General features: G+C 39.7%; 1 protein-coding gene across 2 annotated transcripts; it reads right to left on the bottom strand.

Moving 5' to 3' along the window:
* Positions 1-1,114: 1,114 nt before the first annotated feature.
* XKRX (XK related X-linked) lies at positions 1,115-13,885 on the bottom strand. 2 transcript variants are annotated; one of them, XM_036016532.1, is made up of 4 exons: positions 13,547-13,885; positions 12,414-12,479; positions 8,086-8,354; positions 1,115-1,987 (listed from the first exon to the last, which is right to left on the bottom strand). In XM_036016532.1, exons 2-4 carry the CDS (start codon positions 12,443-12,445, stop codon positions 1,242-1,244), a joined length of 1,047 nt encoding a protein of 348 aa, XP_035872425.1. In that variant the 5' UTR covers positions 12,446-12,479; positions 13,547-13,885; the 3' UTR covers positions 1,115-1,241. The 2 variants fall into 2 exon arrangements, with proteins under 2 accessions (XP_035872425.1, XP_028378586.1); XM_028522785.2 differs by lacking the exon at positions 13,547-13,885 and having other exon boundaries at positions 12,414-13,467.
* Between the last annotated feature and the right edge of the window lie 47,063 nt (positions 13,886-60,948).

The raw sequence follows: 60,948 nt of genomic DNA, 5'->3' as shown, positions 1-60,948 counted from the left end.
TGGTTATAGTAACCTCAATTCTTTTGTTAACTTAGAGGCATCCAAGTGACATCCCCATCAAAAGACCCAAATGATTTGAAGTGTAAACATTGAGATACATGAGAAAAGGAGACCTGCATTCATCCACTGGGGATATGAGAATGATAAACATATGCACTTAATTAGAAAATAAGATCCTGTGTCAGATGATTTACTGTGATCTGGTTTCCCTCCTCTGCCTCTACTCTACCTTGGAGTGTCAGCCTCCATCCCAACCCCAAACAACATGAAGGTGATATCCAGCTATTATTACCTTCTCTCTCCCTTAAAAAAAAAAAGCAGCAAAATACTCGACAGTAGAAGACATAATAAAATCTTTATTTCTCCACACATTAGAAGCATTTTAATTACAATTCAGCTTTCCTAAGGTTCCTATCAAGTAGTAAAATGCCAAAAGCACAGAAAAGCAGGGTTGGAGAGAATCCCTTGTAATGAGGCACAAAATGAGAGGTTTTACTCAATTACCCCACTGTACAAGCTGTAGGCCCATGCAGGACCCTGAGAAAAACAATCATTCTGGTATATGCACTGAAGGAATCCTACTCTGCACTGCCTCCTCAGAATATGCCTACAATGGGCCACTGAAAGGAGTGGTCCTTGATAAATGGTCATTAGTAAAATCCTAATGAAGAGCTAACTTGTTTGGGGAGAAGCTCTTTTAACAGTTGGGGTTTTCTTTTTAACCAGAGATTCCCATTGGAATTAAAGACCCCAGCTACACTTACAGTTGCAGGCCCCACATTGGTTAGATTGTTTCCTGAGGGGTATCCATAAGTGGTAAGTGGTTACATCCTCTGATCAGTCAGGATATATTCTGGTTGGATTCTGGGCCTTCAGCTCAGCTCATGGAAAGCTCGATAATGTACCTTAAGCAAATGAACAGAGCTAGAAGGTCATAGGGAGCCTGAGGGGCATGGAGGTAAGGTATTCTGTAGGGAGGCGAGAGAGCTGACCTATGTGGGAAGTGTAAATTGCATCTCTGACCCTCCTGGATATGTGGTAGCTACCCTTGTGCTCAAACATAGTAGTCAATCTTAAAGAAGTAAACCCTATTTGGGGGCTGCTCTTCCTTCTGAAAGGTTTACCAGAAAACTCAAGAAAATGTCCTGGTGAGTAGTCACCTCTGAGCCTCATTCTCTCCTTCAATTTCACAGTTGCTCTTGGCCACATTAAACCCATTTCCAAATACCCAGAAGATAGAATCAGACAATGCTTTGCCTTTCTTCAGGATCAAAGGATGGCTCCAAGTTCTCAACCCTGCCCCGAGAGTGCTGGTGGCAGCAGACACAGTGGAGGTAGTCCATTATGTTGTGGGTGAAGAGTGAGCGCAGTGGATGCAAGTATTGGAAGAAAAGGAGCATGAAGCCAATGGAAATCAGGTAAGCAATAATAAGCTGCAAGGCAATCAAGGAATGACAGTAATTCAGTAATACTTTCACTCCAAAGAACTTAAAAACCAGGACCATGATCACATTCTCCACCAATCTCACACTATAGTGCAGGCCCATATGTCCCCAGTTCTGACCTTTTTCAACAAGGTCCCTGTCTGCCAACTTCAACTGCAAAGCTGACCAGCAAGAGAAGTTGATGCCAGCGTAGAGAACAGTAATGGAAATCAGCACTGTCAGGGTGCCAACCTGGCTGAAATTTTTTTCAATGTTATTAGGCATCTGGGCACCACTCCTCCAAAATTTAACCCAAGGCTCAAAGAGGATAATCAGGAAGTTGAGCAATAAGAAGGGCACAGCCTTCAATTTCAAAGTGGCTGAGAAGAGCACCAGAATCAGCAGACGGGAAGTGATCTCCAATGTCCTCCAGATGGTGATACAGAGGACTTCTAGCAGCCCAAGGCGAATCTTGTATTCATCGTACTTGATCTGGATAGCCAACATATTGCAGAGAGTAGCCCCATAGGTGACAGATATCAGGGAAAAGACCATTAGCACAGCTATAAGAAGGAAAAAAAGAAACAAAAAATAACATTCAGTCAATGTTGGTGAAGCTTATATTCTGACCTAGAGATCCAGAGAGATGATAGGTAAGACTTGAGGGCCCCAGTTAAGAGTAAACTCATGTATCAACACAGCTATGTAAATAATAGCATGCACAGAAAGAAAATGGAAAGAAATATACTAAAATATATATTTTCATAATACGGATTATATCAATTTTTTAAATAATTTTTCTGTTTCTGTTTTCTAAATTTCCCATGATGAACATATACTGTAACATTTTAATAATCATATAAATGTACACAATGAACTTTAAAAAAGAGTGGGTCTGAAAGCTAGCATTGAGACTCTACTAACACTAGCAGAGCACATATAGAGAGATAGGACAGCATCTATCTGTTGAAACAGGATTCTGACCAAACAATGGAGAAAGCAGAAAAAATGTTATCTGAAAAAATCCAGTCTTAGGAGATTCACAAAGAATTCCTTTGTTTATAGAAGTTTTTTCCTTGATATGTATCTTCTTCAACAAACTAATATTGTTTGTGGGCACTTCTAGAATTTATCAAAATGTATACTGGAAATTCCATGAGGGCAGAAGGGACCAAGTCTGTTTTCTTTACTGCTGCATCCATAGAGCCTAACATAATGCCTGGAATATAGTAAGTGTTCAATAAATGTTTGTGGAAATAATGAAGAATTCTGAGTTTAGAGAGGCCTTGGTTCAGCTGTATGGAAGCTTGTGAAAGTCACTTCAGTTCCCCCAATTCATTGAAATACTCTAGAGTTGCTTATATTAATCATCGTCAATGGCAATTTGTCACCCCAATACTTTGTTATACTTTAGGAATTGTCAAACTTCTAGCAGAATGCTTTAAAATATAAAAACTTCATTTCTTTGCCTACAACATCCATACCACTGTATGTTAGAGTAGGGGCCTGAAGGGTTAGAATACTTCCTGACCTGCTATACAAAATCTCAACTATAGATCACACCAATGCCCTTTACATCAAAGGATATTTGTAACTAAGAAAAGTCTAGTACTCTCAAGGAGAATAAGGGGGCCTGAGGGGTACTTGTCCAAAAAAACAAAAGAGCTAGAGTTTTCTGTTTCCATAAAAATACTGCATCCAGGGAACTAGAGCAGTAGAGATACTCTGCAAGAAGTGACAACATCCCCATGGCCCTAAAAGGATGTGCAGCTTTGTTTTCTACATCTTTTTCAACTCTAAGTAGTGTTGGAATCTCATAGACTGCAATGGGAGATTTTCTTAAAATGTCTATTTTGCCCTGACTGGTATAACTCAGTGGATTAAGCATGGGCTATGAACCAAAGGGTCACCAGTTCAATTCCCAGTCAGGGCACATGCCTGGGTTGTGGGCCAGGTCTCCAGTGGAGGCCATGTGAGAGGCAACCACACACTGATGTTTCTCTCCCTCTCTTTCTCCCTTCCTTCCCCTCTCTAAAATTAAATAAAAAATATTTTTAAAAAGTCTATTCTTAGCTTTAGTTTTTATATTTTCCCATTTTTATTGAGATGTAACTAAAAAATAACATTGTATTAGTTTAAGGTGTGCAACATAATTATTTCATATAGTCTTAGCTTTATAAACCACTCTCAGTCCCATGCTCAAGACTGGATGCTCAAGAGTTGGAATGCCAGAGTATATGTACATCTATCCAAGTGTGATAATGCTTTCCCTTAAATTGGAATTCATTTATTGATAGTAGTTGTAATAAAAGAAGGAAAACCTGATGCTTCCAATAAATGTAAAAATACCTTCCATTTGTCTCCCTACATATAGACTCATGGCATGAGAGATCATAATGCTGATAGTAAATTTGGTCATCTATTCTAATCCAGATGGCCTCCAACAGAAAAAGGGATTAGGAGAGGTATAGTAAGGAGAAGATGGGAAGGAAATTAAACCAAGAGGTTTTTTATAAAATCTTAAAAAGAGATGGCATTGTCATAAAGTTTTTTTTTTAATTTTTGGTTTATTATTGGCTACCTTTTTTAAAAAAATATTTTTATTTATTTATTTTTTAGAGAGTGAAGGGAGGGAGAAAGAGAGAGAGAAACACCAATGTGCGGTTGCTGGGGGTCATGGCCTGCAACCCAGGCATGTACGCTGACTCGGAATCGAACCTGAGACACTTTGGTTCACAGCCTGCAATCAGTCCACTGAGCTACGCCAGCCAAGGCTGCATTGTCATAAAGTTTTTAGTAGGAGAAATCACCGAAGAATTGAAAACAAGGCCTTGAAAAAGCTTCCTTTACACCCTTTGAATAGTAGCATAGTTAGAAACACAGGCTCTAAAGGCAGACATCCTGAATTCTAATCCAGTCTTTGCCCCCTATTACTTATGGAACTTTGGGGAATTTGCTTAACTTCTCAGTGCTTCTATTTCCTCATTTGTAAAATGGATATAACAACAATAATTTTCTCAGAAATGTTGTGAAGACCAAATGAAATAATTAAATGTAAATGCCCTAGAGGAATGCCTGGAACATAGTAAATGCTATCTGCTAACTCCTATCATCATCACCATCCCCTGTTTCCAAAAGTGTAGTGGGTGCATTTACTTAGGCACTACCTTGACACTTTGGAAATCAGGTGATTTTAAAACTGATAGAACACCTAGAAGTAAGCCTTACAAAAATGTGCAAGTCCTATAGCAAGAATAGTTATCTTGCCATAGGTCTTTCACACTAATGTCATAGATGGTGATAATGGCATCTCATAGTGGTGAGATTTCATGGAGGTATACTTATCTCCAAACTCATCAAGTTGTATAAATTAAATGGGTAGGGGTTTTTGTTTGTCCATCATATCTCAATATAAGTGATTTAAAAACATTTAATGAAATGAAGAGATATATTATCTTCTAATATGAAATTAATTGATCCTATAAGGATGTAAATGTCCTCCAAAACAGCCTAAATAATTTAATATAATCCAAATCACAGCCTCAATGAAATGTTATTTCATTTGTTGTTATTGTTTGCTTTGTTTTTGTTTTTTGGTGGGGACTCAAAAAACTGATTGTGGAAAATCACCTGTTTGGAAGATCAGGTTAAATTACTCTATCAGCCATGGCTGGTGTGGCTCAGCAGATTGAGCACCGGCCTGCGAACCAAAGAATCACCAGTTTGATTCCCAATCAGCACACATGCCTGGGTTGCAGGCCAGGTCCCCAGTAGGGGGCGTGTAAGAGGCAACCACACATTGATATTTCTCTCCCTCTGTTTCTCCCTCCCTTCCCCTCTGTCTAAAAATAAATAAATAAAATCTATAAATAAATAAATTGCTCTATCACATGTGATTTGTGAGAGGCCTTTATAAAAAAGGCACAAGTTCTAAAAGCAATAATTTAAATACATAAAAACCTAATCCCTCAGAATGCCTGAAGATACAGGTATATTATCTTACACATGCATTTCATGTGCACTGAACACTACATGTACGACATGCACATGCATGTTTAAAATGTGTGTGTACACAAACATGACACAAATGTATACATATATACATACTTGTTGTCCAGAGTAGAGAGAGGATTAATAGGCAGAATAAGTAAATAGCTCCTACAAATAAAAAGATAAAGCCACTAAAAGAGTAAAACATATAAATAAGCAATTTAAAGAACATAATGACCAAACATGAAAAGATGCTCATCTTCATTCATAATAAAGAATGCATTATTTTTTAAATCAGTTATTTTATAATTACACAATTAAATAATATTTAGCTTAAGATATGAAGGAACAGGCACATTCATGTAGTGTTGGTGAGAATATAAATTCATACAACCTTTTGAAGGGAGGGTTACTTGGCAGTACTGATAAAATTCTAAACATGCATATCCTTTTACCCAGCAATTCTACTGCTCAGAATTTATCATACAAAGTCTCATTCCAGTACACAGATGTTCACTGGAGCATAGTTTATAATTAGAAATAATGTTTTGCATGGAAAAATTAGAATTAAACTTTAATCCTACCAATACAAGATTAGGGAATTAAGAAAGAATGGCCCAGTTCATATTGGAGAAATATATATATTATATATTTATCATTATTGTTATTATATATATATATGTATGTATAAATAACTGTTGAAGAAAAACATACTGGCTTACCTCTGAAAAAGACAAGTTGCTGAGTAGAATGTTTAATACAGTATATATGTTGTATGTATGTATACATTTACATAGTAAAATGAAGTCTGGAAGGATATTATTGAATGATTAAAAGACATTACCTTTGGGAAGTGAAACTACATCTCCTCTTTCATATGTATATATATTCTATATGGTTATGAATATTTAGTAAATTTTATAATTGAATAATAAGGATAAAATAACATTAAAATTTAACATTAAAAGGATCAAGAATAATAAAACATGATAATGATAAAAATTCAAACCATATAGAAGGGTATAAAGTACAAAGTAAAAGTTGGCTGACTCATTTCCACTCCCCAGAGGTAAATTGTTTCTTGTATATCTTTCCAGAAATTTTTATGTGCATATACAATTACCTGTAAGTCAATTGGCTTGTGCATGTATTACTTTTTTAATGTATACATATTGTTTTAAATTTATTAGTACATACATCTGCCAGCTATATGAGAGCTTGCCAGGCCAGCATTCACGTCAGACTGACTCTTATCAGTTTTGTTTTTTAAAGATTATTTATTTATTTATTTCCAAAGAGGAAAGGGAGGGAGAAAGAGAGAGAGAGAGAAACATCAATGTGCGGTTGCTGGGGGCCATGTGCCCTGACTGGGAATCGAACCTGCAATGCTTTGGTTCGCAGCCCATGCTCAATCCACTGAACTACGCCAGCCAGGGCTTGTATACATATTTTAATTAGATGATTTGATGACCATCAAAATTCTCAGGAGGAAAAGTATCATCATTTCCAGAGATCTTTCTCCTTTCACTATTGTTCATTCGAGGTGTGTGAAAAGCTTCAAGACTAATAGAACTTCATGAACAATTCTTAGTGGAGAAAAATACAAAAGAGGGGAAAATTTCCTCCTTACATTTGAGACATGGGGCTTTGCCAAGTAAGGTCAGTACCTAATAATAAGGAAATGGTCCAAAGTTGTACCCAGAGCTGTACCAGTTCCAGCCCAAGCAGGCTAATCCTAAACTATTAAAACCCATTAACAGTACTGTATCTTGACTTTGAAAACACTGACTCACATTTCATCTTCTGGTGAAGGTCTTACTCATTTTAGGATCCCTTTTACAAATGGGAAATTAAGACAGAGATGTCTTTGGTAACTTCCTCTGATGATCGCAAAGAAGGTCAGAACTGGGACCAGGCCTGACTCTCATCAGTATTCACTCTATACCCATTTTAGAAATTTTGCCCCACTGGAGTTGGGAAAAGTGATTATATCACTGGCTCCCAAGTGTGGCTGATCAGAATCAACAGAGTACATTAAAAAAATACAGATTCCTACCTTCCCCACATTCAGATTGATTCAGGTCTTAGTAGAAAATGTAATTTTAAAAAGGAGCTTCATGATCAGTAATATTTGGGAACCTCTTATTTAAATATAGTCATCCCTAAACCAACCAACCAACCCAAGCAAACAGACAGCCAGTCAAACAGACAGCCAGTCAAACAATTTTCAGTATAATTTAAACACTCTGGGCTAGTAAAAATGTTCTACTGACTATTGGTATTACTTGCTTCTTCTGAAAGAGTTTATTACTAGCCTAGAGAGAGTTTATGTATGGCATTTTTATTCTAAATAACTTATCCCAGTTAAATAAATCTGGGAGACCTGAGATGTTTGGATCCCCAAGTTCCTTGACTATCTACCTGTGCTGTCCAATAGAATTTTTATAATGATGGAAGTGTTCTGTAATGTGCGTGCTGTCCAATAAGTGACCACTAACCACATGTAGCTATTGAACACTTGAAATACAGCCATTGTGACTGAGAGTGTAAATCTTTAATTTTTCATTTTAATAGCCACAGGAAGCTGTTGGCTACTGTATTGGATAGCTCAGGTCTAGATTTCTAAGATGGTTGATTTAAGTGAGCCCTCCCCCATCTTGACCCCACTCACCTCTACCCAGGGGGACCTCTGCAGAGATCAGAGTCACATAGAGCTGATACGTCAGTTGGGGCACTGAACCCAGGAAAGCTTGGATCTGTGACATACGTTTGTAAGCATTGCGGTGCATAGCCAGAGTCCGGATGGAGTGTCCCACCTCCCATTCTATCATCACCTCCTCGCCATTTATTAGCATCTTCTTTCGGGTGAGGCTGACATAGGGCTCCTCCTGCCCTTCTTTCTTCCACAGTGTGAGGTACTTAATCATGGCCTCCAGACATCTGCAGAAGTAAAGCATCACGGGAACTTAACTAAAGCTATCCTGGGAAGGGAGGTTTTAGTGAGTGGGGGAAAATAACTCAGAGAAGTGTGCCACTTTTTTGCCATTCCTTTTCTCTCATCATACTCATTTCTTGTGAGTCAAAGAGATGGTCATGCCTTCTACAACTTACTTGAGTCTAAATCCATTTTTCTTTTAGTCAATCATCCACTGACCTAAGAACACCATTTCGAAAGCGTTCCTTTAAGAAGTTAAGGAATTGCTTTATCTCCTTAAGAATAAACCTATGATTTTAAAAAAGTGACTTAAACACAAAAATATTAAGTAAACAATGGGTTTTGAGAGAATAATGAAGTTTAAAAAGGCTCTGGTTGTTATAACACCTCAAGTTCCTGAGAAGAAGTGTTCCTTATTCAAAGCATTCAGCTCCATAACTGGGGCTTTTGAGTTCTGCTTTTTTAAGACAAAACCCACAACCAAAGTCATAGTCAGCCAAAAAGTCTTGAAGAGGTTCTGGAAAAAAACCTCTCATATACATGGAAAAGCCATTGAGCAACAAAGGTTCTTGAAATAATTGATAGTTCAAAAAATAAATGTACTATTTACCTAGGGCACCTCAAAAGATCTTTCTGGGCCCTGGCTGACGTAGCTCAGTGGATTGAGCGTGGGCTGCAAACCGAAGTGTCGCAGGTTTGATTCCCAGCCAGGGTACATTCCTGGGTTGCAGGCCATAACCCCCAGCAACCACACATTGATGTCTCTCTCTCCCCCTCTCTCTCTCTCTCTCTATCTCTACCTCTATCTATCTCCCTCCCTTCTCTAAAAATAAATAAATAAAAACTTAAAAAATAGTTTAAAAAATAATGGTTAAAAAAAAAGATCTTTCTACAGGTTACTTTTGGGGCCTCTTGACCTGTTTGGGGACAACAGCTTTTAAACTCCACTATTTCTTTACAAAGAGGAAAACATCTTCATGAGAGTCTATGCACCTAGAATTAGTGATAAGAGCACATTCCCTGCTGTAGCCATCTCATGTCCCCCATATAAATCAGAAGTCATTTGCAGTTCTAGTGTGATGAATATGAGAGAAGCCACTAGAGCATCTTGTTTTGGAACACCTGAATTACCACTTCCTCTATTCACACTGAAATGAGTGGAAATTGTGGACTATTCCTTATGATAAGTAAGAGCAGTTGGGATGAAAATTAAGCCATCTTTCCTGACAGACTGAAAGCATGGAGGGGGATGGATATTCATCTTGCCCAGCACCCTTAATACATAGTGGATATTCGACAAAGCGTTACTTGTTGAGTAAGTGAAAGAGTGAGAAAGAAGAAAAGAATAGAGGATGAGAAATAATAGGAGGAGAGAATAATAACAGTAATGGAATTTAAAAAAAAAATAGGCTACAGACAAGCAGAGATGTATATGCTCTCTAGGTCTTTGGCTCCCAAGAGTAACATATGTTAGCTGCCAGTCTCCATAGGATTCCTTTGAGATTGGTGATCATGTGCCAGTCTGAAGTGTATAGTTTGGCATATCTACTTTCTAGGGACAAACTCTAAAAGGCAGGAGAGGAAAAAATGGAAGGAGAGAACAGACAAGAAAAAAAATAATATTCTCTTCCTATTTAGAGAAAATTTCTAAGTGAATGTCCAACAGAAGATTTTAGATTTTAACCCAAGTCCATCAATGCTATCGCTGAATAAAATATTGAAGGAGGCAGTGGCATAAAGCATTCTGTTAATGCTTCTATTCTTAAGGACATTTACTGGTTTAAGTAATGGTGTTTGCCTTACTTATAAGTGTCAGTAAATTAGAGTACATTTTCATTTCCAGAAGTTAGCTTTGCATTTACATAAGGGAGCTAGGTCCTCCAAACACCTTCATGTATATAATAGCACTAAGCAAGTTTCTACCTACCTAAAAAGTAATTTGCCTTGAAAATAAGATTATCGAGAATAAAATTTATGAGCTTTTCATTATTTCCCCTATTGTAGGGCTAGCTGAGATTATAAATGCTTTCTAATCATTTCTAGTGGAAGCAAAGTGACAAACATAAAATATAGTACTCAATACCCCACATGGAGGGTCCAAATATAACTTGGAAGGCCACAAATGGCTTGGGAGGCCACAAAGCAAACAAGGGAAGTCAAAACTGGGGGCTGGTGTGGAACTTTCTAAAATTAACATCTTGAGAGAGTTTCATCTGTTAGCTCAATATATTGCATTTGAAAAGGGAGAGAAAAATGTTTTGCATGCTCCTCTAGTGACAGCTCTAAATTTCTTGCTTCCAAGTTGAAGATGAGATTTTCCTTTTACAACTTAATGCCAAAGATTTAGAACTGAAAAGGATTTTTGTAGATTACCTAGTCCAAAGGTTGTACATAGGCCAGCTGAATCACGTCTGACCAACAGCTGTAGTTTGTTTTGCCCATACCATGTTTTTATTTAATTAGGTGCAAAAATTTCAAATTATGGAATTTCGTATAAAATCCTATTTTGGGAGTTTCTCCTGAAAAATCGAGAGATCTGGCAATACTGAATCTTAATTCCAACAGGGAAACAATGGGCAGGAGCAATAGAGTAGATGCCTCAAAGGAGGCAGTTGATGTGGACTCCAAATTGCCATAGTCCTTACTACTCCATCATTTAACATTGAGCTTTTATCACACATGAAGCTGCTGTTTTTCTCATACTTGACCCATTTCACCCATTTATGATGTATGCCTGGCCTCTGTAAGTGTTTTAGACCCATGATCTAGCCCAAGGCATCTTCAGAGATTTCACCAAGGCCATGTACACAGTCAGTGACAGAGGGAGGGTTAGATACCAGGTCTCCTGAATTCCAGGTCATTGTTTCTGTTGATATCCCATATTTTCTCTGATGGAACCTAATCAATTGCTCCCTGTTTAAACATATATTGTTTAACATTTTTAAAGGGAGAATTCCATCCTTAATGAGTTTCAGACTGTGCTTATCTCTATATGGATATCTTCCCATTGCAATGACAACATCAGCACTCTGACCCATATTCCTCAGCTGACTGTAGGTTTCTGCCTCTCTTGCAATCAAGACAAACTTGGTCCATTCCTTTCTCCTGACCTCATAAGTTCTGCAATGTCTCCCTATCTGGAAAATCCAATGGTGTCAAGAGGCGACTGCTGACACAGATGCCTGTCTCCCTGGGATATGGCATGTTCTTGTACCTTCAATGCAACCTGAATGGAAGGACTTGATGCTGTTACTTTGTGCTACAGCATCCAGATGGAATATCTTTCTTTGTTCCCTTCTAACCATGTACCTTTACTTCAGAAAGACACAAAGAGATACACAAGACACCAATGAACTGACAGAAAAAAATGAACTACAGTGGGTTGGGGATTACCACAGATGGCTTAAAATATTTTCAAATATCTCTAGGAAATTTTTAAATGCTAGCAGCATAAGCCCAAGCAGTTCAGGGTAAAAAACAAACAAACAAACAAACAAAAAAACCCTGAATGTGAGAAGGCATAGAGTGGGAAAGGAACTTTCTTTCAATTTACAGAGCATCTAAAAGGCAGAGTCAAAATAACACATTCTTAAGCTAAGTATGGCCTGTGTGCAAAAGGTGACCACATCAGTTGGTCCCATACCAATTTTCACAATGCAAATCCAGATAGCAAACATTGTCTAATGAAGTCTTATCAATGGTACCATACACACATTTGGAGCACAGGTACATGGCACATGTTCATCGTGGTGGCATTTAATATTTCAGATAAGAATTTTCAGATGGTAGGCAGGGAAGCCAAGAGTGGGAGGGAATGAGAGAATTATTTAGAGTCACAGTATCAGTCTTGTAAATGTTAGCTTCATCTTTCTCTGCACAAGTGCAGGGGCAGAGTGAAAGGGGGAGAGGAGAGGAGAGGAGAGGAGAGGAGAGGAGAGGAGAGGAGAGGAGAGGAGAGGAGAGGAGAGGAGAGGAGAGGAGAGGACAGGGGAGGGAAGGGGAGGGGAGGGGAGGGGAGGGGAGGGGAGGGGAGGGGAGGAGAGGAGAGATGAAAATTTACTCACCTGATAACAGGTCCCAAGAGGATTAGATGCATGAACAATGATAGAGGCTTGTCTTTGGCCAGGTCTCTGTGGACAAAAATGAGTGTCAACTGGACCATAATGGATGAAAACATAAAGAAGGAAAAGGTGTATGCCATCCAGTAGGTCTCACTATTTTTTCGATAGAATCTAACCATGTACAAGGCAGATGCAGCCTCCCCACAGTACAAAAAGGTGGAGAAAATGATGCCAAATGGAAAGGTAAACCGGGGGTTGCCCCCACGGATAACATCTTCCTCCAGAGATGAAATCGGATCCACACTTGGCTCCTCAGGAATTTCATAAACTCGGTCCATTGTCAAGTTTCTGGCGTTTTGGTCTGGTCTTCAGAGAACCTTCTCCCCACCTCCTAAGAGAAACCTGTAGTCACTGCAGTCCAAGTACTGGTTAGGAAAGCTGTAGAGGCCAATTCCAAACGGAGATCTACTAGTTAGAGCAAGAAAAGCCTCTTTTCTAGTCTCAAATTAGACTTGTTGGAGTCTGGGATGGAGAGCCCGGGAGTACCACTTTGAACTTGATTCTTGATTGGCTCAGAATTCCAATCAATATATGTGCTGTAAAACTTGGACGACGCAAAAGCAAGCAAGCATTTTAGCACCCTGTCCAAAGTCCAATTCCAGGCATTTGAAGGACCATGGAGACCACTGTTTCCGTGGGGACAACTTTCTCAGCCTCCCAGCCGAAAGGATAGCCACTCAGTGGGGCACCAATTCTCAGCACCTCTTCTCCAGAAGTCCTGACCAATGTACCCTTTCAAATTAGCTGAGAACTGAGCATGGGTAGTAAAGGGGGCACAACCTGAGTGGTTCAATATCTAGGTGGCACAGTTATTTCTTGGCTGTGGCCACCAGCTTGAAGTCTGGCCAGGTACTCTCTCAGGACCCACACTCAAAGGAGGGTTCTCAGGAACGCTCCTCCGGTTTCACAAGCTCCACCCCCAAGGAAGCTAGCCGGGAGCAGGAGCAAAGCTACAACACTGTCCCTGAGCGCAGTCTTTGGGGAGAAAAACCAGCGGGCTACAAAGAAAGCTGGAGGGGCTTCTTTCCCATGAAGAAACTTTTGCTTGTGAGAAGCACGATGCGTGGGGTGCCAACCTGATCGGGCAGATGTCGCTGAACTTGAGTGCCGTCTGCTGCCAGAGTCCTAGTTCAGCTGCGAGAGGATGGTGTCTGCAGGAACTGAGGCACTGAAGGGGGGCTGGCGAAATGGGAGGGACAACTGGGGCTCTGCAAAGCCAGCCTGTGAGTTCCAGCGCAGGATGTTGGATGTGGAGAGGCGCGACAAAAAAAGGCTTGGGCCAATCTTCAGAAGCACTTCTCACTGCTACTCCCGGACCCGGACCCGGAGGGAGCCATGGCTATCCTCTTCCCCGAAAACAGCAAACACCCACTTCCACCCCGCCCTCCTGAACTAGCTTGCTCCCATACCCGCTCAACCGCTCAACCCACGCGGTTAGACAGGTATGTCTCCAGGCCTCAGGGTTGAACCTCCCTAGGTCCTATTGCCCTCCAGGTAATACTACAGTGGGGTTGGGGGAAGACGTGGGAGACAATTGGCCCTATGAAGAAGAGGGAAGATAGAAAAAGATGGGGGGTTATCAAGACTCAAGGTTAGCCCACAGACACTGAAAGCTCATATTATATGCCTTGATTTCTCCACTTGCAAAATGAGACCAGGATAGGAACTTTAGAATGAACTTACAGGTCTTTGGCTGGAAGGTTCTGAAGAGGTGCTAAATTCTAAATAAACTAGAAAGGAGCCAAGAGAGCTGTTAATAAAAACTAAGAAGGGTGTCTTAAAGAGTTCTGAACATTGCCTGGATTATTAAGAACAATACTACTCCATCTCACTGAGCTTTTCTTTTCATATGTCTTCATTTGCATAATTCTAAACCCTAGAGAAAAAGAGAAAACATCTGCATCCTGGTAGTAATATAAATGTAGCAGAGTCTGTGCCAATCTTCTTTTGCTGCAGGAAATTAGTAAAAACAATCTATGTGAGGAGTGGCCAAGTAGCAGCCACCAAAATGATGAAAGACTTAGTCTTGTCGTGTTGGTTTTGCTCCTGGGCTGACTCAGAGACTGATCAACTTCTAAAGTTGTTGTCTCTGAAATAGTCGCCCCATCTTGGTCTGCACCTGTGCTACCAGCTGGGTATCAGGCTGATCTTTCCTTTTTTCTGTTTCACAGGCAGTTCAACACAGAACCTCTCACACATGGCATTGATTGGTTGGGACTTTCCAACTAGCATAAGATTCTCCACCAACAGTATATGATGTTGAACCTCTTAGGGGTTTCTTAGGATCCTATTCTCAAGATGGAACCCAGCTAAGGTGACAAACTCATCTTAGTTTGCTGAGATAGGATGAGTTGGTCACCCTAACACTGGAGACTGAAGCTAGGAAAAATGTAAAATCCCAATGTTTAGCCCTGGCTGGCGTAGCTCAGTGGATTGAACACGGGCTGGGAACCAAAGTGTCCCAGGTTCAATTCCCAGCTAGGGTACATTCCTGGGTTGCAGGTCATAACCCCCAGCAACCGCACATTGATGTTTCTCTCTCTCTCTGTCTCTCTCTCTCTCTCTCTCTGTCTCTCCCTCTCTCTCCCCCCTTCCCTCCCTAAAAATAAATGAATAAAATCTTAAAAAAAAAAAAAAGAATCCCAATGTTTTTCCTTTGCCTTTTCTCCTTCCCTGTGCCCTCATCACTCTCCAAATATATAAATCTACAAGGTCTTCTTACTTTGTTCCAAAGCAACTCCTTTTGTCTGCCATTCAAGACTCTATGATTACCACACTAGTACCTCCCTCCCCAACAGTATTGTCCACATTCTCTTTGCTCCAGTCCAGCAGGTTTTCTCACTTAATCATACTTGCCTTGCTCACTCCCATCTCTGTGCCTTGTTGAGGCAATTTATGGCCCCCTTCACTCTTTCTCTGTAGTCCAAACCCTAATATTCCTTTAAGGGTCAGCTCAAGTATAGGTATACCTCATTTTGTTGTCCTTCACTTTATTGTGCTTCACAGATGTTGTTGCATTTTTTTTTTAATAAACTGAAGGAAAGATCCTCCACCAGCAAAAAGATTATGACTCACTATACTGTGTTTGTCTGGAACTGAACCAGCAATAGCTTCAAGGTATCCCTGTATTACCTCCTCAAGGAAGCCTTCTCTCACCTCCCTAACCCTCACTTTTCCCTCTGACTTTGTGCTACTGGTACATGCTCTCTTGTCCTAATCCTTCAACAACTTCTGTGTTTGCCTTGGCTCTCCAACAGAAGTGTAGACTCAGGGAGGAATGCACAATTATTGTTTATTGTAGTTCTTGTTGATAACAATAGTGATTGACAAATGGTAATGATGCTTCCTCCCCAAGCTTCCTCCAGGAAACCATGCAAGACTCAGGCACACTCATCTCTAAAAGCTGTAACCATTGTAATGAGGGTACAAAGTTCCTTGGGACACCCACTGTCTCAGTCATTCATCTCACAGAGGATGCCAGCCCACATGATCTGTGCCTTCTCAAAGTTCCTGCAGTGCATTTTTGTCAATACCACAGTTCAGCACCATATTACCAATTATTTCAAGTGTATCAATTTTCACTCCACAACTAAATTACCATGTGTTCCTTGAAGGCAGAGCTCCTGCTGTTACACTTTTTCAGGATTCCCCCATGGCTGGTATATACCTGTAAATTCCCTGACATCTGATCCCCCACACCCACCACCTTCTCTATTTTCAGCCCCAGGACTCTCTGGCGCTCTAGGTCACTAAATCCTCTGGTCTCTTATTTCCCTGTTCCTTTTGCCCTGCTGGAAGAAACTGAGAATGTTTATTGTAGTTCTTGTTGATAACAATAGTGATTGACAAATGGTAATGATGATGAAGCTTGCCCTGTGCTGTCCAACTCTCTTTCCTCTTTCAGACAATCTCCAGACTTCAATCCTTTACTCTTCTTAGGACTACAGATGGGGGAAATGTTGACAGTCAGGAGACTGCAGAGGCCCTGGGAACTCCTTCCCCATTAAGAGCACTGATCTCCCAAGGATTGGTCAACTGAGGTGATACCCTTAGGCTGCCTGTTCCCTGAATGCTTTGGGGTCAATTTACTCTTCTTCTTGAAGAACCACAGTTCTGCAAGAAAATGTAACCCAAGATTTGACTCCTCACCCACCCCTACCTCTGACTCTTAACTCAGCAGGAACAGAAAATGGGACTAAAAGCTCTCAGTATTTTTATAAGCATTCAGAAACCCTCTGAATAATATAAGACTTGGGGATATGTTTGAGCTTTCAAAGCCACTGCAACCAAAGCTGACTTGTAAGGGGTACCTGGCATTCTTGAGGGGAGAGGAAAGAAAAGAGGAAGATGTTCAACAAGTGGCTGATAGTCCAGTCACAGAACACTAGTTGGTGGAAGGTGATATGCAAGGCCCAGAGAATCAATAGCTAGTATGGAAGAATGGCTTTCTTCTATAGAATGGTCAGTTTGGATCGTTAGAATCCTTAAAAGATACCTGATGCAAAATCATTCACTGTTTCCTCTGGGCCTTTTATTTTCCCTATAAGCTCCCTGAGGACCAAGATTTTTGCTGATTATGTTCTAATCTACTCCCTTGTCAGTATCCTCCATAGGTGGCATTTGGGCTTGGAGTCAAAATGCCAGTAAGTTCCCTGCAGCCCTCACCCCTAGCATTTTAATTTTTTTTTAAATCAGTTAAAATGACTATCTCAGCATTGAAGGGAAAGAAGTAATACCACAAAATGCAGCATGGAATTTGGGGATGAAGGGTTTGCCAGGCACTAGGCAAGCTCTACATACCTTCCCTGGTGGAGGGAAGGGATGGGGGAGAGAGAGTTTGTAATAGATATGATTCATTCTTATATAATGCCTGTATTGAGATAAATTCACATACCATACAAATTACCCATTTAAATTGTACAATTCAGAGATTTAGAGATTTTAGTGCAAAGTCGTGAGCCATTACCATTATCTAGTTTCAGAATATTTTCATCACCCCCAAAATAATCCCAGTATCCATTAAACTCCCCCAATTCTCCCCTCTCCTTAGCCTAGAAAAATCACTAATCTACTTTCTATCTCTGTGGGTTTTTCTACTCTGGACATTTCATATAAATAGAATCATACAATATATGGCCTTTTGTGTTTCTGGTTTCTTTTGCTTGGCATAATGTTGTCAAAGTTCATCCATCTTGTAACATGTACCAGTACTTCATTTCTTTATATGGTGAATTATATTCCATTGTATGGATATAACACATTATGTTTATCCATTAATCTGTTGATGGATATGAGGGTTTGTATTAGACAGGGTTCTTTAGAGAAACAGAATGGGGAGGGGAAGGGAGAGAGATTTTAAGCAGTTGGTTCACACAGTTGATACAGGTAAGTTTGCCAGTGCTGGAAACCTAGCCCCATGCCCAGAGAGCAAGCAAAAGCAGAGAGGAGGGGCCCTTTGGGCAGTGCCAAAGTGGCTGGGTAACCAGGCTAACACAGCATGTGAGGACAGATGCTCTTGCTCTCCCACCTCCCAGGCAAGATGCAGCAGGAGGAAGTCATTGCACTCAGCATGGTCCAGGCTAGTGAGGGTGATTGGCTAAGCCGGGAAAAGCCCTCCTACTCCCTGCTGATCTGATGATGAAGGCCTATCAGTCTAGCCTGAAAAAAGACAGGATGGATTGTGTCGGGGGAGGCGAATTCTCCTGAAGCACAAGAAAGTTTGAGCAGCTGGTATGGCTTATAGGGGTAACATATAAACCAAGGGAAGAAAAAGAGGTGCTCTCTTGGACCCACTGCATGGATGCGCGGGCTGGTGCTTCATGGGACTCTCAGGCCCTGGAAGCCATGTGGCTGGTGGTGGTACTTGCCCCATGCACAGGTCCCCAGAAAGAGCCTAAAACTCGACTTCAACCTGGAACAAGCCACCTGGATGATCACACAGCAGCCACCTGCAGTTCCTGAAGGATAGTATTTTTAAATGGGAGAAGGAACTCTTAAGTGTAGCCTTGGACTGGTCTGGCAGAGGGTTGCTGAGTTTTCCTCTGGGTGTTCTGGAAGGGATGGGCTTTGGGGCAGGAGCCTGCCATCCTTCCAAGTTGTGCAGCTTTTCAATAAAAGACCTCTTTCTTTTTCTAACCAAAAATATGCCTCCAGAATTTGCCTAAGGGTGATGGCAGGCAGACGAACCCCACTTTCGTTTGGTAACATAAATGCCTCCCAATGTGGGGAACTAGCTGTCTGCCAGGCTAACTCCTAGAGTTGGACTGTGGAGATTTCCCAATCTCCAGGAATTCCCTGCACTCACACCCAAGGCACACCTGAAATGCCTGGCTGGTGGAAGGAAACAGGTCTGGGAAGGAGGTAGGCTCTGAGATTGGGTAAGGATCATCTCAGTTTTGGGGAGGGGCACTGTTCAGGAACCATTATTTGCAGTACCAATTGAAAGATGACTTTCTTCTGAGCACTCTTTGGAATAATGGAGTGTGGATTCAAGTTTTGTTTATATGTTCCCAGCTTGCCTGGGGTCCCATCGTGGTTATAGTTATGGGCCTGTGTGTTCTGGCCATCAGGGACTATTCTGTTTCAGCTCCTGGAGGGAGTCCACTGGGCCAAAGTTTAGCAAATTGGTCTGTGTGCAGCCATCATCCAATATCTAAGGAGGATTTTTTTTTTATTGTAACACTGTGTGGCCTATGTCTATTTTAGACTGCAGGGAAAAATGGCCCCTAAATTGTTCCCTAAATTACTATACTGTCATGCAATTGGAATTGTTTTGCTAATGGTTAGGCAAATGGGGTGAAATTTGTTATGTTAAGGTGTTTCTCTCATTGTATAATAAATAAGGTTTCAGCAGGGACAGGGGAAGTGGCCTCAAAACCCTTCCCTGATAGTAGGACAAAGAAAGAAAAGGAAAATGAGGAAATAAATCTCATTAATGTCCTGATCCCAGGAGACATGGATTAGCAAGAGGAAGACCTCCCCCATCACCACTCCCACTGCTAGATTCCCCTGAAATAGGGCCCAGAGAGCCAATGGCCCCACCTATATATGACAAGGGAGAGGTCTTCCCCTCAAAGACCTGTCATGGCACCGGATTTGGCCAGAGAGTGTCCCTGTCCAGAACAAGACAATTCCCTTTGAGGTAATACCCTATAGGTACAGTAAATCAGGAAGGCCAGCCCACTGGCTACTATTGAGCCCATACTCCATTCTCCATCTCAGACTTACTGAACTGTAGGAATTCCAACCCTTCATATAGGGAGGATCCTCAGAAAGTGACAGACATTTTCACATCCATTTTTGCCACTCATCATCCAAATTTAGCAGATATACAGCCTCTCCCTAACATCCTGCTGACGGTGGATGAAAGGTGGCTGGTTATAAATAAGGCTAATGAAGAGGCTCAGTGCTTCCATCAAGAGAATCCCAATGGGACCCCCAACCCAGCTGGGGCAATTACCTTGACAGAGCCCAACTAGAGTGCAAATAGTGAGGCCCTAGCATTCCTAGAATATTATAGAAGGTGTATACTGGAAGGGCTTAAGAAAGGGGTGCATAAGCAAAAGATCCTGAATATAATACTGGCCATTCAACAAAAAACATGTAGATCCTTCTGAATTTTTAGAAAAGATCTATCAGGCCTATTGAAAGCACACTGATGCTAACCCACAGGCATCAGAAAATATGAGGATGGTAAATATGATTTTTATTGGGCAAAGTGTCACGAATATCAGAAGGAAACTCCAACAAATTTAGACAGGGCATTGGGAATGAATCCCTCCCAGTTGATGGACATAGCCTTTAAAGTTTACATAACACCTGGGAAGCTAGGAAGTTGGGACAGGTCATGGTGTTCTTAGAAACAAGGTGGGGGAACCAGAAGGAGAGATGGAACTTGAAAGGAAGAAGGAAAGACTCAGTAGTTGTCAACCAATGTGCCCATTGCAAGGAGGAGAGCTACTGGAGAAGGGAATGCCTAGAAGTCAAAAGGAGAAATAAAGAGGATAAAAACCATGCTGGAAAATGCTAAAAAGAAAAGAGGAGTCTGATGATGAATGAAGAGGCCCACAGGCTCCCTTGGGTATCTCCTGACCTATTACTATTTCCCCACAGGAGCTCTAGGTACAATTGACAGTGGGGAACAAACTATTTGATTTCCTTGTAGATATTCAGTGCTAAATACAAAATTAACCAAGAAAAGTTTGGATGCAGTAATGGTTACTGGAGTGTCCAGACAGTTGAAAAAAACAGGTGTTCCTTCAACCTCTAGAATGGCAGCTTGGGGAATCAAAAGCTTATGCACACTTTTCTCTGTATGCTATATAGTCCCATTCCAATGCTGGCCTGAGATTTACTTTGTAAATTGCTTGCACAAATAACTTCCTGAGAAGCAGCAATTATGCATAGAGGTCCCACTAGAACATGCTCTCCAGCTCCAGGCATTCCTGACCTTTCCAGAAGGTCCTGGAAGTGAACTCTTCCCACCTGAGATCTATGAGAAGGTTAATCAAACTGTTTGGGGCAACAGAACCCCAGGAAATGTGGTTAACATCTAACCCATAAAAAATAACCTAAAAGGGGTGCAGATCCCATGGAAGAAACAGTATTCCCTTAAAAAGGAGGCATTGGAAGGGATTCGGCCAGTATTGCAGAAATTCTTAAAATTGGGACTAATTCAGTTATGCAAGTCTCCCTATAACATTCCCATTTTGCCAGTCAAAAAGCCTCACTCAGATGAGTATTGGTTTTTACAAGATCTTAAAGCTATAAATGACATTGTTCAGGACATTCATCCTATGGTGCCCAATCCCTACATTCTGTTTTCCATGGTGCCTGGAGATAGCGAATGTTTTTCAGTTCCGGACTTGAGGGATACCTTTTTCTACATTCCAATAGATGAACTGGCTCAACTACTGTTCACCTTTGAATGGCAGGACCCAGAAACTAAAGCTATGCTCCAATACTGTTGGATCATGTTGCCACAAAGATTTAAGAACTCCCAACTATATTTGGGGAAGTATTAGCAAAGACTTAAGGGATATTCAATTGAAATCAGGAGTTCTTTTACAATACATAGACGATGTATTGATAGCTAGCAGGAAGACTGTTTGCTCAACACCATCACAGTGCTGAATTATTTAGAAAGAAGAGGATATAGATGATCACCTCACAAAGTCCAGATTTGCAAACAGGAGGTGGCATACCTGGGATTAAGACTGAAACAGGAGAGGGAGGATGGGAGGGCTGGGTGGGTGGGTTGGGATGGGAGTAAAAGATAGAAAATTGTACTGCAACAACAATTAAAATAAGATTTTAAAAAAAGAAACAGAAAAAAAGACACTGAAACAGGGTACTAGGATCTTGATGATGGATAGAAAATAAGCCATTGCTACAATAAAAATCCCAGAGAACTGAAGGCAGCTTCATGGGGATTACAGGGTTCCACCAAATTTGGATTTCAAGCTTTGGACTCATAACAAAACCATGGAAAGGACTAGACTCTGAACCTTCTGGATGGACAAGAGATTGTCAGGTAGCATTTGATACTTTGAAGGAAAAGCCAGTTTCAGCTCTCACCCTATGATTGCCCAATTTACAGGAACCTTTCATATGATACATTCATGGAAGGCAAGGAATTGGACTGGTGGTACTAACTCTGGAAAATATTCCTTGACCCATAGCCTTTCTGTCAAAGAAGTTAGATCACATGACAAAGGGATGGCCACCATGCCTCCTGGCAGTGGTACCTACCTGTGACATCTTATAGGAAGCAGAGAAGCTCACTTTGGGGAAGACCACTATGGTATTCACACCACAATAGGTCCTAATGCTATCATAACAGAAAGAAGGGTATTGGCTGATGGTGGGGCACATGGGAAAATACCAGGCCATTCTGCTGGAAAATCCAAATGTCATCTTGCAGACTACCACAACCTTGAACCCAGCCACCCTGCTCCCAGAAACAGATTGAGAATCAGTGACTGCTTGGGAATCATTGGCCAAGTTTATTCTAGCAGGCTGGATCTGCTGAACCAGCTGCTGACAGCACCAGATGGGGAGCTCTATACAGACAGGAGTAGCTTCATGAACAATGGCTAATGGCAAGCTGGGTACACAGTAGTAACCATAGACAAGGTAATAGAAGTCCAAGCCCTTGCACCAGGAACCTCAGCACAAAAGGCTGAACTTAATAGTCCTCACCAGAGCCTCAGTACTATCCCAGGGAAAGAAGGTTAACATCTACACAGACTCCAAATATGCCTTCATTATAGTCCATGCCCATGGAGCAATATGGAGAGAGAGGACTCAACAGTGAATTTACCAGACCAGGTTGCCAAAACACACTGCCCATGATACCAAATACCTGGTTCCCAAATGAGCCAGGGAAACCAAACTACTAATAAAGCAGTAAGACAGGCCACTGGAGGGTAACCACATCTGGGAGCTTTGATCCCTTGCATGGACTTGTCAAAATTTACCCGCCTCCATAAAAAAGAACAATGCAAACCCTAACAATAAAAAAATTAAACCACATTAAACAAAATGAGATGATGAATGGGCCTGTGAATGGGGACTCTCTAACACTGATCCTAATTCTATGTGGAAGATCAATGCCCATGGTATGATCTTACTCCCTGAAGCTCTAGTGTATCCCATCCTCAAACACCTACATGAAGGAACCCATTATGGAAGGGATGCTTTGACGGACCTCATCAGACCACATTTGAAGAGCCCTTATTTGCAAAGGACCATTCAGAGGATTACCCAAGCCTGTCAGATATGTACCAAAAATAATCCTACAACATAATGTATCCGGCAGAAAAGGGAGTACAATATAAAGGGTTATGGCCATTTGAGGACTGGCAAGTAGACTTTACACAGATGCCTAAAACCAGAGGAAGCTTAATTTTTTATTAGTTTTTGTGGACACTTTTACTAGATTGGGTAGTGGTGTACCCCACTAGAATGAAGGTGACTGAGGTAGTAAAATTTTACTTAAAGAGATATACCTAGGTTTGGGTTTCCTTGCAGTATTCAGAGTGACAATGGATCATCATTCAGAGATCTCCCAGAAGATTGGATAGGCACTACAAATTCAATAGAAACTACATGCATCTTGGAACCTCAAGCTACAGGAAAGACTAAGAAAAGGAACTACACAATAAAGAAGGCCCTGGTGAAAGTACATAAGAAAATGCATTTGAAATAGGACCAGGCACTCCCTATTGCCTTTCTCCAAGTTAGTTAGCACCAAGAAGTGGGCTTAAATTAAGCCCTTTTGAAATAGTTTATGGAAAACCCTTCCAAATCTTTGTTTTAGGAACATCCCCTTGAGATTTAGAGCACAAGTCAAAAATTAAACAATATTTACAACATTTAGGGCAAACACTAAGAATTTTGTACCAGTTTGCTCATTGAAGGTCTATCTATCTATTTAATGAGTCCTTACACCCATTCCAGCCAGGAGACCAGTTCTTAATAAAGACCTGAAAAACTCAAGGCCCTGAACAGCAGTTAGTTGAGTGATGAACTGGTCCCTCTGACATCCTACTGACAACACACTCTTCTCTAAAGCTTATGGCAATCAAGCCTTGATCCACCACATATGGATAGAATGGGTAACATCTGAGGAAGGCTTGGACCCTGCTGCTATGGTTGATGCTGAAAGGGAAAGCTGGATCTGCATTCCTGAGGGAGATTTAAAGTTCCTCTTTTGGAAAGGGACAGTGGCTCCCAAAGCTAAATCCTTTCTTTCCTTTTTGCATGTCTCAGGTGGTGGCTTCCTCAGCAAATTTATTCCTGCTGTGGTGAAGGGCAGGTGACACCCAAAGCCCTATTACATAATAAGAATTGAGCAAGGAATAGGACCAAAGAGACTTTGTTTCAAGAAGTTATGGAATGTGTTTGCAAATCTAAGTACTTTTACCTGTTTGATAGAGTATAGTCCTTTCCATTATTAAAAGGACAAGGATTTTTTTACAATGAATGGATAAGAAGGTTTGTGAAAGTCATAGAAAGGTATATAGAAGGTTGCAAAGATTATAGAGGTTTCTGAAAAGTTCACATTAAGTTGGAAAGAAATTGTATGGATTTATTATTTTTATTACTAAATAAATAAGGCATGGGGATGTAATTTTAAAGGACATGGATTTTCTTTTTTGCTTTGTATTTTTCTCCCTACCTGATCCCTCCAGAATTTGGCATTCTTAATGAGTGAGTGATGGCATAAAGTTTATTGCATAAATCTAATAAGACCAGTTTTCCATTGTGGTTTTATTAACCAAGACTATGATTGGAATATCATGCTGAAGGAGGCATGCTTGGACTCTGGATATCACCTGAAAACCTTGAGGAACTGAGATTGACTTTTGAAGCTTATGAAAGCCCACTGAAGAAATTACCTAGTACCTTGTTTGGTCATGTGGTTCATGCCAGTCTTTCCAGGAAAGGGACAGAAGTTGCTACCTGAAAGACAGAAAGGAAGGAAACTTAAGACACTTTGGGAACCTAAAAGACGAGGAATATAGGTATTGCAGGTAAAGCCCTATGGCAGGTATGTGGCTTGGGTCAATCTAAAGGTTCTTTGTATGAGTTCCAGCAGAGAAAATTTAAAGTGCCCATGTGATTAATTGCTGTTCTTATTGTGTTTATGCAAATAATTAGGCAAAATTAAAAATTGGATTTAATGCAGTCTCTTTGATGACAATTAGGGTCATCTTAAGGAGAAAAATCGTGTTTCAAGGAAAATCACAACACCTAATTGTGGATATTAGGCTCTAGTGCAGCTGTATTCAAAGTTTTGTTTTCACTTGGAAGCTGAACTGGTTTCTGCATATGGATTTACCTCAGAACCTGATAACATCACCAGAGATGTTCTATTATAGGCAAGAACTATTTGTCAAATTGTCAGTGTTAAATATCATTCCAGCAAAGGCTTTGCAACTGGATGTCTTCTCAAAAGACAATCTTGTGGGCTCAGAGACTGGTTTATGATTTGTTGTGGGAATTAATCTTTATGTTCTTCCTTCCATTTTCATAGGGTGTATACCTTCTAAACTTCTTGCCAAACTTGTCACCTCTAGAATACAACAAGGATGCCAACTTATCTAGCAATGCCATCCTTTGAACATCATATACGCCATTTCCCAGGAACAGCCAACTGACCTGAACTTTGTGAGATCCTTCTCCCTCATGTAAAAGCTTCCCTCCATTACAGACTCCCTTTTTAAGAATCTCTGGACCCAAGGATAGGTGTTAACAGGAAGTAGTTACAGAAGACTTAGACCTTCATCCATTTGCCCTGGTAAGATTATAAGTGCCTAGAATGTTGAAGGGGGAATTAATAGCAGTGACCTGGCCAGTGCTGGTAACCTAGCTGGTTCCCAGAATGTGAGCAGGAGCAGAGGGTAGGGGCTGCAGGGGCAGTGCCACATTGCCTGGGTAACAAGGCTAACATGATGCATGATGACAGATGCCCTCCACCTCTGGGCAAGATGTGGCAGGAGGAAGTCATTGTACCAAGCATGCTCATGGCTAGTGAGGGTGATTGGCTAGGGGAAAAGTCTGCCTACTCCATTTAGGTCCGGTGAAGATCCATCAGTCTATCCTGGGAAAAGACAGGATTGTTTGAGGGGGGTGTGGACTTGACTGAAATGCACAGAAGTTTGAGCACCCAGCTCAGCCCACAGGAGTAGCTTATATAAACCAAGGGAAGGGAGAGAGGTTCGCTTTTGGAGCCACTGCATGGATGTGTGGGCTGGTGCTTCATGGGACTCAAGCCCTGGAAGCCATGTGGCTGGTAGTGGCACTTGTCCCATGCAGGGGTCCCCAGGAAGGAGCCTAAAATTGGGCTTCAACCTGGAACTAGCTCCCTAGATGATCATGCAGCAGCCACCTGCAGTTCCTGAAGGGTAGTATTTTTAAATGGGAGAAGCAACTCTAAGTGCAGCCTTGGACTGGTCTGGCAGAGGGTTGCTGAGTTTTCCTCTGGGTATTCTGGAGGGATGGACTTTGAGCTAGTTGCCTGCCATCCTGCCAAGCTGTGCAGCTTTTCAATAAAAGACTTCTTTCCTTTTCTTACAAACCTTTTTGTGTGTAATTTGCCTGTGACTGAGGACAGGTAGCCAGACCCCACTTTCATTATGTAATACAGTTATGGGGGCTAGTTTGTAGACAGGCTAGCAGGCTATAAATTCAGGAAAGAATTGCTGTTGCAGTTTTGAGTACAAAGACTGGAAACTCAGGCAGAATTTCTATTTTGCAGTCCTAAGGAAGAATTCTTTCTTCTTCAGGGTACCTTAGTCTTTGCTCCTAAGACCTTCAAATGATTGGATTAGGTCCACATTCATTATGGAGAATAATCTGTTTTATTCAACATCTAATAATTTAAATGTTAACTGCATCTAAAAAATACCTTCACAACACATCTAGAGTGGTGTTTGACCAAACAATTGGGCACCAAAGCCTAGCCAAAATGACGCATAATATTAACCATCACAGGGTTGTTTTTACTTTTTGGCTACTATGAATAATGCAGCTAGGAATATTTGTGTGCACATATTTGTATAAACATGTTTTTAATTCACTTGGGTATATGCATACAAATAAAATGCAGGGTCATATGGTAGCTCCATAAAAAATTTTGAGGGATTGCCACATTTTTTCTAAAGTGGCTGCACCATTTCACAATTCCATCAGTAGTGTGTTTCTCCACATCCTCAACAACATTTGTTATCTCTTTTCATTCTAGCCATCCAGTGGCTTTTTATTTGCATTTCCTTGTTGGCTAAATTGACTGTGTGTATGTGTATGTGTGAGTATAAGGTCACTTGAATACCAGATGGTCACATTCTTTCCATGATTTCAATACAAATTTATTTATAAATATAACAGCAATAAGCAAGACAAAGACCTCTGTTCTCAGGGAGTAGAGTAGACATTTGTCCTTTGGGGGGGTGTTTCTGTCCAGCATTTGAACCCATTTACTTGGGGGAAATAACATAGGAATCTTGGTAGGAAGAAGATGGCTCTTATAGTCTGGGCACAGGGATATAATGCAGGCTCACTCAATCCAAGGATCCATCCTTTGAATTGGGAGGCAATGACCCAAATAAGTAGATAACCTCCAGTTGAAACAGTCATGAAAATGTGCCTCTTGGCTCTTCCAATGTGGGGAGTGTAATTGCCCCAGCAGCTGTGTTCTCCATTCACCCCAATGCTTACTGCTTTGCTCTGAGATCACACTACTCCAAGCCAATGACTGAGCACTGCTGGGATACTAAGTCAGGCCCATTTCTGGGACACACAGGACTATGTAACCTGTGACTTTTGTAATAGGACTCCTCATCAGCCTCACCAAACTTTACTAGCATTACACTTCAGTCTATGACTTTTCCTACCCAACCTTCTTTCCTTCTCTCATCCATGAAGTTCAGATTTACAGCACAGTCAGATAGCTCACTCAGTTTCCTTCAGCTTCCTCCCTATTTTCTCTCACAAGCATTCCCCCCAATAAATCTCTTCAATGTCTAATCTCAGCTTCATATCTGATCCTCCAAAGACCTGAGCTAGCACACTAATGGTGCTAACATTGGCAGTGGTAGTAACTATGGCAGCTGTGTAGCCCCAAGTCTGGTTCTCTAGTGAAAGCTGTGCTTCTGTGAGCTATTCAATATGCTTTGAAGACAAACATTTTCTGCTTAAATTAGCTACTCAATTTCTGTTGCTCACAACTGTGAATCCATCCAGATTATATGAGGAAGGGACAAAACATTCATTATGACACAGCATGACATGTGTTATGATAGAATCATAGAGTCTCTGAGAACACGGAAGGGGCACTGAACCCAGTCTTTTTGAAATCTAAAATGAAATAACTGTATGCTACCTGGAATTGCTAGTTGCTCTTGTCACTAATTTTATAGACTACCCCAAATTCAAAGGCTCATGACCATCTTCCCAATTTACCATTCCTTAGGCAGTAGTTCTTATAGTGACATTTATAGAAGAATCATTTATAGAGGAGGACTACTTGCAGACTCCAGGGCCTCAACCTTTGAACAATGCAGATGCTCAAAGAATCATACTTTGAGAAAAACTGTCCCAAGGATAGCTGTAAAATATGTCCTTAGGATAATTTTATCTATCACCATAGTCTTCATTTCATAAATATTGTCAGCAGTTGACCCCTCTGTGTCTTGGGCCAGAGTTAACACAGACTTAAGAGTCATTCCACAGACAAAGCACTGTCCCTCATGCCAAAACCCTTGATTTCCTAAGGCTGTCCACAAAGAATATCACCTGTAGTTTGCACCCTAGTACAATTCAGTAAGAGTTAAACTATCTGCAAAACTTTCATATTTCTTCTTATGGGTCAAAGTATGCACACTTGGACCTTGAGGAGTTCAACCTTATGACCAAAGGGAATAAATATTCTCTCAGAGCCAATAAAATAAAGGGACTCTACCCTAGGCTGTATGCTTACTCAGTAGATAAGCTAAGAGTAGAAAACAACAGGTAAGATCATGAATCATGTGGCGTTACTAGATCACCTCCCCAGCACACCTGCCTCTCCTTCTTAGCTTTACTGCTAAAGGGTTCCCAAACCATAAAGAACTTCAGCTCTAATTCTTTTAAAGATGGAGTTACTAGTGGAAGAAGTCAGAACAGTAGGGAAAGTTTGGAAATGAGGGTCTGACTCTACCTCATAGCCATGCTGTTTTTACAGCCATGCTATATCACTATTGAGCTGTTTTGCACTGAACAAAGTTTCCTTCTTCACTGCACCCCAAATTAGGGATTCCTGATGGTATTGAATTAGTGCCAAAGAAGGTAAATTAGGTTGGCAAAGTCAGACCCTGGAAAGAGAATTCAAGTAGAGACAAGGTAATGAGAACACAGCAGGCTAGTTATTGCACAGACCTCTTCATTGGGACAGAAATCAGGCCATGCCAAATCTCTCTGACAGCAGTGTAGTATAGTAAAAAGAGCTAAGTCATAGGCTTCAGTAAACAAACAAACAAACAAACAAAAACCTGTGGGTTTTAATCCTGGGTTGCTTCTAAATTTCTGTGTGATTTTGGCTCTCTCTAGGATCTCTAAGATCCCTTCTAGCTTAACACCCTGTAATGTCTGTGTGATTAGTCATGTCTAGGCCTCCTAGAGTCTTTGATTCTACATGTAGTACTGTGGTTTTATAACTGACAAACAACAAAATAAGCCAATAACCAAAGTGTCTTAACCAATTTATGCTAGAGATAATACACTTACATGTGGAATATAATATATATAAGCATGTCTTGTAATAGCCAAAGATGGACATCTACCAACAGACTGCTTAAAGAAATTCTAGTACATCTCCTATAATTACAAACTACTATATGCCCATGCAACCATAAATAAGTTCCTTATATACTGATATGAAACAGTATTCTATATATTATGGGCAGAATAGCATTTATGGTACGTTATAATTTCTATAAAAATGAAGGGGATACATATACAAATATGTAGAGAATATCTTTGGTGGGGAGGGTGATACACAAGAAACTGGTAACAATGACTGACTCCAGGGAAGGGAAAAGGACAACTATGAAGATGGTAAGGAAAATATGTATTCATCTATTCAAAACATAAAAAAAGAACATTAACCAACTCATGCCACAGACCCATCTTTGTCAATGATGTAACAGAACTTAAGTGAACAAAGTTAGGAGTAAGTTTGTTTCTGAAAGCAGATAAAAGACTCTAAGGCAATTTCTTGGCTTAGCCTGTCTCAGAAGTGTGCAGGTAGCTATCATGGGTCTTCAGCTTGTTTTCTTCCCTTTCTGCCCTCAAGACCAGAAGGTACATCTTGAGAGTTTCTTCAGGAAGCTGACTATCAAAGAAAACTGAAAAGGACAGGAGAAGCTTTTGTTCAGATGAGGCCTGGAAGAAGAGTGAAGCACCAGCCACTAGTTCACAAACTACCAAGATAGACATTGTGGACCCTGAGAAAGAAGATTCCTACTAAGAAGGGCTCCTGGTGGTTAACTGGGCACAATTAAAAAAAAAAAAAGAACATAGCAGCCATTTCTGCACAGGTGTCTCTCATGCAAACTGCACTTCAGGGAGAAGCCTGCACTGAATTACCATCTCTGTACAGTTTTTTATTTTATTTTATTTTTTTTGCCAGCTGAGCCAGCCCTTATAAGGGAGTTTCAACCAATAGAACTGAGGCTTTCCCTATCCAATCAGAACTGTGCAGGTATATCACTATCAACATCTTCACTGACCAATCAGAGAAGCTCATTTCTGACCAGTCAGGACAGTGCATTTTGGACCAATCAAACAGCAAGGATTTGAAGTGGGCTTTTCATGAGGCTAAACCAATCAGAAACCAGGGGCAAGGACTTTCATCTATATAATCTAGCTCCCCTCTGGCTCAGAGTGCACTTATCTTTTCAACTGAAGACTGTGTTTCTCCTGCTGAGCTGAAACAAAGAAGATATCTCACCAGATCAGAGCAGAGTGGTGCAGGAGCAGAACTATTTAGACAGACAGGGTCCTGACCCCAGGGCTGCATGGCCTCAGAGCCACCTCATAGCCATGCTATTTTTACAGCCATGCTATATCACTATTGAGCTGTTTTGCACTGAACAAAGTTTCTTTCTTCACTGCACCCCAAATTAGGGATTCCTGATGGTGTTGAATTAGTGCCAGCGACCATTGGTTGATAACACCTAAAGAGATATTTTCATTCCTCAAAAAAGTTCTCAGGGTACATGCCCACACAAGAAAGTGAATTTCATTTCATTATCAGTCTCCTAGAACAAGAGAAGTTTATTCTTTGTTTTCTAAAATAAATTTGTTGAAAGCTAGTAGCAATATAAAAAGCACCAAGTTTTTGCAATATAAAAAGTACATGGCCAAGAACTAACCATATATAAGTTGGTAAACACATTCAGTGGGTAAAGCAATTTGTCCTCTATTTAAACTTATTTCATGATGGATAATCAAATGTTAAATTGAGTGAAGAATTATGCTTTGAAATATAAGTTATTAAGCTAGGGCTTGGTGTGAATATTCTGAATGGGTAAATTTAACATTTTTTGGTGAAATGTAACTGATTAGCTTTACTATTATATAAATTGGAATACACTAAAAGAGCTCTTTAGTTTAAATAATGTTAATACCAACATTAATTGAGGGCATGCTATGTGCCAAGTGCTGTTGTAAGTTGTTTATGATCTCTTGTAGTACTCACAATGCCCTTATGAAATAGGAACTATGATCATCTCCAGCTTATAGATGAGGACATTGAAAGACAAAAAATATAAGTGGCTTGTCCAAGCTAGAACAGCTTAGATAGTAGGGCTGAGATTTGAACTCAGTAAGTCAGGCTCTGGTGCCTAGACCCTCATTTAAAACAGCAAACAAATTGTGTAGAAAATTCAAATATGGCCTGAAGGGAAATATTAGGAATTGATTTGATGATTTCAAGGATACCAGCCAGAAAGAAGGTCTGGATTTATGAAGTTCATGTCTGAACTACTTTAATAGTCACCTAACTGGTTTCTTTACCTATTTTCCATATCTTACACCTCCCTATCTTATCATGCTTCCTATGATACCTCTATAATCATATCACACCTTTCACCAAAATCCACCAAGTGCTATCTAATATATCTCAAACTAGAATGTACATTGTACACACCTAGGGAGCTTGGTTAAAATACTGATGTCCTAAGCTGCAACCCAGAAAATTTGATTTAGTAGGTCAGGGTGAGGCCTGGGAATCTGTGTTTTAAGAAAGCTTTGCAAAACACTGGTCCATGTAGACAAACCCCAAACACTTTTTTCTAGCATCCAAGTTGTTTATGACCTGGCCCAAACCCACCCAACTCCTAATATGAATTTTCTCTTCTAGAATTGCCATTTTTCTCAAAATTCTCATACAGGAAGTGTTTCTAACTCTAAACCTTTACTTACCCACTCCAACCTATTTGAATGACATTCTTGCCTTCTTCCTTCCTATCCAAACACTACACATCCTTTAAGTTCAAGCCAAAGTTTCATCTGCTCTCCTTAAGTTCCACAGCCCAAAAGGGTATTGCTCTTTTTCTGAGCAATTGAGCCTTTACTGTTTTACTCCAATCCTTTTGATATTTAACTGGTTTCAAGAGAATATGCCTTGATTCCCCAATTAGACTAATGTTTGCCACTACTCACATATGGCTATTTAAATTTAAACTAATTATAATTAAATATAATTACCATTTCAGTTCCTCAGTCACAGTAGCCACATTTCAAGAGTTCAAGAGCCACATGTGTATTTGTCAGAGAAAACAGAGAACATTTACACATTACAGAAAGTTCTAATGGACAGCTTGGCAAGAGTCTGCTATGGCTGTCACAGCTCTAGTTACCTTCTTACACATTCTCCCTATAACCATAGCTTTCTTCAAAGTTAAAGTAAATATGTATTCAGGCCACAAAAAGTGATAGGTTTTCTTTTTATACTCTGATTCCCATTTCCAGTAAAAATAAGGAGTTCAGAAATAAGTCTCAAATACAAATATCACTCAGAAATTCTAATGAAGCCTCAAACTCTTGCCTTTTCTTAATTCTCATCTTTCTTGACCTCTCTGCTGCATTTGGCATTATACAGAGTCAACTTCTCTCTCATACTCAAAATGCTCTCCTCCTTTGCTTCCAAGATGCTATAACAATAAGAATGAGCATCACAGCTTATTGAGCTCTTATTACATGCCAGACACTGCACTAAGTGTTTTTACATACCTCAATAGCCATATTAGGTAAATAATATTATTATCTGTACTTTATAGGTGAAGTATCTGAAGTCCAAATATGTTAACTGATTTGTTCAAGGTCACAGAGCTAGTATGTGGTACTGCTGAACATATAAGCCTCTTTTAAGGCTCTTCTTGAGTCATTACTATATCAAAGGTCCAAACTAGGTTGGGCAGACCATCATTCCAACATCAAAAGAAACAACAAATAAAACAGTTAAGAGATTCTCCTCTTTTCTTCCTTTCTTCCCTACCCTTCTAAAACTTTATTCTCCCTATCTTATATACCCCTCTGATAGATTTTCAAGGTCTAAACAGCCTGGGGAATTTAAAGCCAATTAATAACTAATTGAGAAAAAGTAACCACAGTAGATCAGGGAGAGCAGAGACCATGTACTGCCTTTCATTTTCAAGAATTGTTTTCTCCTAAATACTTTGTAGGTCCTTAACATTAAAACCTATGTTGCTCAGAGTTTTGATTCAGGCACTCTTCCAATAGTCCATTTTAAATAAAAAACAATTTATAGTTTTTATGTTCTCTAGGCTGGGCTTTGTGTCCTGAAGCTGCAGAAAGAGCTAGTCAAACATGACAGAGAAGTGCTGGAGGAGTTCTGTTTTATGTTGGAATAGTCACCTGTTTACTACTGTTTCATGTTACCTTGTTTACTGATACTCCTAAGCAGGTCAAACTCAGCATTTCTGGCCAGTAGGCAGGTGGTGAGGATGTAGGAAAAAAAGCTTACAGAAACCTTGCCTCCTACATTTGTGTAAAAGAGATGGTAAACCCTGTTGATCCCCAAAACTTACCAAGCTCCCAAAACATGTTCTGAGCTACACAAAATTTAGCTACCAGAAACAAGAAGCTAAGTAATGATTTTGCAGACCCTTTGGAGTTTGAAGTCTCCATGACTTAACCAAGTTAAGAAGAATACAGAATGGAAAATATCTGCCCCTGCCCCTCAGTTTTGCTGTGAGCTATAAACTGCTCTAAAGGATAAAGTCAGATGAAGGAAAAAAAGAGGAGGAGGAGGAATACTAGCTTCTTGTCCTAGCCTAGCTCTGCAAATAACTGGCTCTGTGTGTGTGTTTGTATAAATATTTAGTAAGAACTTTTTCCTTTTATTATCTATGCATGTACCATAAACATTATAGGATATTGTTTTTTGCTCTTATATTTTACATAAATGTAATTATACAGAATTTAATGTAACTTTTTACATCAACAGTATGGTTTTGATACATTTTACTCTAGTTTTATGTTGCTAGATGTAATTATAATTCATTTAAACTGCTTTATAGAACTTCCGGCAAGATGGAGGAATAGGTGGACGCACCATGCCTCCTCGCACAACCAAGATTAGAACAACAATGATTTGCAGACAGAATATCACTCAGAACTGACAGAGGATTTATCTGAATGGAAGTCAGACAGCCAAGAAGTTGAAGTGGACCCGTACATCCAGGCTGGTAGGAGATGACGAGCTGGGCGGGCACGGGGCTGGCGCGGGTTGGCGGTGCACGGAGGTCAGGGAAAATTTGGCGCGGAATCGGCGTGACAGCCATCCAGGGCGCAAGAATGCAGCGGTGATCCCTGAGTATGCAAGCTGCGACTGGCGGACCCAGTGGGGCAGCGATTGTGGACCAGGGCAGAGCTCGCGGCCCAGGATCCCAGGCAAGGAAGGGTCTGAGCCTAGGAGAACGGAACTACCGCCATTGTTCCCTCCCGCTCCTGCCCCTGACCCCACATATAACGTCACAATCTAGGGACCGGAGCGCCAAGCCCCGGTGAACACTTAAGGCTCCGCCCCTCACTGTAACAAGAGCGACCAGACCAGAAAAAAAAAAAAAAAAAGGAGAGACAGGGAAAAATATGTTTCCAACAGAGCAGATCAGTCCCCCAGGACTTATCCTTTTGAGCAACCAAGAAATAGCCAATCTATCAGATGCACAGTTCAAAACACTGGTGATCAGAAAGCTCACAGAATTGGTTGATTTTGGGCACAATTTAGAGGAAAGGATGCAGGTTACTATAATAGAGATGCAGGAAGATATGTGGAGGAGAACCAATAGTGAAAGGAAGGAATCTGAGTCTCAAAACAATACAGTGGATCAGAAGGAAGATAGAATCAACCAAGCAGGAAAGCATGATGAAATAATTCAAAAAATTGAGGAAAAGCTTAAGAGCATCCAGGACACCTTTAAACATTCCAACATCCGAATTATAGGGTACCAGAATGGGAAGGAGAAAAGCAACAGATTGAGCACGTATTTGAACAAATAATAAAGGAGAACTTCCCCAATCTGGCAAAGGGAACAGTCTTCCAAGAAATCCAAGAAGCTGAGAGAGCCCCAAAGAAGTTGGACCCAAGAAGAAACACACCAAGGCACATTATAATTACATTAGCCAAGGTAAAAACGAAAGAGAGAATCCTAGAAGCAGCAAGAGATAAGGGGACAGTAACCTACAAAGGAGTTCCCATCAGACTGTCAGCTGATTTCTCCAAAGAGACCTTACAGGCAAGAAGGGGCTGGAAAGAAATATTCCAAGTCATGAAAGACAAGGACCTACATCCCAGATTGCTCTATCCAGCAAAGCTCTCATTTAGAATGGAAGGGAAGATAAAGTGCTTTTCAGATAAGGTCAAATTAAAGGAGTTCATCATCACCAAGCCCTTATTTTATGAAATGCTAAAGGGACTTATCTAAGAAAAGAAGATAAAGAAAAGACATGTATAGTAAAAGGACAGCAAACTCACAATTATTAACAACCACACCTAAAGCAAAACCAAAAGAAACTAAGTAAACAACTAGAACAGGAAGAGAACCACAGAAATGGAGGGTACATGGAGGGCTAGCAGCAGTGGGGTGGGAGGAGGAGAGAGGGGGAAAAGGTATAGAGAATAAGTAGCATAGAATGTAGGTTGAAAATAGATAGGGGGAGGGCAAGAATAGTATGGGAAATGTAGAAGCTAAAGAACTCATAAGTATGACATATGGACATGAACTAAAGGGGGGGAACGTGGGTGGGAGAGGGGGTACAGGGTGGAGGGGAGAGAAGGGGGGAAATGGGACAACTGTAATAGCATAATCAATAAAATACATTAAAAAAAGAAAAAAAGAAAAAAAAATGAACTGCTTTATAGAATTCCATCAGATGAATACACCATAATTTATGTATTCATTCTGTTGATGGTAATTTACACAAAGAAAACTCTTTCATGGACATCTGTACATGCATGTGTATCCTTGTGCACACATGGCAGTTTCTCTTGATAAAGATCCATGATTGGAATTACTTCATCATAGGATATGCATAAGTTCAACTTTAGTAGATCCTGCCAAATAGTTTTTTAAATACTTGTACCAATTTACACTACCACAAAGAGTTGATGAAAGTTCCAGTTGATCCATGTCTTCATCAATACATGGTATCGTTGGTCCTTTTTCACTTTAGCCACTCTGATGGGTGAGTGATAGTATCTTGTTATGCTTTTAGTTTGAATTTCTAGTGAGTTTGAATTTCTAGTGAGTTTGAGTTTGAATTTCTAGTAAGTCTAGTTAGTTTGAATTTCTGATGACTAGTGAGATGGAGCACAGTTCATAGGATTATCATCTGACATGCTTTCTTAAAGCAGATATTGACAGAGATAAGAAAGTGGGGGTGAGAGGAAGAACATAGAGGGGAATAGGAAAAATAATATAAATGAAGTCACTTTAAAATGGAGCCAGACCTGCAAAAACAGGTCAAAACAACCTTTGGAGTAGGCCTAAAGCAACACTGTATCCCAAAGAGCTATTTGAAAAGATAATAAGAAAGCATATATTATGACTGCCAGACTGAAAATTAAAAACATTGTTTAGAATTAGCACTACTATGTTAGCTTATGTGCACCACTTGAAATGTCTTCCTTCTATTGATGTATTTGTTGCCCTTCCCTTTCTCATAAACATCTATTGCCTTTGTCTTCAAACAGGAACACCATTTGGCCCTCTGCCTCCTAAATGGTTGAATCGGTGCTTCCAGAATAGGTTTATTTTTGAATCTCAAATGCTTGTTGCCTCTCCTTTTGGCCTTTTATTTTTAGGTTACTATGACTAAGAAATGGGGATAGGAAGTAAACACTGTATAAAGGAAAGCCTAAGGACATTAAATGAAACTTTCTGAACAGACCAGTTTTTCTGCAGACTAGTCAGGTATACAGAGATTGAGGAGTCTCTTAAGTGCACCAGCTACAGGTGCTGTAAACATGCATGTAAAAGTGTACATAAAACATGTTTGAAGTCCAATCACAAAAAACTCCTGGCAGCAACCTGTGTCCCACCTCTCCTTTCCATATCAGTAGCAGCTCCAGCAGCTTCCTGTGATCTTTCATCAGGTTAGGTTCCCAACTGACTGTTAATGCCACTGTTTCAAAAATAACAAAACCGCCTTTGCAGATTCCAGTGAGAAAACCATATTATACCAATGTTAAAGAGCAAAGAATGGTAAATATTCTCATCGCCCTAGCTTTACTGAAGTATGATTGACAAAATACAATTTTATATATTTAAGGTGTAGACCATGGTGTTTTGAGAGACATATATAAGGAAATAATTCCTACAATCAAGTTTACATCTATTCCCTCATGCAGTCACTTTTTAAATTTTAATTATTTAAATATTTTTATCATTTTTTATTGTTGTTGGAATACAGTTTTCTCACCACCACTTTCCTCCACCCCAAGGACTCCCACCTCCCACCCTCCATCCTACCCCACTTTGGTTTTGTGCATGGGTCCTTGATTGATGTTCCTTGACAACCTATTTCCTCTTACCATGTTATCTCCCTCCCCTCTCCCCTTTGGTTACTGTCAGTTTGTTCCTTGTTTCAATGTCTCTAATTATATTTTGCTTCCTTGTTTGTTTTGTTGATTAGGTTCCACTTATAGGTGAGATCATATGCTATTTGTCTTTCACTGCCTGGCTTATTTCTCTTAGCATAATGCTTTCCAGTTCCATCCATGCTGTTGCAAAGGGAAGGAGCTCCTTCTTTCTTTCTGCTGTGTAGTATTCCATTATATAAATGTACCAGTTTTTGATGCATGGGTCACCGGCCAGCAGTGATCATGGAACGCTGCAGATGGCTCGACAAAATGCGAGAAAAAACATGCACAGAGACAGACTAGTTTCTGTGGAGAAGTAGGAACAGAATGGCCACCCCCTCTAGTGGGGAGCGCGCCAATTTACCATCCAAACCTGCTTTTACTGGGCTCGTTTTGCATAATAATTCAGGTAAAGTACATTACTCATTACGAGGAAGTAAGGAACAATAGATAACAAGGAACTCTGTGGGTCTATTTTGAGTCAGGGCCAAAGAGCTGTAAGACTTTGAGGAACAAACTAATTTCCTCCTTGGACCCTTCTCATTCAACTGAGAGCATTCTAAACAAAGAAGGTTTCACAGGAATTTACATGTTCTTTCTTAGGCCTGATCACCCAGGGAATCCGCTCTTTTCAGCACAGAGCTGCACCACCCTGTCATTGTTTCAGGCTTAGGTGGAGCAAGGGAACTAAGGCAACCAAGAGATAAGGAGATTTTTCTCCCAGATGATGAGAACTCAGGCTATGTCAAAGCCGAGGAGCGAGGGTCCATCACCCCCTTTTGCTGTAGCCACCAAAGTCCTTCTTTTGGGAGCCTCCCATGTGATTGTGCCTGTCTTAGGTCGTTCCCCCCTTGGGGAATCTTACCCGTCTTTGGCTAACTGACCGAGCTTTGAGGTTCAGTTATGAATGAAGCAGCAGAAGCAGTGCTCCTGCCAGGGAGATAAGCTTTTTGTCTCCTTGCTGGCTTACGGTTCCAAGGGTGTTCCCTTAGCCTTAGCCTAGGCGGGGCGTACAGCTTCTGATACCAGGCAGGGTGGTTCCCAACAAGTTTTTTGATACATTCATTTACTGATGGACACCTAGCTTGCTTCTAGCACTTGGGTATTTTATTGTGTGCTATGAACTTTGGAGTGCATAGGTCCATTTGAATTAGCATTTCAGGATTCTTGGGGGATAATCCCAGCAGTGGAATTGCTGGGCCAAAAGGCAGTTCCATTTTTAGTTTTTTGAGGAAATTCTGTACTGTTTCCACAGTGGCTGCACCAGTTTGCACTCACACCAACAATGTATTAGGGTTCCCTTTTTGACAAATCCTCAACAGCACTTGTTGTTTGTTGATTCGTTTATGATGTCTATTCTGACAGATGTGAAATGGTATCTCATTGTGGTTTTAATTTGCATCTTTTGATAGCTAGTAATGCTAAGCATCCTTTCATATGTTTCTGGGCCCTCTGTATGTCCTCCTTGGAACAGTGTCTGTTCAGGCCCTTTGCCCATTTTTTAATTGGATTGTTGTCCTAGAGTGGAGTTGTATGAATTCTTTATATATTTTGGAGATCAAACCCTTCTCCAAGATATCACTGGCAAATATATTTTCCCATACACTTAGTTCTCTTTTCATTTTGCTAATGTTTTCTTTAGCCATGCAGAAGCATTTTAATTTTATCAGGTCCCATTTGTTTATTATTTCCTTTATATCCTTTGCTCTAGGGGACATATCAGTGAAAATATCACTGCATGGAATATCTGAGATTTTCCTGCCTATGTTCTCCTCTAGGACTTTTACAGTATTACAACTTACATTTAAGTCTTTTACCAATCTTGAGTTTATTTTTGTATATGGTATAAGTTGGTGATTGAGTTTCATTTTTTTGCATATAGCTGTCCAGATCTCCCAACACCATTTGTTGAAGAGGCTGTTTTTACTCCACTTTATGCTTCTGCCCCCTTTGTTGAATATTAATTGACCATACAGACTTGGGTTTATTTCTGGGCTCTGTATCCTGTTCCATTGTTCTATGTGTCTGTTCTTATGGTAGTACCAGACAGTTTTGATTACAGTGGGCTTGTAATATAGTTTGATGTCAGGTATTGTGATCTCTCCTAGTTTGTTCTGCTTTCTCAAAATTGCTGAGGCTATTCAGGTTTGTTTGTGGTTCCATATAAATTTTTGAAATGTTTGCTCTATGTCTGTGAAATGTGGCATTGGTATTTTAATAGGGATTGTGCTGAATCTAGAAATTGCTTTGGGTAGTATGGACATTTTGTTAATATTAATTCTTCCAATTCTAGACCATGGTATATGCTTCTGTTTATTTGTATCTTCCTTAATTTCTTTCTTCAGTATTCTGTAGTTTTCTGAGTATAGGTCTTTTAAATCTTTGGTTAGGTTTATTCCTAGGTACTTTATTTTTCTAGTTGTTATACTAAATGGATTTTTTTTTCCTGATTTGTTTCTGATATTTCATTGTTGGTATACAAAAATGCATTTCATTTCTGAATATTGACTTTATCCCACTGCTTTGCCAAAGTCACTTATTAGGTCGAATAATGTTTTGGTGGAGTCTATAGGATTTTCCATATACCATATCATGGCATCTGCAAACAATAACAGTTTTACTTTCTTCTTTCCAGTTTGAATGCCTTTTTTTCTTCTTGTCTGATCACTCTGGCTAGGACTTCCAATACTATGTTGGATAGAAGTGGTGAAAGGAGACATCTTGTTCCTGATCTTAGTGGGAAAGATTTTAGTTTTTGCCTGTTGAATATGATGTTGGCTGTAGGTTTTTCATATATGGCCTTTATTATGTTGGGGTATGCTCACTCTACTCCAACTTTGCTGAGTGTTTCTATCATGAATGGGTGCTGTACCTCATCAAATGCTTTTTCCACATCTATTCATATGTCATCATTTTTGTCTTTTGTTTATGTGATATATTACATTTATTGATTTGTGAATATTGTACCATCCTTGCATCTCTGGGATGAATCCCACTTGATCATGGTGTATGATATTTTTGATCTATTGGTGAATGTGGTTTGCCAATATTTTGTTGAGGATTTTAGTGTCTATGCTCATCAGCAATATTGGCATGTAGTTTTCTTTGTTGTGTTTTTGTCTGATTTTTGGATTAGGAAGATGCTAGCCTCATAAAAAGATTTCAGGAGTCTTTCTCCTTCTGTGATTTTTTGGAATAGTCTGAGAAGGATAGATGTTAGCTGTTCCTTAAATGTTTTATAACATTTTCCTGTGAAACTATCTAGTCCAGAGATTTTGTGTTTATTGATTACTGCTTCAATGTCACTAGCTGTTATCATTGTTTAGGCTTCTTGATTCCATTTTGGAAGATTATATTTTTCTAGAAAATTTTCCATTTCACCGAGGTGTTAAAATTTTTTAGCATATAGTTGTTCATAGTAATTTCTTATAATCCTTTGTATTTCTGTAGCATCCATTGTAATTTCTCCTCTTTCATTTCTGATTTCATTTATTTGGATTCTCTCTTTTTTGCCTTGATGAATCTGGTTAAAGGCTTGTCAATTTTGTTTATCTTTTCAAAGAACCATCTCCTGGATTTATTGATTCTTTCAATTGTTCTTTTAGTCTCTATGTCATTTAATTCTGCTCTGATCTTCATTATTTCCCTCCTTCTCCTTGCTCTTGGCTTTGTTTGTTGTTTTTCCTCCAGTTCTTGTAACTCTAACTCTACATCTGTAGAGTTAGGTTATTTGAAATGTTTCTATCTTTTTTAAGTAGACCTGTGTTGGTATGAACTTCCGCCTCAAGAATGCCTTCACTGGGTCCCATAAGTTTTGGACTCTTGTGTGTTCATTTTCATTTGTTTCCAGATATTTTTTATTTCTTCCTTGATCTCATTATTAACCTATTCATTGTTTAGTAGCATGCTATTCAGTCTCCATGAGTTTGAATATTTTTGAATTTTTTCATTGAGGTTGGTTTCTAGTTTCAGTCCATTGTGGTCCTAGAAAATGTTTGATATGATTTTAATGTTCTTGAATTTGTTATGGTTTGTTTTGTATCCTTTCATGTGGTCTATCTTTGAAAATATTCCATGTACATTTGAAAAGAATGTGTATTTTGCTTCTTTGGGATAAAACGTTCTATATATATCAGTTAAGTCCATTTGATCTAATGTTCATTCAGTTCTACAATACCCTTGTTGATATTATGTTTGGAAGATCCATCCATTGTTGACAGTGGGGTGTTAAAATCCCCTACTATAAGTGTGTTTCTGTCTATATCTTTCTTAAAGTCCTCCAAGAATTTCCTTATATATTTGGGTGCTCCTATGTTGGGTGCATATATGTTTATAACATTTATGTCTTTCTGATGGATTCTTATTGTCACGGACTGCATTGCCCACCAGCTGCAGGATCTCCACCATGAGGTACTTAAGCTCCACTGCCAGGTACACAGGTGTATTGGCACCTACCCTCTTGGCCTAGTGGCCCTTCCCCATCAGCCAGTGAATGCAGACCACTGGAAATTGAAGGCCTGTGCACAATGAAAGCAACTTGGTTTTGCTGCAGGCCTTACCTCCAGTCTTGCTGTGGCCAGACTTATCACATGAATTAGAGGTGTGGTGAGGAGTGCCTTGAAAGGGTCAACTCACAGCCACTACTGAAGTCTAACTGCTCTACAGTCACTTTTTAAAAATACATGTTCTTTTTACCCAGCACCAATCAAACAACTTTCTGTAGTAGTCAGGCTGCATAGCAACATGGTTTAGGGTACTGCTTCTCAGACTTTCATTTGCATGTGAATCCTTTGGGGATCCTGTTAAAATGGGGATTCTGATTCAGGAGATGTGAGGTTAACTCTGAGATTCTGTATTTCTTTTTTGTGATGTGCATTGTTTCATTAATTCCCTTAGCATTTTGAGGTAGATATTGGTATTCTCATTACACTGATGAGGGAACTAGATCTCCAGAAGTTTATGCTGTTTGTCTAAGATCATCATGGCAGAGACACTATTCAAATCTAGGTCTATTAGACTCCAAAATCCATGTTTTTCCCACTATATATTATTTTTCTTCCTCCTGTTCATGTTTAAGTCCATGAAATAAAGTGACTGTCATCCATAGTTCTTACAAACTGTTGCTCACTAGCAGAGCAGTTCACTGAGTGCTGTTAACTGAGGACAGACTCACAGACTCCCTCTTAAGGAATTCCCAATAAATCATCTCTGAGCTCAAGAAGGGCAATATTGGGAGCAGGAATCCTTGCACAGGCAGAGGAGGGATATCAGAGAACCATGTACAACATTGTCATAAAGTAGGCATTATTATTGAAAACTGGTCCAGTCAAAAAGTCCCATCAGGGAAGTTAAGCAAAGAGACAGTTGAAGAAATAATGGAGAAGAGTAATGACAAACAAGCACGGGGAAAGTGGTAAATGTTTAGAGATGAGACAGTGAATGAGAATTATCAGGAAGGCATGAAGTAGGGCTTTGTGTTGAGAGAAGGTGGAAGGTAAGGCAGAGATGAGACAGGGAAGAAAGTCTGCCTAAAGAACAAAGAGTAGCCCTGGCTGGCATAGCTCAGTGGATTGAGCGCAGGATGCGAACCAAAGTGTCGCGGTTCAATTCCCAGTCAGGGCACATGCCTGGGTTGCAGGCCACGGCCCCCAGCAACCGCACATTGATGTTTCTCTCTCTCTTTCTTTCTCCCTCCCTTCCCTCTCTAAAAATAAATAAATAAAATCTTTTAAAAAAAAGAACAAAGAGTAAGTTGCAGTTTTATATTCATTAGACAAAGTGGAAGTAAGTCTTCTGTGATAGGTTGTTCCAACTCATTGTATTGTGCTAAGATATTGGATTATCTTGATTATTTGCCATTAGGAATTGTAGATTCCTGGGATCACTTTATAAGCAATGCTTAATAATGTGCCTGAGGTTTTGAAGTTTGCTGTGTGCAAGGGTGAGATTCTGCATTTCTAAGAAGCTCCTGGGTACTGCTGACCTAAGGACAACTCTTTGAGTTTGTAGCATGAGATATGGAGTCAGACAGACCTATGTTTATAGCCAGTTCTGCTTCCTTATCTCTGAAATCTCCCAGAAGCTATTAATCTCCCAAAGCCTTAGTTTCCTCACCTACAAGAAGATTTTTAAAAATTACCTACTTCATAGGGTTGTTGTGAAGGTTAAGTGAAATAATGCATGTAAAACATGTTTAGCACATTCATGGAAAAAATAAGTAATTAATGCAGGTTAGCTACTGATATTTTTCCATAAGCTGGCACAATTATGATACTGTGAAGATTGAGGTTCAGAATAATTACCTAGAAGCACAGCAACAGCCTAGATTAATCAGAAAGAGACAGATAGGATCATATTTAGTCACATTTTATGTTAGGCTTATTTTATTGTACTCTAAGTCTTTTGAAATTGATACATTGTCAGTATTAGTAAAGGTCCCAGTAGGAAACAGATGTCACACTAAAATTAGCATAATTACTGGAAAGTTTAACAAAAGGACTATCTACAAAGTTATGGGCTGTGTGTCGGAAAACCAAGAGGAATACAGGGTGAAGTAACTTAGCTGTTACCACCTCTGTGACAAAAAGGACGAGAAGAAACAAATATGAGAAAATGAAAAATGTGTCCTCTTTAGAACAATTATGACCTTTAGTTCAGGGACACCAGTCAGCCTGAGATGATCCTGTGAGGAGGAAGCCAGAAATAAACACCATGGCCTCAGTTCCTTCCCTCTATATGAAGTCTATCTGGGGATCTCCACTGCCCAAACCCTACCAAAAGCCTAGAAGGGAAGGAAACTCACTGATGTGATCCATATTGGTTAGCTTTCTGGAGCACAGAGCATGCTGTAAAAGGGTGGAGAATGGATCTGGAGAGATAAGCTGAAAATATCTGGTATACAATCTATGACACATATAATCATCCAAAATACTATCCAAACCAAGGCACTGTATTCCTCTGACGAAGCTAAGAGAGAACAGACTATCTTTTTGAACAAAGATACAGTCAACCAGTTTCTCAAAAAATGGGTATAAATAACTTCCAGGTTATCTCCCTTGTGGATGTCATATAATCATACAAAACTCAAATAGCTAAAACTGAATTAATCTTCCTCTACTACCACAATTCAATTTTCCCATCTCCATCAACAGTAGCCTTTGATGTGCCAGTCTCTCAGCCTGAAATATTCTCCCATCTTCTCTGAGCATATTTAAATCTTACCTATCCTTGAAATGTCAGGAAAAGAGAAGAAAGACTGTGAAGCTGAAAAAAGTATTTGAAGAAGTAATGGCTGAAAGCTTCCCAAAGGTGAAAGTGTTGAGATTAGTAGACAATGGTATATTAGTTATGTAAAATTTAATAATTAGAGCAACCACTAAAAAAATTATACCAAAAATACTCATAACCTACATGGATAAACCAAAATAGAATTCTTTAAAAAAGGTTCAAGACTTCTAGTCAAGATGGAGGATTAGTAGACACATTTTGCATCCTCACACAACCACAGAGAGAACTGCAACCAAACCTCAAAACAAGTAACACCCAGAACTGTCAGAAAACCAAACCATGTGGAAAACCAACAACCAAGGATTTAAAGAAGCCACATTCATCCAGATGGGTAGGAGAGGTAGACTCGCTGAGATGGGCACACAGGGCAAGAGATGCAGTGTGGCAATGGAGAGGTGGCGGTGGTGGTGGAAAGGGCGGACCCACATTTCTGTATAGTGGATAAAAACAGGGAGGGGTACCTTGGGAGAAAGCAATCCTAGCCCCAGTCCAGACTGCACAGCCCAGGGTTCTGGCACTGGGAAGATAAATCCCCATAACTACTGGCTATAAAAACCAGTGGTGGTTGGGGCAGCAGAAAAAATCTGCTGGATTATCAGGAGACTCTGCTTAAAGGGCCTACACAGTCTTAAAATGTATGCAAACCCACCCACTCTGGGATTCACCACCAGGGCAACAGCTGAAAGGGCACCAGTTGCATATGGGGAGTGGGCGAAATGACTGGAAATGGAGTAAATGCTGGGCAAAACTCCAAACGCCAGGCAGCAGCACTGTCCATCTCTGAGACCTCCCACCAGAGTCACAAAGTGGTGAAGCAAGTAGTCCCACTCTGGCAATTACCTAAGGTTCTGCCCCACAAAATTTACAGGTGCCTTTTCTACAATAGCCCATGCTACTGAGACAGGGAGTCAAATCAGCTTTACCTAATATACAGAAGCAAACACAGGGAGGCTGCCAAATTGAGGAGACAAAGATATATGGCCTAAATGAAAAAAAGAACAAATCCCAGAAAAAGAACTAAATGAAATGAGATAACCAACATATCAGATGCAGAGTTCAAAACGCTGGTTGATAGAATGCTCAAGGAACTCACTGAGTACAGTAACAACATAAAGGAAGAAATGAAGGATACACTAAGTCAAATACAGAAAAATCTACAGGGAACCAACACTGAAGGGGAGGAAGGTGGGATACAAATCAGTGATTTGGAACATAAGGAAAAAATAGGTATTCAAACAGAACAGCAAGAAGAAATAAGAATACTCCCCCCCCCCCCCCAAATAGCCATGAGAATAGTTTAAGAAACCTCTGGGACATCTCCAAATGTACCAATATCCAAATCATAGGGATGCCAGAAGGAGAAGAGGAAGAGAAATAAATTTACAACTTACTGCAAAAAAACAATGAAAGAAAACATCCGATTGGATCTAAGATGGCGTCAGAGTAGAAAGGAGCAGATTTGGCTTTCCTCTGCTCAGGGGAGAAAATCCTGACCGATCTATGGAGTAGAAAGGCAAGCAACCAACATACTTCAGCATTTTTGAAAATAGAGGACCACGGATTGTGGCAGAACCGAAAGACCAAAGAACAGACCCTAAGGGGAGTGCTGCAATAAGGTAGGGTCCCAGGACCAGCCTGTGGTCCCGGGGCTGCAGCCCCAGACCCAGGGCCACTGCTGGGTTTGCCATAGGGTCCTTGGGAAAGAGCCAGGTCAACTGCTCCCTCCCCAGCCAAACAAGGTCTGAGCAGCTCTAGGAGGAATCCAGGTGCTGGCAAACACACGGGGGGGCTGTGGGCACCTTTGCAGGCGGTGGACACCAGAGGGGCTGAGTCACACAGCAGACCCGGACCCCCACGGTCACCGGTCTGGCTGGAGTGTTTGGCGGTGGGAGAAGCCCGGCCACCGTGGGAGAGGCCAGGCCACTGTGGGAAGTGGCAGGCTTGAACAGGAGGAATTTCTCAAGAGGAAGGAGTGAATAGACACAGACACTGTTTGGGGAATTCTCCTAAAGTGATCAGTGGCACCAGCCTCCCCGCTACCCAGCCCTGGGTGCGCCGGCACACGGGCACACCTGCAGGGAGAGCATCCCCGCACCCCAGCCCACAGCAGTAACCCTGGGGAAAGACCTGATTTCCACACCCAGGGTGCAAGGCTGAGGAGCCAGTGCAAACTCCACTGGCCAAGGAAGAAAAGCCAAACAAATCATCCTTCAGCCTGCCTCAAACAGCAAGAGCAGAAAAACCGGTTTCACCACTTTGAAATCAAGAGACTTTTTAATTTGATTCTATTTTTTTAACAATTTTTAATTTTTTAAGTTTTATTGTTTTTTATTCTCTTTTCATTTCTTTTTCCTCTCTTACCTGAATTCTTGTTTTATTCCTTCCTCCTTCCTGTCCTCCAATTTTATCTCTTCTTCCTTCCTTCGTCTGCCTTTTCTACTTTTTACTTTTTTAATTTTTTTTCTAAATACCTAAAAGTGAGACAAAAGCCTGGATCTGTGAAAAGACCAAAGTTGAACCCAAAGAAGGGGCATCACAACAGCTGGGACAGTGAGATAAATGTCACTCTGCTATTACAGAGAACCTGCAAGTTATTGCATATTTGTATTATTATTATTTTCCAGTGTTCCTACATCTTTTTATAATAGTTTTTTATATCCCTCTTCTTTTTGTATAGTCTGCTTTGCTAGGCTGGATATATTGTATGACCTGACAGCTTTCCCCTGATATCTCTTTCTATACTGTATTACTAATCTACGGTCCTTTAACTAACCTGTGTCCCATTAGCACACTACTCGATGTTGTGTACTCCCTATTCTTGTTACCTAGATCTCATAGACTCTGTCATATGAATGTTCCCATAACATTATTGTAAATAACTGCTGTTCCATGCAATTGTAATTACTTCAAAACACCCCCCCCCCAGATCTTAGCCCATTTCAAAGCTTCCTGAACTCTATTACTGTAGTGGTTAACTCTATTCTCTCACACACTACACCTATTTACTATCCTTTACTCTCACCTTACCAAAGAATCTGACCCCCCACAACCTCCCTGCTTTATAGATCCAACTCACAATCCTTCCTTCCCCAACAAGAGACTTATCTTCTTTCCATCCTTTCTAAAAATCAGCTAGCTGGGTGGAAGATCATAGTTAACAGTATACATAGTCAAAGCATCTCCTATCTCTTCCCTACTTGCTACTACTGTAAATAGCATAGAATTCTCTGTTGCTGTCTTAAACCATTTTGCCTTCCCCCTCCAACAGATGACAAAAAAGAATAGGTGGAGGAGGTGAACACGAGGATACCCACTGGAAGAGGAAACCCAACAACAAAGGAACCACTAACAGATAACAACAGAAGAAGGTGAAGGAGGGAGTAATAACCACACAAACCTCAATCCAGGACCTATCTGGAAATACAACTAAACAGTAGAGACAGTACCCAATACAAACAACTGAACAAGAATTCTTTAAACCTTATACACACAGAAAAACCAGCTTCAATACAACCTGCCCTCACCAGCACAACAAAATACAGGAGGTGGTGGACAGAGTGACCCTCATTTAACCAGCTGGTGGGAAGGAACCACCAAAGAAGGACTCAACAACAACCAAAACCCAAACGCAAACACAAAGCCAACTTAAACGACAGCCCAAGACGAGGGAGCTTGGGAGATCAAGGAAACAGCACCACTGAAACTCACTGCTATTCTACTAAACAAGTTCACAACATAAACCCAGGGAGCCAGAACAGATCAATATAAGAAGCTGAGGTGAACAAGAAGAGTCTCACAAAAAATGGGAAGACACAGAAATAACCCCCAAATGAAAGGAAAGGAGGAAGCCTCAGAAAGAATGCTAAATGAAATAGAGGCAATTCAACTATCAGATATTGAGTTCAAAGCACTGATTGTCAGGAAGCTCAATGAGCTCACAATGAGCTACCAAAAACTACAGGGAAGCTACAATGAACTCAATGAAAACTACATCAGCATAAAAAAGGAAATAGAAACTCTCAACCAGGGCCAAGAGGAAATGAAGAATACAATTTCTGAACTGAAGAACACAGTAGAAGGAATGAAAAGCAGGATGGATGAAGCAGAAGATCGGATCAGCGAACTAGAGGACAAAGTAGAAGAAAACACCCAGAAACAGCAAGAAAAGGAAAAGAGGCTCAGAAAAAATGAACAGGGATTAAGAGAAATGCAAGACAATATGAAACGTAATAATACCCATATAATAGGGATACCAGAAGGAGAAGAAGAAGAACAAGGGATAGAAAACCTATTTGAAAAAGTAATGATGGAAAACTTCCCTAATTTGATGAGAGAAAAAGTCACACAAATCCAGGAAACACAGAGAGTCCCAATCAAGAGGAACCCAAAGAGGCCCACCTCAAGAAACATCAAAATTAAAATGGCAAAATTTCAAGACAAAGAGAGAATCTTAAAGGTAGCAAGGGAGAAACAGGAAGTAACATACAAGGGAGCCCCAATAAGGCTAACTGCTGACTTCTCAATGGAAACACTCCAAGTCAGAAGAGCATGGCAAGAAATAATCTAAGTAATGAGAACCAGAGGCCTGCAACCACGACTACTTTACCCAGCAAGGCTCTCAATCAAGATAGAAGGCCAAATAAGAAACTTCTCAGACAAAAGAAGTCTAAAAGAATACACCTCCACTAAACGAGCTGTGCAAGAGATGCTAAAGGGACTGCTTTAAGGAAAGAAAGGAAAAGAGAGAGTGAGAGAGGATCACATGTACATAAAAGGCAATGAATAAGTACCTATCAATAATAACCTTAAACGTAAATGGATTAAATGCTCCAATCAAAAGACATAGAATAGCTGACTGGATAAGAAAACATGACCCACACATATGCTGCCTACAAGAGACCCACCTCAGGATAAAAGATCTGCACAGGCTGAAAGTGAAGGGCTGGAAATAAATTTTCCAAGCAAATGGACAGGAAAAAAAAGCTGGGGTAGCAATATTCAAATCAGACAAAATAGACTTCCAAAGAAGGACGATAAAGAGAGACCCAGAAGGTCATTTCATAATACTCAAGGGAAAAATTCACCAAGAAGACATAAATATTGTAAATATATATGCACCCAACATAGGAGCACCCAAATACATAAAGAAAATCTTAGAGGACTTCAAGAAAGATATGGACAGCAACACAATTATAGTGGGGGATTTTAACACTCCATTACCAAAAATGGACAGATCTTCCAAACAAAATATCAACAAAGATACTGTGGCATTGAACAATACCCTAGATGAAATGGGCTTTACTGATATTTACAGAACCCTCCATCCCAAAGAAGCTAAATACACATTTTTTTCAAATGTACATGGAACATTTTCAAAGATTGACCACATGATAGGACACAAAACAAGCCTCAAGAATTTCAAAAAAATTGAAATCATACCAAGCAATTTCTCGGATCACAAGGGACTGAAACTAGAAACCAACCCCAAGGAAAAAAACCCAAAACACTCAAATTCATGGAGATTAAATAGCATGCTATTAAACAATGAATGGGTCAAGGATGATATTAGGGAAGAAATCAAAAGGTTCCTGGAAACAAATGAAAACGAATGCACAACAAACCAAAACTTATGGGACACAGCCAAGGCAGTCCTGAGAGGGAAGTTCATAGCGATACAGGACCACCTAAAAAGGTTAGAAACATTCCAAACAAACAACCTACCCTACGTCTACAAGAACTCAAGGAACAACAACAAAGGCAGCCCAGAGCAAGCAGAAGGAAGGAAATAACCAAGATAAGAGCAGAATTAAATGACATAGAGACTAAAAGCACAATTGTAAAGATCAATGAATCCAAGAGTTGGTTCTTTGAAAAGATAAACAAAATCGACAAGCCTTTAAGCACACTCATCATGAAAAAAAAGAGAGAAAACCCCAATAAACACAATCAGAAATGAAAGAGGAGCGATTACAACAGATACCACAGAAATACAAAGCATTGTAAGAAAGTACTACGAAGAACTGTATGCCAAGAAATTTGGAAACCTAGATGAAATGGACAAATTTCTAGAAAAATATAATCTTCCAAAACTCAATAAAAAAGAAGCAGAAAGCCTGAACAGACCAATAAGAGCAAAAGAAATTGAAGCAGTAATCACAAATCTCCCAACACACAAAAGCCCTGGACCAGATGGTTTCACAGGAGAATTCTACAAAGCATTTAAAGAAGAACTAACACCTATCCTTCACAGACTATTTCAAAAAATCCAAAATGGTGGAAGACTCCCAAACTCTTTTTATGAGGCCAACATCATCTTAATTCCAAAACCAGATAAAGAAACAACAAAGAAAGAAAACTACAGGCCAATATCGCAGATGAACATTGACGCTAAAATCCTCAACAAGATACTGGCAAACTGCATCCAACAGTACATTAAGGAGATCATACACCAGGACCAAGTGGGATTCATTCCAGGGATGCAAGGATGGTACAATATTCGCAAATCAGTAAATGTAATACATCACATAAACAAAAGCAAAGACAAAAACCACATGATCGTATCAATAGATGCAGAAAAAGCACTTGATAAGGTACAGCACCCATTTACGATAAAAACACTCAGTAAAGTGGGAAAAGAGGCAGCATTCCTCAACATTATAAAGGCCATATATGAGAAACCTACAGCCAACATTATACTCAATGGGCAAAAATTAAAATCTTTTCCACTAAGATCAGGAACAAGATAAGACTGTCCACTTTCACCACTTCTATTCAATATAGTCCTGGAAGTTTTAGCCACAGCAATCAGACAAGAAAAAGAAATAAAAGGAATCCAAATTGGAAAGGAGGAAACAAAACTGTCACTGTTTGCAGATGACATGGTAGTGTACATAGAAAATCCTATAGACTCCACCAAAAAATTGCTTGACCTAATCAATGAATTTGGCAAAACAGCAGGATACGAAGTCAATATCCAGAAATCAAAGGCATTTCTGTACACCAACCATGAAACAGCAGAAGCAGAAATCAAGAAAAAAATCACATTTGAAATAGCAAAAAGAAAAATAAATACCTAGGAATAAACCTAACCAAAGAGGTAAAAGACCTGTATTCAGAAAACTACATAACACTGAGGAGAGAAATCAAGGAAGACAAAAACAAATGGAAACATATACTGTGTTCATGGATTGGAAGAATAAATATCAAAATGTCCACACTACCAAAAGCAATTTACACATTCAATGCAATACCTATTAAAGTACCAATGGCTTATTTCACAGACATAGAACAAACACTTCAACAATTTATATGGAACCATAAATGACCCCAAATAGCTGCTGCAATTTTGAGAAAGAAGAGTAAAGTAGGAGGGATCACAATACCTGACAGTAAACTCTACTACAAGGCCACTGTAATCAAAAGAGGCTGGTACTGGCATAAAAACAGGCACATGGACCAATAGAACAGACCAGAGAGCCCACAAATAAACCCAAGCCTCTATGGTCAATTAATATTTGACAAAGGAAGCAGCAACATAAAATGGAATAAAAATAGCCTCTTCAACAAATGGTGTTGGGAGAACCGGACAGCTACGTGCAAAAAAAATGAAACTCGAGCACCAACTTACACCTTATACAAAAATAGATTCAAGGTGGATAAAAGACTTAAATATAAACTGTGACACCATTAAAGTCCTAGAAGAGAATGTAGGTAGGAAAATCTCAGATATTTGGCACAGAAACTTTTTTACTGACATATCTCCTAGAACAAGGGACATAAAGGAAAGAATAAACAAATGGGACCTCATCAAAATAAAAAGCTTCTGCACAGCTAAAGAAAACAGTATCAAAATAAAAAGAGAACCAACTGTATGGGAAAACATATTTGCCAATGATACCTCAGGCAAGGGTTTAATCTCCAAAATATATAAAGAACTTACACGACTCCACTCTAAGAAGACAAGTAACCCAATTGAAAAATGGGCAAAGGACTTGAACAGACACTTCTCCAAGGAGGACATACAGAAAATCCAAAGACACATGAAACGATGCTCAATATCGCTAGCTATCAGAGAGATGCAGATTAAAACCACAATGATATACCACTTCACACCAGTCAGAATGGCCATCATAAACAAAGCAAGAAACAAGTGTTGGAGAGGTTGTGGAGAAAAGGGGACCCTAGTGCACTGTTGGTGGGACTGCAGACTGGTACAACCACTATGGAAAGCAGTATGGAACTTCCTCAGAAAACTAAAAATGGATCTGCCTTTTGACTCTGCAATTCCACTGCTGGGACTATATCCTAAGAACACTGAAACACCAATTCAAAAGAACCTATGCATCCCAATGTTCATGGCAGCACAGTTTACAATAGCTAGGTGCTGGAAGCAACCTAGATGCCCATCAGTAAATGAATGGATCAAGAAACTATGGTACATTTACACAATGGAATTCTATACAGCAGAAAGAAAGGAGCGCCTACCCTTTGCAACAGCATGGATGGAGCTGGAAAGCATTATGCTTAGCAAAACAAGCCAGGCAGTGAAAGACAAATACCACATGATATCACCTTTAACAGGAACCTAAACAACAAAACAAAGAAACAAGCAAAATATAAGCAAAGACACTGAAATAGGGGACAGGCTGAGGGTGACCAGAGGGGAGAGAAGTGGGAATTTCAGGGGGGAATGGGTAGGGTTTGCAGGAACAAATTTGGAGTACGCATGGACAAAAACTAGGGGTGGGGGGTAATGGGGGGGAAGAGGGGAGGGTTGGGTGTGTGGGCTGGAATGGGAGCAAGTGGGAGAAAACTGTACTTGAAGAATGATTAAAATAAAATAAAAAAAAGAAAACATCCTTAATTTGGTGAGGTAAATAGACATACAAGTCCAGGGAGCACAGAGAGTACCAAACGAGTTGTGCACAGAGGACCACACCAAAATGAATCATGATTAAAATGCCAAAGGTTAAAGTTAAAGAGAATCTTCAAAGCAGCAAGAGAAAAGCAGCAAGTTACCTACAAAGGAATTCCCGTAAGACTATCAGCTGATTTCTCAAAAGAAACTTTTCATGCAAGAAGGGACTGGCAAGAAGTATTCAAAGTCATGAAAGGCAAGGACCTGCAACCTAGGTTACTCTATCCAGCAAAGCTATCATTTAGAATGGAAGAGCAGATAAACTGCTTCTCAGATAAGGTGAAGGTAAAGGAGTGTCATCACCAAGCCACTATTACATGAAATGTTAAAGGGACTTATTTAAGTAAAAGAAGATTAAAAGTATAAACATTAAAATGGCAACAAATTCACAACTATCAACTGAATAAAAAAAAAAAAAGCTAAGCAAGCAACCAGAACAGGAACAGGATCATAGATATGGAAATCATTTGGAGCATTACCAGTTGGGAGGGGGAATGGGGAGAATGGTGGAAAACATACAGGGGTTAAGAAGCGTAATTGGTAGGTACAAAATATACAAGGGAACTATAAGAATAGTATAGGAAATGGAGAAGCCAAAGAACTTATATGCATGATCCATGGACATGAACTAAGTGGGGTATGCTGGAGGAAAGAGGGTATTGGCCAGAGGAGGGCAAAAGGGGAAAATTGTAGCAACTGTAATAGCATAATCAATAATATATTTTTAAAAAAAGGTTCAGGTACCACCCAGCAAGGCAGGAAAAATGAAGAAAAGAAACCAAAATAGAGGGATTTCTTTAAGCTGAAACAAAATGGTGCTAATTAATAACAGGAAAACATATAAAAGAATTATGCCTATTGGTAAAGTATACAACTAAATTTAGAAGTATTTAAAGTTGTAAAGGTAATGGGTTGATAAATTATAAAGCTAGCATGTATGATGTTTAAAAGGCAAAAGCAGTAAAAATAAATATAACTATAATTATTTGTTAATAAATATATGAGATAAAAAGATGTAAATTGTGACAGTGAAAAAATAAATTGAGGGGCTGGAGGAGAGTAAAAATGTAGAGCTGTAGAATGTGTTCAAACATGTTATCAACTTAAAATAGATGGTTATATTCAAGTTGTTTCACATAAGCCTTGTGATGAGCATAAAATCTCTAGTAGATACAAAAAAGAGAAAGAGAAAGAACTCTAAGCATATCAATACAGAAAATCATCAAATTACAAAGGCAGAAAGTAAGAGATTAAAGTAACAGAGGAACTAGAAATCAGCCAGAAAAAAAAAACTTAACAAAATGGAAATAAGCATACCCATCAATAATGAATGTAAATGTAAATGGATTAATTTTTTCTTTTTAATAATTTTTATAATATTCATATACAGTTGTTTCTATTTTTCAACACCACTCTCCCCCACCCCACCCACCCCCACCTCCCACCCTCAAATCTACCCCTCTTTAGCTTTGTCCATGAGTCCTTTATACATGCTCATTGATGACCCTTTCTATTCTTTCCACCATTATTTCCGTCCCCCCTCCCCTCTGGTTACTATCAGTTTGTTCTTAATTTCAATGTCTCTGATTATATTTTGCCTGCCTGTTTGTTTTGTTAATTAGGTTCCACTTATAGGTGAGATCATATGGTATTTATCTTTCACTCGCTGCCTTATTTCACTTAGCATTAATGCTCTCCAGTTCCATCCATGCTGTCACAAAGGGTAGGAGCTCCTTTCTTTCTACTGTGTAGTATTCCATTGTGGAAAAGCATCACAGTTTTTTAATCCACTCTTTTACTCATGGGCACCTAGACTGCTTCCAGCATTTGGCTATTGTAAATTGTGCTGCTATGAACATTAGGGTGCATAGGTTCTTCTGAATTAGTATTTCAGGATTCTTAGGGTATAATCCCAGCAGTGGAATTGTTGGGTCAAAAGGCAATTCCATCTTTAGTGTTTTAAGGAAATTCCATACTGTTTCCACAGTGGCTGCACCAGTCTGCGTTCCCACCAACAATGTACCAAGGTTACCTTTTCTCCATAACCTTGCTAGTACTTACTGTTTGTTGATTTGTTTATGATGGCCATTCTGACTGGTGTTAAGTAGTATCTAATTGTGGTTTTAATTTGCATCTCTCTGATGGCTAGTGATGCTCAGCATCACTAGCCATCCTTCCTTTTATAAATCTCTGGGCCCTTTGTATGTTCTCTTTAGAGAAGTTCAGGTCCTTTGCCATTTTTTAAATGGGATTGTTTGTCTTCCTGGAATAGAGTCATGTGAGTTGTTTATATATTTTGGAGATTAAACCCTTGTCTGAAGTATCACTGGCAAATATATTTTCCCATATGTTTGGTTCCCTTTTCATTTTGCTGATGTTTTCTTTAGCTGTGCAGAAGCTTTTTAATTGGATGTAGTACCACTTTTTTAATTCTTTCCTTTATATACCTTGCTCTAGGGCACAGACCAGTGAAAACATTGCTTCATGGAATATCTGAAAATCTCCTTCCTATGTTCTCCCCTAGGACTTTTGTGGTGTCACAACTATTATTTAAGTCATTTACTCATCTTGAATTTATTTTTGTATATGGTGTATGTTGGTGGCTGAGTTTCATTTTTTTGCATATAGTTGTCCAGATCTCCCAACACCCTTTGTTGAAGAGGCTATTGTTACTCCATTTTATATGCCTGTAATTTTCATCAAATATTAATCAACCATAGAGACATGGGTTTATTTCTGGGCTTTCTATTCTGTTCCATTGATCCATATATCTGTTCTTACACCTATACCAGACAGTTTTGATTATAGTGGCTGTGTAGTATATTTTGATATCAGTATTGTGATTCCTTCTACTTTGTTCTTCTTTCTCAAAATTTCTGAGGCTATTTGAGGTCAATTGTGTTTCTACATAAGTTTTAGAAATATTTGTTCTATATCTGTGAAGTATGCCATTGCTATTGTAATATTCAGTGTTTAATCTATAGATTGCTTTGGATAGTATGGAGTATTTAATGATGTTAATTCTTCCAATTCATGAACAGAATATATGCTTCTATTTATGTGTCTTCCTTATTTTATTTGTTCAGGGTTCTATGTGCAGATTTTCCAAGTACAGATTTTACCTCCTTCATTAAGTTTATCATTAGGTACTTTATTTTTCTTGTTACTGTAGTAAAGGTGATTCTATGCTAGTTTCTGTTTCCAATATTTCATTGTTGGTGTACAAAAGAACCTTCAATTTCCAAATATTCACTATATATCCTGATGTTTTACCAAATTCACTTATTAGGTCAAGTAGTTTTTTGGTGGAGTCTATACAGTTTTCTACCTACACTATCATATCATATGCAAACAATGACAGTTTTATTTCATTTTTTCTGATTTGGATGCTTTTTATTTCTTTTTCTGGCCTGATCACTGTAGCTAGAACTTCCAATACTATCTTGAATAGAAGTTGTAAAAGTGGACACCCTTGTCTCATTCCTGATCTTAAGAGGAAAGCTTATAGTTTTTGCCCATTGAGTATGATGTTGGCTGTGGGTTTCTCAAATATGGCCTTTATTATGCTGAGGTATGCTCCCTCTACTCTCACTTTGCTGAGGTTTTTTTTTTATAATGAATGAGTTTTGTACCTTATCAAATGCTTTTTCTGCATCTATTAATATAATGATGTGATTTTCATTAAGTATATTTTATTGATTGTGTTATTACTGTTGTCCTATTTTTCTCCCCTTTAATTCCTCAGCCTGGTACCCCCATTCCCTCCAGCATTCCTACCTCTTTAGTTCATGTCAGTGGGCCATACATATAAGTTCTTTGGATTCTCCATTTCCTATGCTATTTTTAACCACCCCTTGTCTATTGTGTACCTACCATTTATACTTGTTATTCCTTCTATATTTTCCTCCATATCCCCCTCCCCCTCCCTAGTGATAACCCTCCATGTGATCTCCATTTCTGTGATTCTGTTCCTGTTATAGTTGTTTGCTTAGGGGGGTTTTTGTTTGTTTTTTGGGGGGTTGAGCTGTTGATAGTTGTGAATTTGTTGTCATTTTACTGTTCATAGTTTTGATCTTCTTTTTCTTAGATAAGTCCTTTTAACATTTCATATAATAAGGGTTTGGGCCCTGGCTAATGTGGTTCAGTGCCAGCCTGCAAACCAAAGGGTCACTGGTTCAATTCCCAGTCAGAGCACATGCCTTGGTTGTGAGGCAGGTCCCCAGTAAGGGGCACATGCGGGGCAAGCAAACATTGATGTTTATCCCCTTTCTTTCTCCCTCCCATTTCCTCTCTCTAAAACTAAATAAGTAAAGTCTTTTTTAAAAAGGCTTGGTGATGATGAACTTCTTTAAGCTTTCCTTATCTAGGAAGCACTTTTTCTGCCCTTCCTTTCTAAATGATAGCTTTGCTGGATAGAGCAATCTTGGATGTAGGCCTTTGCCTTTCATTACATTGAGTACTTCTTTCTAGCCCCTTCTTGCCTGTAAGGTTTCTTTTTAGAAATCAGCTGATAGTCTTATGGGAACTCCTTTGTAGGTAACTCTCTGCTTTTCTCTTGCTGCTTTGAAGATTCTCTCATTATCTTTAGTCTTGGGTAATTTAATTATGATGTGTCTTGGTGTGTTCCTCCTTGGATCCAACTTCTTTGGGACGTTTTCCAAAAATAGTTTGGAAAGGTCACTAAATAAAGAGATGTCACCAGCCCTCAATTAAAAACAGAAAACCCTGGGGGAAAAAGGGACTCTGATTTCCAGAGTTACCACATTATATTTAAACATTAGTTTTCAATAAAAATCAGAATACATACAATGAAATAGGAAAGTATGGTTTGTTTACAGGAAAAAATAAACTGGTTAAAGCTGTCTGTAAGCAAGCTCAGATATGAGGTTCATTAGACAAAGATTTTAAATTAACTACCTTAAGTATGCTCAAAGAGCTAAAGGAAATTGCCCTGGCTGGTGTGGCTCAGTGGACTGAATGCCAACCTAGGAACCAAAGGGTGCCAGTTCAATTCCCAGTCTAGGGCACATGCCTGGGTCCCACAGTGGGGGGCACATGAGAAGCAACCACACATTGGGAGAAACATTTATGTTTCTCTTCCTCTCTTTCCCCCTCCCTTCCCCTCTCTAAAAATAAATAAATAAGAGAGAGCTGAGATATAAATTATATAAAAGAACCAAGTAGAAATTCTAGAGCAGAAATTAGCGCTCACTTCCATAGCACATATACTAAAATCATTAGAATGGGAAAAAATTCACTAGATTTGAATAGGCAGAAGTATCAATAAACTTGAAGATAAGACCATTGAAATTTTCAAGTCTGAAGAGCAGGAAGAAAAATGAATTAAGAATAGTGAGCTAGGGGGTGCAAATGGGAGGGAGATGGGGAGGGTTGGGGAGGTTGGCTGGGATGGGAGTAAAAGACAGAAAACTACTTGAACAACAATTAAATAAAAAAAGAATAGTGAACAGAGTCTAAGGGACTTGTGGGACAACATCAAGCAAACCAACAGGCACATTATGGAAATACCAGAAGAAGAAGGAAGTGGGTAACAGAAAGAATAATTGATAAAATAATGTCTGAAAGATTCCCCAAATTTGATGCAAAAACATGAATCTACATATCCAATCATCTCAACATGTTCCAAATATGATCAAATCAAGACATAATGTGTCACAATGTAGCAAACTGTCGAAAGCCAATAGTAAAGAGGGCAAGAGAGAAGTGACGCATCATAAGTAAGAGATCCTCAATAAGATAATCAGCTAATTTTCATCAGAAACTTGGCAGGCTAGAAGACAGTGGGGTGATATACTTAGGATATTGAAAGAAAACAAAACTGTTAACCAAGAATTGTATATCTGGCATAAGTGCCCTTCAAAAATGGAATAATTAAGACATTCCCCATTATCCAGGATGGTGGCAGAGTAAGTGGAAGCTACACTAGCTTCCTCCTAGGACCAAGCTAAAATTACAACTAAATTAAAGAAAAATCATCCTGAATAACTGACTGACTCTAGCTGAGGAGGACAGATGGAAGAGACCACTTCTGAGTGATGGAATACACTCAGCCATGAAAAAGAAGGAACTCTTACCCTTTGTAACAGCATGGATGGATCTGGAGAGCATTATACTAAATAAAATAAGCCAGTAAGGGGAAGACAAGTACTATATGATTTTACTCATATGTGGGATCTAATTAACAACATAAACTACAAAACAAAATAGAAACAGACTCATAGACAAAGAACAGATTGACAGCTGTCAGATGGGAGGGAAGTGGTGGGCCTGGGTGAAAAAGGTGAAGGGATATAGTAAATAAAACCCTATTGACACAGACAATAGTATAGTGATTATCAGAGAGAAAGGCGGGTATGGGGAGGTAGGAGAGTGTATAGGGGGAGATAAATGATGATGGAAGGAGACTTGACTTGGGTGATGAACACACAACACAATAGATAAATGGTGTATTATAGAATTGTACACTAGAAACATATGTAATCTTATTAACCAATGTCACCCCAATAAATAAAAAAAAAGAAAATTATGAACCATAAAAACAAAAGAAATCTGATGGTCCGTAGTTATGGTGTTAGACATTGGATGTCAAAATTAAAAGAAAA

Source organism: Phyllostomus discolor, chromosome X (genome assembly GCF_004126475.2).
Source record: "Phyllostomus discolor isolate MPI-MPIP mPhyDis1 chromosome X, mPhyDis1.pri.v3, whole genome shotgun sequence".
NCBI lineage: Eukaryota > Metazoa > Chordata > Mammalia > Chiroptera > Phyllostomidae > Phyllostomus > Phyllostomus discolor.
Note: the sequence above shows the minus strand (reverse complement) of the source record. Positions and strands in the feature narration are given on the sequence as shown.

Bases quoted from the DNA above. Each gene is read 5' to 3' on its own strand.
- XKRX (XM_028522785.2), bottom strand. From the start codon at position 12,748: ATGGACCGAGTTTATGAAATTCCTGAGGAGCCAAGTGTGGATCCGATT. The intron at 8,355-12,413 runs GTGAGTAAATTT...TTACTTCTGCAG, and splicing joins CTCTTGGGACCTGTTATCAG to ATGTCTGGAGGCCATGATTA. The intron at 1,988-8,085 runs GTGAGTGGGGTC...TCCTTCTTATAG, and splicing joins AGAGGTCCCCCTGGGTAGAG to CTGTGCTAATGGTCTTTTCC.